The following is a 67,558-nucleotide window of genomic DNA, read 5'->3' on the forward strand; positions in this document are numbered from 1 at the left end:
ACCTTTCTTCCCAGTTTTATTTAGCGTGGTTTTTTGTGGTATTGAGTTCTGTAGCTGCACTGTTTAGTGCTGCTCCTTTGAGTGCCATGATGTGGCCCCAAAAGCTGACATTGCTGCTACAGAAGCCCCTCCATGCAAGGCAGTGAGGCAGTTTCCCACAGGCAGGTTTGTGTTTCACTCTTGACCAGCCAGAGGTCCTGATTGCTGCTCCTCTCTTTGGAATTTTGCCACCCACGCAGGTCCTGAAGTGCATCAGAACTCTTGATGAGGCTACCCTATTGAGGCACCTCAGTAGCTTTGACCTCAAATAACAGACTAAGCTCTATGCAGCTTAACACCTTTAAATTACAGGATATTGTTCCAGGGAACAGGCCCAGCACAGCGCAGCGGCCACAATGTGACAGCCGCGGAACGAAGGGGTTACCTGTGGATGCCTGAAGAACAGCCCCAGAGCTGCCCACCATGGCACAGGGTCCCCAGGACCCAGCAGGACCTGCTGGGTGTCCCTTGTAGGCCACCACCAGGCTACTTGTGGGTCTTTGTCTTGCCTACCTGCAAAGCCATGGGGGGAGAAGATCACAGAATGATTTGGGTTGGAAGGGACCTTTAAGGTCTTGTCCAGCCCTCAAGATGAAGCAAAGACAGAGGCACGTCCACAGGCACGGCCAGCACAGCCAGCAATAAACATGTTTGTGGTAGCAGAGAGGTTTCTGTCCTTGTTCCAGTGCAGCCTGATAGGGAAGTGCCTCTACTGTGGCTCTCCACCCAGGGAACATGCAGAGTGGATGTGAGGGAGCTGAGAAGATCCTTCAGCTGTCTATGCTGAAAATTTTGAGGGTCTTGACATTTCATGTCAGCTGCACTCACCAGGGTTAATTAAAGTCTGTGTTTTATAGATTGTCCTTGGCCATAAACGGAAAAGCTGCCTCAACTGGAAATCAATAGAGCAATCTTTAAGCTCTTTTATTTTATTACATATAGGGTTCTAATTTGAAAAAATTGAGGGCCGTAATTAATGGTGCCAGAGAGGTCCTGAGATGTATGTTCAAAGCGTCCTGAGGAGAGTGCTTTGCTGCAGGCAGCGTGCTGGAGATGCCCAGCATGCTGGGGCACAGCATTGAGGCCAGGCTCACTCAGCGCTGGTGAGTGAGCTCCCAGGAGCACTGCAGAAATCCAACAGCAAATCAATAGCCAGCACTCTGCCCAGAAATTGAGGGGACGGCTGTGAAGGCAGTGCTGTCACCACAGGGCACTGCAGAAAAGCCATATCTGCTGGCTGCTGACAACCAAGGAGTGTCACAGATGCTGCCAATGGCCTCCCTGTCCCGAGCCAGTGAGACTGATGTGCTTTATGCCTTTCTCTAAGTCTACTGTGCACTGGTATGCAGTGAAATGGTTCACCCCTCTTCAGTGGGGTGGAGTCATTCCAAAACCACAGGTGCCTTTGGGGCTTATGGAAGGTGAAGTATCCTGACAGGGCTACTGCTTTCCCTTGCAACAGCCTTGCTGGCAGGCCATACAACTTTCCCACAACAAACAGGCCAAGGAATATTTTTCATTTAAACAACTTTCTGAGCAGTGCCTGTGAAATAATTCTGTCCACAAACAATGGAGTGTCAAGGATCAGAATCATTCCTGTGATCCAATAAGCAGAATAAACCCCAGAAGGCTGGCCCATTCACAAGCAGCCAACAGGAGGCCCTCGGCCAAACGTGTGAGAATAAAATGTAAGTACTTAGAAGGCTAATAAGCTGCTTGTGCTTGAAAAGCATTTCATGCCTACCTCTTCAGCATTTACCTTTTAGAAATAATTATTTTCAACTTTTCTATGTTGTTTTTCTCATTTCTAGACCTTTTCCCTGTAAATAATGACAAAAGCATTTTTCTGTCTGTGAGTCAGATAAGTTACTTGATACAGCATCTTAGGGTAGAAAGCCAATAGTCAATAGACTGTGCCACATGGGGTTTTTTGTTTGGTTGGTTCTTTTCCTTCAGTGCCCACTTGTCTTGTTTAGAGCTGGGTCCGAAATCCCAGCATGCTGCAACTGGTCACTCCCAAAATATTGCAAAGCTTTTTACTGAGCAGGGTTAGACTCTGGGAAGAGCTCAGGGAAACTTTTCTGTGCTTGAAAACAGTGACTTGCTTTCCCAAGTTGAGCCTGAGATAAGCAGTGCTGAAAACACTTTCTCCTGGCAAAACTGAGCCCTGCACACTTTGCTGGCAGTGATTAATGATACCCCAAAGTCTTTGCCACCCAAATATGTTCTTTAGTCTTGGATTGTAACATGTAGATCAGAATTATATACTCGACCTACAAACTTGTTCAACAAGTAACTCACGAGCTGAACTAATTTGTAAGCAGATCCAGTTCAATTACATTTCTGTGGGCATGTTCATTCCACAGTGAAGTGGATGTCATTTACTGCTTTAGCAAATTAGGACACAGAAGCTGAAGAACACAAAATTTAAATAGGACTGTCCACACAGGATTTAACCAAACTTTAGTGAAAAGACTTTACAAATATAGATCCATTTTCCTGGTATTCTCATACAGACGAAACTCACAGTGGAGGACCAACTTTAACTTTTGGGGGCTTTTTTTGCCATACTAGTGGCTAGAAAAACTGTAGTGGCTCTTTTAGACATGTATTACAGTGGAGCTGTTGAGCCAGACAACCTGAATTGATTTTTCATTTCTTTTTCATCTACCTGATCCATTGCATGTAACTTCTTTAAATACTGAGCTCTCTCTGCAGACAGTTCATCACTTCCCATTAAAGCCAATTCCAGCACCTCCAGCCCTGCAGAAGTGCCCCAAATATTCTTTCAAATCCTTTCTGTGCTTTACAGATATCCTTCAAGCAAATCTGTCTTCTCTCCTTCATACCAACATTAATTCCCTTGTGATTTTAACAAGCATGGAAGTTCATATGTCTCCCTTTACTACAAGTTTTGTAATTTCAGGGGTTAAGAGGATCTCAGGCTCTTATTTCCGCTCTCCACTAAACTCACCTCTTTTACTTGATACACACTCAGCACAAGTCAGTCCCTTTGAGAGATGTTTCCCAGCTTTCTGATGAGTTGGTTGTCTGCCGTGCCCCTTATCATGAAGAGCCCAAACACCTTCCCTGTTTTGGTGTTTTTCACTTTTCCAGCATCAGGATTTGCAGAGGCCTGCTCTCTCCCCATCACTGATTGTAATGAGGAGGAGTTTCCACTTGCCACCTCCAGCATGCCTTCTGCAAGGTTTCATGGTGCTCCTGCCACCACCATGCCCAGAATATCTAATGCCTGCTCTCCAGGCTTGTCAGAAAGAGTCCAGCTCATTCTGTGATACAGGAATGTGGAGTAATGGACAATAGTTGTGCTAGACACGGGTAACGGATTACATTTCTGCAAACAGAAAAGGATAGCTACTTAATAAAGATAATACATTTTAATAGGCAGTACATTTTTTTTTTTCTTGACACAACATGGTATTTTCTGAAAGTATTTTGCACAAAAACACAAACAGGTATTTCACAATCTTTCTCTGCTTTTTTCTACTGTCCTTTCACTGTACAACATACCACAAAATATCTTGGGTTTTTAATCAACATGAAAATCCACAGTGACTGCTTTTTTTTTGAAGGAAACTTCATCAATCAGGAACCAGAATAGTTGTAGATGCCAACTAGCATATTTCAGATGGCCTGACCTTTCCAAAGTAGGCATCCAAGACTCCTCTGCTCCTGAAGAACACAAGTGATCCAGGAATACCTGAATGAACCACGTAAGTTCAGCTGAAGCATGGACACTTGTTTGTTCCCCATCTTTTATCAAGCTTCATCAAAAGTCTTCCATGGTGCCACTAAGACAGAAGATTGTCAGATCCAACAAAGTGGAAGTAAGAGCAATGGCCAAGCACAGGGAAAAAAACACTTTTCAGATTTGTCTATAGACATGAACTAATAAATCTGCTCAGTCTCTTACCATAATGCTGGGCAAGTTTTAATATTTCAGAGAAGGAAATTGGAGAGAGAAGTTCCTCAAAAGTGTTGCATCAATAGGTAACAAAACTTAGATGATCATCCTGGATCGTGGTCCTACACTTAGACCAACAGTTGTCTTCTTTCAATTTTCAATTTTAAAAAAAGTAATTCTTGGAATGCTACCAGTCAGTGGATTGAGACTGAGCAGATGCTCACAGTAATATAACTTTCAAACATTTATAGTTCTAGAAAGGTAGGGTACATGCAGATAGAAGCACTACTTGATATTTTGGAACTGCCAGCTCTGTACAATTTAAGAGCTACTGTAATTAGCACTTGAAACACTCTCTAAACTTCCAGAGTTATTCAATAACCCACAGGAATCCAATGAATTACTCAGAACACAGGTATTACCGCAGGCCTGGTTCCTACGGTATAGCACCGTGTCCCGCAGCCATAGGGAGGAGGAGGAGGAGAAGATCCAGCAGGCAGGAGTTGTGCAGCAAGATTGATTTATTTAATTATTTTACAAACTCTTTTATAGACTTTTTTCTTCATAGCCTAATTGGACAAAGGGCCAGCCACCCCTTGGGGGTGATTGGCTAAAATCCTAAAACATCCATTGTCAAAATATTTTTCTACTATACCATAAACAAGACTTTTCAAGGTTGCAGGTGTCTGGGTTGTTTACATTCCCTGCTACCTCTTCTGTGAGAGAGAAAAGTCTCTCACGGACTTAGAAAATAACAAGAAAATCCTCGCTAGCAGCATTTTTGTAACTACAATTCCCCCTTTTTGTTTTATAAGAGAACAACTCTACTATTAATGCCAAATAGAAATCTACATCAGTTATTAATTCTAAATATGTCCTTAAGGCTTTAACTATCTGACTCCATAACAAGAAATTTAAAGTTCAGTCTCTGCTTGTAGAAGGACCATCCCAGTCTCTGCTTGTAGAAGGACCATCTGCCTGATGGTTGACATCCTGGTCATCATCAGAAGAGTCATTAGGCTGATGATCTACATTCTGGTCGCCATTTGGATGATTGGCGTTCTGGCCATCATTTGGAGGTTGCCTGTTCTGCCTCTGGTGCCGTAGGTCAGGGCGAATGCATTTTGAAGGTAGCCACCATATCCCAGTATCTGTGGAAACGCAAGCATACCCACGACCCCAAACGATAAGCTCATGTGGGCCTTCCCACTGGTTAGTGAGTAAATTCCGCACCCAGACTCTTGCCCGGGGCAGTTGTCTGTCGCCTGCAGACTGCAATGAGAAAAAATGATTCAGAATAACAGGATTATTTGAATTTTGTGGTACTGTAAGGTGATTAATTGTATACAAAGCTTTTGCTAGTCGGCTCTGTGGGGTTTCTCCATGCATTCCCCTTTTCTGTTTGTCCAAAACATGCTTCAAGGTACCATGAGTGCGTTCAACAATGGCTTGGCCAGTAGGAGAATGTGGGATACCAAAGGTATGGTCTACACCCCACAGGTGTAAAAACTGCCGTGTCTTCTCCGAGGCGTAGGCAGGACCATTATCGGTTTTCACAGAAGCTGGCACGCCCAGGACTGAGAAAGCCAATTTCCAATGGGCAATGACATCACGGCCCTTCTCTCCAGTGTGAGCAGTAGCCCACATAGCCGAGGAGAAAGTGTCAATAGACACGTGCACATATTTCAGCCGACCAAATTCAGGGATGTGAGTTACATCCGTTTGCCAAATCTGCAAGGCTTTTAGCCCTCTGGGGTTTACCCCCGCTGGCAAAGGCGCAGCGAGTCCGTGACAGTCAGCACAAGCGCTGACAATGTCGCGCGCCTCGGTTGGCGTGAAATGAAACTGCTTCTGCAGGGTATGTGCACTTTGATGGAAGAAACCCTGCGATGCCTTGGCTTGTGCAATTTTGTCAGGCTGAGGCCCTACCCATGCAGGGTTTGCCAGCATGTCAGCCCTGGCATTGCCTTCTGTTAGAAAACCTGGTAAATTGGTGTGGCTTCGAATGTGCAGAATGTAATACGGATGCACTCGAGCCCGAATTGCAGACCACAAGGTTTGCAACAGCGAAAACAGAGCCGCATTATTCACCTCCTTCAGAAGGGAACAATCTAAGCGTTGGGTGATATCTGCTACATAAGCAGAGTCAGTAACCAAATTCAAAGGTTCCTGTGAGAATCGCTGAAAAGCCATGGTAACAGCCCTTAGTTCAACTAACTGAGCAGAGTCTGACTCGGACTGGTGTGTTAATGAACCACCTCAAAGGCAGTGTAGGATACTGTGCGCTCTTACACACAGTGACCCCTGCTAAAATTTGTCCCAATCCGTACGCCCCAAGCTGCCAACACATTCCGTCCCCAAAGGTTACAGGAAGTGGTAGCAACATAAGGCCTAATTGTAGCTGTGTGTCCCTCTGAATCCTTCACCACCACAGGCCGTTCACTTAAATAGCTCTGTGTGGTTCCTCCTAATCCTGCGATGGCCGATCCCACTGGGGCTAAAGGCCATGAGGGAGGCCATGCAGAGAAGGAGATGATAGTTACATCAGCACCCATATCAATCAAACCTCGAAGCTGAATCCGGGGTGGTTGGGCGCTTGGCAGGACCAGGGTACATGTCATCTGTGGCCTTTGGTCAGAGATGTCTGCAGTCCAGAAGGCCTGTGGAAGTCCCGTAGATCCACTGCCGTTATCTTCCTGAATTTGTTCTACCCTGGGGACACAAGACTTAAAAGGCACTAATTTAGCAAGGCAGGTCTTCTCAGGAATAGTTACAGGGGGTTTTTGCGTGGAAACCATAGCGCAAATCTGGCCTTTAAAGTCAGCATCAATAACTCCTGAGTGCACTAAGATTCCTTGATGGGCAACATCAGGTTTTCCCACCAGCATCGCACTGGATCCCTGGGCTAAGGGTCCATATGCATCCAAGGGAACCTTATAAATACCGCTAGAGTCTAAGACAACTGTGGCTGCGGTGTGGACGTCAAACCCGTCTGATCTGTGGGGACCGTCTGATCCCTGGGTGCTGTCTCTAGGGTGGCTGGGTAGGCCTGTGCCTGTACCTGTGCCACTCTCTGGGGGAGCGACTGCATCGGAGAGCAATTCCCCCTCCTTGCACCCCGGCGGAAGTTTCCCGACAAAGGCCGACCATCGGCATGAGTCCGGGATCTACAGTAGCCCGTACAATGGCCTGGCCTGCCACACCTCCTGCACTGGGGGATCGGTGTGTTCTCTTTTTGGCTCGGCTTAGGCCGCTTCCGTTTCTTCACCTGTTTTGGTGGCTTTGGTTCACGACCAGAAGATGCGTGAACAGGCTGCAGGAACGCAGTCAAGGCAGACCTTTTCTGGTTCCCAGATCCCACCTTAGCACAGGCTTCGACCATGTCTGTTACCTCAGGGTCCCCTGGTAAGGCATCTATGATTTTTCTGCACTCCTCGTTTGCGTTATCCCTCACTAACTGCCTTAACAACATCTGTCTTAACCCGTCATCCTCAACCTGCTTCTCAAGAGAAGCAGCGACTTTCTCTACAAAAGAGAGGAATGACTCTGATTTGCCTTGAACTATTTCAGTATATCGCTTTCTGGGCGCAGACAACTCTATGGTTTTCAACAGGGCAGCCATGCCGACCTGTTGGGCTTGCTGCAGGATGCTAGAGGGCAAGTTACCCTGTAGACTGGGATCAGAGAAGGGACCAGTCCCCATCAAAGCATCCACTCCTGCTGTCTGTCTAGGATCAGCAGCAGGGAGCTGCATATTTGCTAATGCAGTCTTGCCGGCCAGCTTTCTCCAGGTTTTCTCAAAAACTGTAAATTGTACAGGTTGAAATAGAATTTGACCTAAGTGTCTGATATCAAATGGAGAAAGCAAATCCGTATTTATCACCCTTATTATCTGCATAACCTCAGCAGAACCTAGCCCATATTGTGCCACCTTGGACTGGAGGTCCTGGGCAACTTTCCAGGCAATTACCTCATGCTTGTCATGCTCTCCTGAATCTGGGAGAGCCTTATACACTGGGAAAGCTTGGATCTCCCCTTTTGGGAAAGCACTACCATCCTGAACTTCTGGCACCGCCTGTGGATGGAGTGTAACAGCTCCCCCGTTACCCCCAGAATCCTCAGATCTATATGGCATTCCAAGGATTTCTAATGACCTCCAGTCACCCTCCTCCAATGCTCGCATCTTAAGGGACTCTAAGAAGCGATTATAATGCGTCGGACGCACTGTTACTGTGCAGTCCTGAAAGGTCCAGGGGCGAGACCGGCTCAGCCTTTTTCTTCTCCGCGCGGCTACAGCCGCCTGACGACCTGGGGCCAGCACCTCATCTGCCTCACTGCCTGACGAGGAATCATCAGGCAAAGGCAACTTTGGGGTGCTGGGAGTGAACAGAAATGTACGTGGAGGGGCACTTTGGCTAAGTTCGCTAGAGGCAGAACAGACAGGACAGACTGCAGCTGGCTGCGCGGCAGTTTTTGCACCAGTTTCTATACGGGAGGCCGTCTCGGCCAGCCCCGACCGAACTGGTACTGGAACTGCTGTCGCCGTCTCTGAGGCTACAGCCGCTCTCGGCGCCGCCGCCTCTGGCACAGCAGCTGCGTTCGGCGCTGCTGCCGCCGGCCCGTTCTCGGGGGTCGCTCTGGGTGCCGCTGCCCCTGCCCGCTGTCGAAATTGAAGGCGATGATGGTGATGAGGGTGTGGGTTCGGTCGGGCCCGGCTGGAGATGGACGGATGGAGACGAGAGATCTCTATAAGCAGGTCTTTGGAGCATGCAGTTTATTGCAAAGGGCGTGGGTACAGGGGCACTGCTTAGAGCTGCCAGCTGCAGCTCCAAGCAGGCCCAAGGTGTAGGAGAGAGAGAGATGAATCAAGAGCAAGAGGCTAAGAGCTAAGAGAGTAAAAGAGCATTACTAAGAGAGCTACTAAGAGAGTTACTAAGAGCGTTACTAAGAGGAGAAGAGCATTACTAAGAGAGCTACTAAGAGAGTTACTAAGAGCGTTACTAAGAGGAGAAGAGCATTACTAAGAGAGCTACTAAGAGAGTTACTAAGAGAGCGAGGTCCTTGTTACAATACAATAAATCATCTTCTGTAGTGAATATTCTAATTCTCACTAGCCAATCTAATACAAGGTACAAATCCTATAGCATTTACATACAGCCTATAAGAGTTATTACATTACCATAGAGTGTTACATTTTAACTTCTAAAAACTACTCCTTGGACCCCTTCTGCTGAGCTAGTAGGGTCTGCTCTGACCCTTGGACCTGTCTGCAAGCAGAGGGTATTGTTCAATCAAGAGGGGATTACCTTCAGCCGGCTATACCATTGTTTTCCAGTTGTTCAGTAACTAAGACTCTATATCTCAAAGATGGCCTTCATTTCGATGTCGCTTATAGTTTTCATATTCCCAAAATCTTTTGTTAGGCAATCATATTTATAAGGCTTTCCTGTTTCATCTTCCCCAACAGCCCGCTGCTCCGCAGCCGCCGTCTCTGGCCGCGTCTCCGCAGCCGCTGCCGCTGCCGGGTTTTGCCGCGGCTGCGCCGCTGCCGGGTTCGCCGCCGGCCGCGCCGTTTCTCGGCTCGGAGCCGCGTCTCCCGCGGATGGCGGGGGGGGCGCGGGCGGCGCTGGTTCGGGCATTCGCCGCTCTAACAGGGTGAGGAGTTCCTCCATCCTTCGGGATAAGTTTGGCAGCTCCATCAGCAAAGGCAAATGCTGCACTAAAAGGTCGATGGCTCGGTTCTGCGACTGCGCAGAACAGTCCAGCGCCAGGGAGGGCAGCGGACCACACCCAGGGAGTCCCGGGGCAGGCACGCCCGGCGCTACGCCGGCTAAGAAGTTAGATCCAGGTCCGTACGGAACCGAGCTAGGAGCCTCTCTGGGCATCCAAGTGGCTAAGCCGCTGATCTGAGGCACTGGATAAGCCGTGGCCGCTGCCCAGCCGACCGGAAAGGCAGGCTGTGCGCCCTCCCGCTGCTCTGACCCCCCCGCCTCTGGCGGCGCGGGGTTCCTGGGGGCTGCGGAGTCCTGCGATTGTGCAGGGTGAGCCGGCGCAGGCTCTGCCTGTGGAGCCGGGGGGGTTTTCCTGAATCCATTATCATTTTCCCCGGAAACCGAGTCAACGGGGCCCCCCTCGGACATTCCTCCGTCACTCATCACCGAGATAGGCGAGCCAGCCCTGCTATCACAGTCAAGGTCTGTCAGCAGGAAAAATAATGAACGCCAGGTTTTGTATAATTCTAACGCTGCTGAGTCCCCAGTCGGGAGCTCCTGTCGGACAGCGCATCCGAGTTCCTGCCATAAGGCAAAGTCCAGGGCAGTATCTCTGTCCATGGAAATCCCTTTTAAAGTAGCCCAGTCTAATAATTCCCGAACTGAGTTTTCAGGAATGGAGGTGCGCAATATGCTAAACACACCTTTCCAGACCAGCATCGCAGCTTCGGTTTGTGAGCCGCTGTTTGCCATTTCTCAGTTCTGTCGGACCTCCCGGTCCCGGGGGCAAAGGGGAGCAGCGTACCTCTAGAGGAATTCGGCTTAGCTCGCAGCAGCAGGACACGTCAGAGAGTGCAGATCACGTCGGGCAGCACCAAATATTACCGCAGGCCTGGTTCCTACGGTATAGCACCGTGTCCCGCAGCCATAGGGAGGAGGAGGAGGAGAAGATCCAGCAGGCAGGAGTTGTGCAGCAAGATTGATTTATTTAATTATTTTACAAACTCTTTTATAGACTTTTTTCTTCATAGCCTAATTGGACAAAGGGCCAGCCACCCCTTGGGGGTGATTGGCTAAAATCCTAAAACATCCATTGTCAAAATATTTTTTCTACTATACCGTAAACAAGACTTTTCAAGGTTGCAGGTGTCTGGGTTGTTTACATTCCCTGCTACCTCTTCTGTGAGAGAGAAAAGTCTCTCACGGACTTAGAAAATAACAAGAAAATCCTCGCTAGCAGCATTTTTGTAACTACACACAGGGACGAAGGTTCATCTGTGAAATTGCTTCCCTTGCTGATTCCCACTGTGTGCCCCAGGCTATATGGGAGTCATATTTGTAGCACACATAATGCAATTAGCCAAGGAACAGGTGAAAACCAACTATTGCCTGCTACATTACAAGGATTATATTCAGTAATTTACAGAATTTAAAAGAGCCTCAGTGCAAGGTATATTCCTCCCTTCACAGAAAACAAGCACACACTTCAGCATCTCAGCCGGGCATCCCACCCTGTAAACATTTGTGACAAGCAAAGCATGTGCTACAGTGAGGAGTCTCATGGAAAACACTGAATTAATTTTCATAGTGGCTGTTTGCCCAGTCCTGTTTCAAGGGTCAGGCCCTGTTTGTATTCTGCTACATACAATTAAAAGATCCCTAGCTACCATAAGTTCAACAAAGTATACTGACATATTCCTTCCTCTGTGTGCAGAAAACATTTTTAGTAGCTACTATGCAAACATCACCTAATTTTTACATTATCTTCACCCTTCTTCTTTTTACATTCTCTTCAACCTGTTTCCCTGCTTTTACTATATGTGAAAATAATAAATATATATGATATACCAGTAATTAAGCCATCAAAAAATTACATGTCTTTCCAGAAGGGAAAGGAGATGCTTGAGATTTAGAAGTCAAAACCTGGTCATTAACACAAGTGCCCTGATGGTAAAAAGCTTCAGCTGCTCCACATTTCCCATTGAAATGCAACTTTGGTGGGATGTTCCTGGATATCGTGATAAAACAGGCTGCTTCACATCTGAAATGACAAGAGTATCTCAGGATTATTATTCCAGGTAAGGTTGTTCAGGAACATAAGAGCAAGCTAAAATGGAAGACACAGAATAAATCCAATATGGGTTAGACAATAAGGATTAAATTCATTGTCCAGGCCATTGTCTTGCATCCACACATACTGAACCACCTCTGGGTTTTCAATAATGTAGGCAAAACTGCGTTCTGCTGCTCTAATTCAAGGAACAAAGGAGGTAATTTTGTCCTTTTTATTGGCATCAGGAAAGCTCGGTCTCTGCATGCTAGAGGAAATGAGAATAGGTCAAAACCATCAAAGATGTTCCTCACATCTCTGGTCAGCCAGGTATTTCTCAGTGGAGGGTGATGGGACCCATTCTAGAGGGGCTTCATCCTACAGTGCTGGTGGGAGGCTGGGCTTTGCCAGAGCCTCTGTTGGGTCCATCCCACACATGCTGGGACACCCAGCTCCTCAGAGCATCCTTCTCCCCTACCTCCTGCTCTACCCTGGTCACATAGGACCCTTCCCACAGCTGCTTCCTTCTCCCTCAGCAAAGGACCACAGCTCTCCACAAGCGACAGAAGCAGCTCCATGGGAAGTGGATATTGTGGTGCCTGAGAAAGCTTCATACATGAAGGACAATGCAGTGCCCACATCAAAACCTGGGTTTCAGAGGTGCTCTGATGGTCTCTGCCCTCTCACACATAAAAATAGCATCCAGCACTTGCTGTGTATGTTAACCACCAAGGATTTCAAGAGGTAATAAACTACCTCAATCAAAGTGCTGGCTTTTTTCATGAAGTGAAAAAGATTCAGATTTTTCATGGAAAAAAAAAGGAGCAAAAAATTTCTGGGTACCAAATATTTTTTTTTTAATAGGTATCTGCCTTTAAAAATCTATTCTTTCTCACACAAACAGAAAGAAAAGTCACTCAGGGATTTCCATCCAGGAAATGCTGAACAGTTAAAGTCACATGCTCTTGCCTATATAGGTCTGTCTCTGGAGCTGGCAGCTTCTTCAGTTTGCCTGTGAATCTGGTCACGATGGTGTGCTCAAGCTGAGCTTTCTTTAAGACATTTTTCCTTGAGGCTGCTGCCAACTTAAGTCATTGCTCTTTTTGGTTTGCATTTTTAACCCTTTTTTTTAGTTATGTGGCACAATACTGAGACTAAAAAGTATTAAAGGGACTGACAAACACTAATGTTATGGGATGGAAAACAAAGGCTATGAACTTACATATTTATTGCTGAGATGTGAAGAGTTGCCGAGTTTTATTCTTCCCATGAGATGAGTGCTCTCCTAAGAAACAGAAAATATATTTGCATCAGATAAACATGGAAAGACAAAAGGACCAATGAGTCTAGCAGGAACACATCACTGACCACTGTACAAACCAGCCAGTCTCCTTGTCAGATTTACTTAATGCCAAAAATTGTTCACACGATAGATTTTTAGTACTCTTCCTAGTTTATCGATTATCTCCCCTGTGATTTGCTCAAAAATGGTGGGTTACTACCACAATGTATTTTCCAAGGTTGAAGAGGAATAAGACTTTAATTAATTTATAGCTATGATTAGAACACTGAACTATAAAAATAAGAAGATAGAACTATAAAATTAATTTTTGCCAGTAACACTGACATCAGCTCAGTTCCTCCAAAGCAGAAGGATGAATATTTAAGAACTTCACACAGTTCTCAATCCTCCTTCCCTGGAGAAGCAGAGGCACTACCAGCAGTTACAGGCAGGCAAATAAGAATCCAGATGAGGACGTGTTTACAGATGTCCCGTTTCCAAGGGCATGACTCAGGAATGGCAGTGGAATTACTTTGTGTCAGAGATTTGTACATGGAGATGAACAGGGAGTGGCATTCACAGACTGTCCAGAGCCACATGGAGATAGGCATGAGGGTGGGAAAACCCAAATGCCTCCAGGAAACTGCCTTCTGCCTCCCTGCTCACCTGCAGGAGACAATTTAATTCCTCGTGCACACATGAGAGGCAAGGAAGTGATGTATTACATTCCAGGAGAAGTGAATATGTGTTAAAAAGCTACAAATGATCAAGGGCCTGGGGTTGCAAATTGTAATACAAGTTAGGATTATAGAAAAATTCACTGATTAGGCATTTAAATGATTAGCAGCCAAATTAAATAGTTGCACTCCTGAAGAGAATGGAAAAGACTTATCAATAGTTTTCCAACAGCTTTTCTTCACAGCAAAAAAGGCTCTTTAATTTAGTCCAGCTTTTTGGAGATGAGTACAAGACTTGGTATCTGCTAAAAACTGTTCAACAATAATGTGCTGGAATTGTGTTCACTTCCCAAGGGCTCAATTTTGGAAAAAAATATTTTAAAGTAATTTTGAAGTGTTGCTAAGATAGAGCTTCAGAAGTTCTGATCATGTCACATTTCAGGTAGAGAAAAGGGAATCACAGGTTTCTTCTAGGAAAAAAACTGAAACATCTTAACAAGGCATATTTTTTGTTAGATAAAAATCTTGTTTTGAAAAGCTAAAATAAAGTGAACCAGTTCAAATATTGCACAGTTTTATACTAACAAAGGAATGATATTTTCAAGAACGCTCATTTCTTTTTTAGTTCTTTTCCCCTTCTGCATGTCTCTACTTTCCTTGCTTAATATGTAGAAATAGAAGATTAAATAGAGAATGAAAGAGAGAAGTTGGCAAAACTATTTAAAAAAGAAGGCGATGGAGAAATTAATTGTGAAATATATTACCATGCAGAAGATACTCAATAGTGGTAATAAATATCAGTACTTTTCTATCAATTCCACTCTCAGCTGTTTTTTCTGCAGACAGATTCACACGGAAGCACCCCAGGAGAATAACATGTCTAAGGGCAGGCTCCAGAGTCAACGTAGCTCCCTGATTACATCCCATTTATGCCACTAGACCTTGGATCAGAGTATGAAATGGGCAAGCAGCGTTGGCTGCAGAAGGCAGAGTGTTTGAGTGGTACCTGCCCACAGCGGTAGCCAGGCCAGGGAGGGTGACTCTGCCTTTCTGCACACCCTGAGACTGCAGCACACAGACACTCACGCCCTATCCAGATTTCCTGGTGCTACACACTTTATCTCTGGAACAGTGAACAGTGTCCCCTATAATATCAATGTCTGGTGAGGAATGGATGCAGGCAGGGATGCTCTATGTTGCTTTGCACTTCCAAGAGGGCAGGAGCCTGCAAGACTTGTGAAACGAAACCAAGTTATGGCTGCTCCATGGTTGCAAATATGCCTGAAGATATTTTTGTCCTAAGGTCTGTGATCATTAGTGCCAGCCAACAATTCAGTGACGATGAGACAATGATTATACACTGGAGAAGAAGTGGTCACAGATGCTCTCTGTTCAAGAGATAAAAGGGTAATGGATGGATTTAGATACAGGGCTGCAGTATGCCCGGAGACTGCACAGAGACGTGTCCAGATCAGTTTGGGAGTTCAATGGTTCAGCAGTTTGATGTTCTGCTAAATATCCAGATGCAACTCAAAGAGCAAACCAAGAAGAACATTCAGACTAGGTGCAAGTAAGAAGACATTTATATTGATCTCAAAACAGCCTTAACTGACACAAACAGGTTCCAAGACTGAAAAAAACCCAAACTTGCCCCCAAACCATCACCCACCAAAACAAATGGGTTAAACCTTGCTTCCCATAAAGGAAATGAAAACTAAATACTTGTGTTCAGTAGCTTGTTAGAACAGACGGCATTTTAATAGATTGAAGAAATTATTTCATACTGAAGTTTTTGGTGACTGAGAAAATAGAGGGTGCACTGGAGGTGCTCAACCAGTCCAGATAGATTACCTGAATCCTTTGAAGGCTGTCACAGAATCATAGAATTGTTAAGTTTGGAAAAGACCTTTAAGATCAAGTCCAACCATCAACCTAGCAACATCACCATGTTCACCACTAAACCATGTCCTCAAGTGCCACATCTACACATTTTTGAACACTTCCAGGAATGATGACTCTGTCACTGCCCTAGACAGCCTGTTTCAACAACATCCCTTTTTGTGAAGAATTTTTCCCTAATATCTAATCTAAACTACCTTGGTGCAACTTGAGGCCATCATTGAAAGAGAAAGGGTGCAGTTCCACAAAATATACCAACAAGAGCAAAATTGCTGCACAACATCGTCAGTGAAAAACTGGGATTTTATTTATTCTGAATTATGCATTTAGAGAAAGATGATACACAAACTCTAGTTTTGTGCAGCAGGAGATGGAAGGTATCAGGAGAAACCTGAACTGTCAGCTGCTCACTATATAGGTATTCAGCATCTTGAATAAAGGTATTGGTTGGTGTTCTGATATTCTAATCCAATTTGATGGATAGTATGGCAATAACTTTCTGATAATGGGTTGAAAATTCACTGTACATTTGTCCACCTTGAAAAGTAAGTGTGCAGCCTCAGAAAAATGGGAGATGAAGGGAACTGGAAGAAAGTATTTGGTGCATTTAAAGTGCTACCAACTGCACAGCTGCAAGTGCTACGTGACCCCCTTTACCTGTGGTCCTGCCTTGTGACACCTCTCCTGATGGAGGAGGAGTTGTGGGCTCAGATAGGTTGGCAGAGGGCAGTGAGAAGCCAACCTCACATAGATCACGCACTTCTACAAAAACTGAAAGAAATGATGCACAGTTTGAGAAAGAGGCCTTAGGCAGAATATTTGGAAAATGAAGTCAGATACTGATGTGGAAGTTTTAGCTGACATGCAAAGCCTCACATTACACCTTTTATTCTCCCTCTCATACTCCAGTGTTGCATCTGTTTGTTGATTTTTGTCTGAAATTGGATTGCAAAAACAAAGACATAGGCATCATGAGGTCTCTAACTATTACTGTCATATAACAGACAGATCTCTAGTCAAACTATCAGGTTCATTGCTGCAGGAGGCTGCAGATATCACAGCAAACCAGACAAATTTGTGGAATTAATAGCCACTGAAATCTGTGAAACACCAAGGATACAAAGTCTGATTCAGGATGTCTCCAAGCCACGGACTGCTGAAAGACTATGGTGGAGGACAGGCTATTGGAGTCCTTTCCTGTTTGTCACGCTTCCTTTCACACCTCATGTGATCCACCCTCAGTGACAGGATTTGAGGCTACATAGATCCAAGGTCCGAGCAGGTACAGCTGGCTCAGATGATGGTTTCTTAGCCTCAGTACTAAAGGAGTCAGTGCTGCAGCAACCACTACAATACAGCACAGGTCTTTCATACACACAGCCTCCATGTGGCTACCCTTTGAACACTTCTGCTAGAGCCTTGGTCACTGATCCACCCAAAGAAATTGGCAGCGTAAGCACTGGGCCTGATCCGATACACCCTGCACACATTCTCCTCTAAAACAAGGCCGTGGTTCAAAAGGATAAAGATAAGGAAGACATAAAAGAAAAAAAAAACAACTTTTGTACTCATAAATCCTCATCCTTCAACATACTTGTTTTGAGTTCATGGAAGGTAGACTGAGTACATGGATACTGAGGGCTGTTCCAAGCTGAAAGATAGCCAGGAAAGAAATAGTGCTGCAGTGAAAATGCAGGGTTTTATTCCTAATTAAAATTTCACTTGTGCAGTATTTGTTTTGATTTTTCCCTCACAAATATATCCATTTCTAACTATTAATGTTGCATCCTGATGCCCATGTACCTGAATAAGTAATGGGTACAATCAACTGAAATTACAGATTACAATAAGGTCAGTTTTGAAGCTCTGAAACAAACATTTCTTTGTCTCACCATTGTGGAAGGATATTGGATTAATCTCACTACAACTGGCCCTCTTCCCCTGCCCCTCCACATTTGATTCAGAATCTGAATATAGTATTCAGAATACACACGCACTGCAGAACATCATGACATAAAAGAGAGTACAGACTGAGTACTATGAGTACAGAAAGCCTTTGACCTGGGTAAAGCCCTCTGACATTACTGGGAAAGCTGGAAGAAAAAGGATGTAAAAACAGTCTTTCACATAAAAAATAGGTTGTACCGCATCTCAAATTACATTGTCTGTAAGAAAGAAATTAATTGTGCTGTTATTTCACTGTAATATCTGCTGCTGAGAAATTGCTGGTAAGTGGCACTCAGGTTTGGAGCAAAGAATTAAAGCAAGCTTTCCATAAAATCTGATTGCAGAAGCCTATCTTTTATAAAAGTATAAAACTACCTCTGCAGACACAGGGAAAAAAATGTCTGTTTTTACCATGCTGAAATAAAAGAAAGAGGGGTGTATTACAGATGCTGGAGAACAGCATTAACTGGGAACCAGTAGCTAGGTTTGATGTGGGCCAGTGGGTCCAGCACCTGCAATGTACTGCAGCTCCCCTGCCACACACTTCACCATTTCCCTGCAAACTGCTCCTCGCTATGGCTAGCACGACAGAAGGATCTGAAAAATTCCCCATGGCAGAGAGAGGGTGTGTGGAAAAGTTCAGGTGAAGGACAGGAAGGCAATTGCTGCCGAATGGGCAGCAAAGAGTGGGAGGTGGCTCCCTCATGAGGAGCATCTCAGAAAACTGCAGGCTGTAAAGTCAGCAAATGCTTCACAGGGGAAAACATCACCTGACCCTCAGCAGTCTGAATCTAAGACTGCTTTAAAAACCCTTGAAAATATGCACAGCTCACAAGTCAAATTAGAAATACAGCAGGAAGCATATGCTGTTTTGACTACAGTTTGACTATGTTTTTGACTATGGTTTTGTCCAAAAGTTTCAGCTGGAAGTGTGTGCAGTCAGAACTTGGTGGTGAGAGTAAACACAAACAGAGTCCAACCACAAGCTGTAAGGAGCTAAGAAAGTTTATTCCACAGTTTCTGTGAAGAAAGAAACACAACTTCAGGCTATTATACAATACAAGGTTAAAAAAATAGAGTATCAGAAAGTGAGAAAGAAAAGGAAAGGGAGGGAGGTACTTGACATCTTTCTCTGTTGCAAGGCGAACCTTTCCTACAAAGCGGCATCTAGGTGTTCTACCTGCAGGGGGAAAAACATAAGACCCTGAAACTACATCTCAGAATAGGAAACAGAAAAAATCAGTATCATATCCTACATTAGCAGGAACACCCACTCTTACTGTTCCTAAGCATGCAGCATGCCAGCAGACTGCTCTTCACTGACCTACACTGCTTATCTTGCAAGTAATTGGAAGAGGGAAGGGAATTTCCATTGACAGAGTGTCTCATCTAGGGGGTCAGATTCTTCTGCTCCTAAAGACATCTGGATCCTAGATATAAAGAAAAAGAGGTCAAAGTCCCAATGCATGTTGAGAAACCTCATGGCCCACTATGGAACTATACCCCCTCACAGGGGTAAATTTCCCTTGGTTGGGTCCATAATGAGGTAAGCCCCAAAGATTTCTTACCTTCTTAAATGTCACGGTCTGTGCTTAGATGTACTCAACATAACAGGAAACAAGGTCTGCACCAGCTCCTGATTTGTCCCATTGTTCCAAAACCACATCTGTGGTTTGATGAGTGAGGCAGAACAATTAGTCTCAGCATTTGGAGGGTTGTGGAAAGCAGTGACAAAGACAATGTCATCCCACCACATTGTTTCAGAACATCACAGGATTTTCCATGTCCAAGCCCTAGCACCACAGTGGGTTGTCTTGAGGTACATTCAGTTGAAGCAGCAGATAACAGCTCTAAGGCCATCATTCCTGTTGAACAGCAGCAGCTTTTGGAAGAGATGTGGAGCGTATGGAGAATGCAAGTTTTTCTGCTTCCTCGGTTCATGCTATCGTGCACTGCACTGCCATCTCAGAGCACCTCTAGGTATTAAACGGTCTCTTTCCCCAGCATGATTGCAATAGGTTAAAGGGGTTTCAAATGGACCAGGTTAAGTGTCTCCCAAATATCCATCTTTGCCTGGTACATTTTCTCATCTCTGTTTAGTAGCAACACTTGAATTTTCATTTTTGTCCACAATGGGTATCCTTGGAAGCCCTAATGCAGACAAGTACCACAGACCCTTCTCCAGCCTCAGGTGCCTTTCAGCAAACTCAGTGCAGAACAGGCAATACCCCTACAAGCCAAGTAAGTCATATCCTACCCTTTCACCTCAAAACAGCTCAGTCTGGTCATAAATCACGCTTTATTGGATCAGCTTATGCTTAGGTGCCAAGATTATACCCATGCCGGAAATATTATGTCACCTGCACATCCCTACAAGACTTTACATTGAATATTGAACTGGTGTGCTTCCATTAAAAGGCCTTTCATACATTTCACCTGCTCTAGAATAGTTATTCCAGGCAAGGGCCATAAAACAAAATTGTCAAGTCATTACTCAGGTATCAATACTTCTATCACGCATCATACACCTGTATGGAGTAGCCTTACCCAATTTTCTATTTACTATCCTTTCTGTAACTGAACAATTTTCATTCCTTGATGTTTTTCATCAGTCCTAAAAAGGTGATCAATACCCTTGCTGTTTCTCAGTGTAATACACAAGAACCCTTACAGAAAAGGTTAGGTCTGTTTTCAAGACAGGCAATACTTTAACCTCATGCCTGATGGTATTGATCTCTTAGTCATCAATTAAAACCCTTCATCTTATATTCTCAGGAAATATAACTGTCACTGACAAGCAAAATGTGCAGTTCTGTGGGCTATGTTGAATCTCAAATAAATATTTTTGCAGGTAGATTTTCTAGAATGCTGTATTGTAGAAGACCATTTATTCTCCCTAGGGAGAGTCACCCTAAATTTGCCTGTACAGCCAACATGAAATGGCTGCCATAAGTCCTGCATTTGTACATTAGTGTAAAACTTCTGAGACGATTCAGCATCCTGAGCATTTTTATCCAAGACGAGTTTTCAAGTTAGATGCAAGAAGAGGCACTTATCTTGCATCAGGTGTTGCAGTTCACTGACAAACATGCATGAAAAATTTACTGAGTCTAGTTTAGTTTTCAGGTTTTTTTTACTTTACATCAATTCTACACCAGTTGTGCCTTAGAGCTCAAAGCCATTAGCAATTCCATCTTTCTAAGAAGACTTATAAAAAATGAGAATATTAAAGCTCCATCTTACCTAGTGTAATACCATTAAAAACATTACATAAGTCCAGGCTTAATTGAAAACCATTCTTTTCCTGTACTCTTTTCACATTAATTGTAGGTATTTGAAATAATACTCTTGAATTCAGCTGTGTCTCTGAAAATGGAGTCTTTCCTTTTCCTTTCATTTCATATTCAGAACCTAATTTTAGAAGTCCTGAAATAGGATCCTTCAGTAGTCCATGGACTGCCACAGGTCAGCCCGTTCCAGCTCAAGGCAGATGGGATAAACAGCCCTCTGGACACATACATCTCTTTCAACTATGTGCAGCTGGCATAGTTTTTAGACAGATAAAATAAGGCAAGATTAAACTCACCATAACCTTTGATCAAGATCTAGGCACAACACTGACACAGGGTCTTTCTAAGTTGCTAGCTTGAACAGTTTGTAGGTCCGTATTTGTCCTGTATATATTTTACAAAATTATATAATCTCAAAGTCTTCTGTGTGAGGAATGAGACAACTCTTTGTAGAAATTAAAACAATTTATTAAAACAGAAAAATTGAAAAATTGCAAGAACTAACAAAATATAAAAATTTGGGATCCTAGTGGCTTAGGAAGTATGCCCCAGGAGCGCAGGGATTCAGGAACTTTAGGCTTAAGGCAGCTCTGAACCTCAGGTAGAGAAAAAAAACTTGCAGTCTAGGCTGGTCAAAAAGAAATCTATTTCTAAAAGCCCCTAGAAAGGGGTAGGTTTCTCCAGCACTGCCTTAGCAAGCTGGAGAGGAAGGGAGACTGAGAGAGGCGTGTCTGTTTTGCTCCCTTTTATAGCTTTTGCTCCGCCCACAGTCCGCCCACAGCCCACCCCCCTGGTTCAAGGCGATTGGTGTTTTCCCCTTGACAGACCATCTCTGTCCACCAATGGCTCTTCCTGGTCAGAGGGGTGATATTAGTTGAGATAAGGGTCATGGAGCTTACGGGGGTATGGTTATGGGGGCTGGGCTGTTTGTTGCAACTGGGGGTTTTTTTTAAATCTGCCTTGAAACCAAGATACAAGTAAAACATAAAAAAATACATCTAACACATCTTAAAACACTTGTAAAAGTATACAGTAAACACAGGAAGACCATAAAAACTTGATCTGTGTACCTGGGCTGATGGGTTAATTTTAACATTCAATTTAAAAATGTTAAGCTCAAAATTAATTAAAGCACTTAATATGCAAAGACCAAGCACAAATAGGGATTTCATGTATGACAAGTCCCCCCTTTTTCTCTTATGCTCGCATCTTTGGTCTTTGCATTTAAGTGGAGGTGGATAGCTCTTCAGGGATAGATTCAAGCTCTTTAAAAGTGTCCCACACTTGCTGGGCAATTTTTCTCTCCTTTCTGGTTTTCTTATTGTTACTATTATTGATATGCATAATCTTTTGAGCGAATGGTGGACGCTGCTGTTGTCCTTGAAGATCCTGGATCAGTGGCATGCTTTGGACGACAGTGGTGATTAGACGGATGAAACAAGGGATTAAACAAGGGAGAAAAATAAGTCCTGTAAGGGAAAGTCCAACAATAATTAAAGCTTTCTTCCACCATTGTCCTTGGAAAATATTTTCCCACCATTCAGAAGTGATCAAGGGCTGCCATTTCTGCACTGGAACGTGGGCTAGTTTCCTGATGTTTTGGGTAATCTTGGTGATGGCTTCGCCGTGATCATCAATATGGATGCAGCAGTCTGAGGTGTTAAACTTGCCGCATACTCCACCTTCTTCTGCTAGTAAATAGTCCAATGCCAGCCGATTTTGGTACACGGCTGCTCGAGTTTGCCCTTGCTGTGTGTTAAGCAGTTCAAGAGCAAGAGAGGTCTCATTAGTGATTACCTCAATTAGTGCTTGCAGTCTGATGATCCGGTTTAGCATGTAGATGGGAGTTCGGTACCCCCAGCTCCCATCCTGTGCCCATGTTGCAGGTCCATAAGTCTCTAGGATCCTCTCAGCTGGCCACTCTTCTTCTCCCCATCTCTGGGTCCCTCCTATTACATGTCTCTTAGTACGGAAAAGTTCATCATAAAGGGAGATTCCAAGGTGGGCTCCAGCGTTTTCAGCAAGTAGGAAGAAGTTTGGTTGAATGGCTCCAAGAGTGCAGCTCCCTTTCCAGCGAGGTGGTAAGTTGGAATAAGCTCGGTTACCACAGATCCAGTAGAGGTCTTGTAGTGCTTCCCAGAAGTGGGGTTGTATACTTGCTGCTGTAATCCAGTACTTGGAAATTTGTGGCAGGACAGAGTATGGATTTCCTTGATCCCAGCACTGCCAGAGTTTTTTAACAGGATTCAAAATGCAATTTTTGTTTTTAACCTTTTCTGCAGACCAGAATACATCTGGTTCTTGAGGTATCCACCAGTGTTTTTGCCCATCAGTTACCAGGTACCTTTTGCATATTGTCTCACCAACTTCTTCTAAAAATTTTCTTCCTTTCCTCCAGATGCATTCTTCTCCAATAACAGTATTGCTTAGCAGCCAGGTTTCACTGTCATGTCGGGTTGTGGGGGAGAGATTACTCAGTCGGAGTAAATCGGGGGGTCCAAGACTGACTCCCCGCCAAGGCCAACTCTCCGATTCTAAAGTTCCTCCGCACACCCAGCAATTTGTTAAATTTAGCTGTTGTCCAATCCTTTCTGCCAGGTCAATAAACAAGTTTTTCCTTGACATCAAAGGATTGTTTTCTTTTTGTTTTTCCTTTTCTTCTATGACCACCTCTTGGATCAGGTCAGTGTCATAGGTCTTTCTTTTTAACAAATCTTCTGTCTTGGTTATGTATCTAAAATTGAAACAGAGCCAATCGTCTTGGGAGGGACACTCTCCCTTCTGCTTATGTATTTGGGTGCCAATGTTTTTGCCAATCCAGTACTTGTGACCTTTTTCTGAGCAGATACTCAACCTTGTTATGTTGTAACAAGATGGATTAACATAAGTATGTGCTCGGAAAAAGTGTCGAATTTGAAATGAGCCTCCTTCTGCCTGGTACACAGTCTTGTAACATCTGTTACAGCGGCTGTCGGCTGCTTGTGTAAAGGGAGGCCAGAGGACCCAGAGACAGATGACACTCAGTAGCAGGATGTTGCTCACTTTCCCCTTTAGGCATACCCGAGAGAAGCTGTCAGCATTTGGGTTGCCTCTGCTGGTGGGGCTTGTCATCTTTGCTTCTTTCGTCCTTTCTTTAGGCTTCTCACCTTCAGATGGTTCTTCAGTGATCTCAGGCTTCTGGAAACTCATGGTTATTTTAGGGTTGGCCTTGTCAAAGATTAGAGTTATTGTGCCCGTAATTTTGGAGTCTGATTGGACTGTTTTTGAAAGAGAATGCTGGCTTCAAATGGAGCCTTACTATACAGTTGATGTGACAATATGGTTGTGTGAAGGCAGAATCTGTAAAAGGAATAACAAAGAACAGAATTAACAGCGAAATATTTTTAACTTAATTAACAACTTGTAGCTAGCACTTATTACTGAGGTATAACTGGGAGTACAGGGTTTTATTAACTTGGACTGAGGGATGCTGAGTGGAGCTTTCAAACAGGGTGTTTAGTTTGATGGTTTGTCTGGAGGTTTCTTCTCTTCAGTTGGTGCTGTTACTGGACCCTTCACCCTCTTGACATGCGTCCAGCCCTTCTCAAATGTCCGGACAGCAGTTTCAGTGGTTAACTGGACCTGAAATGGACCTTCCCAGGATGGGGTTAATGACTTTTCTTTCCAGGATTTTATTAACACCCAGTCACCCGGATTGATGTGATGTATATTAAAATCAAGTGGGGGAGTTTGTGGTAGAAAACCTCTTTCCCTTAGCAACTCTAGATTTTTGGCAATTATCTGTACATATTGTTGTACATTGGTGTTTCCACACTCTTTCACATTCAACTCTTGTGGTGTAGCAAGGTAGGGTAATCCATACAACATCTCATATGGTGAACAACCCAAATCAGATCTTGGCTGTGTCCTAATTCTAAGAAGAGCAAGCGGAAGGCATTTTACCCAGGTCCATTTTGTTTCCAGCATTAATTTTGTGAGGGTGTTCTTGATTGTCTGGTTCATCCGTTCCACTCTCCCAGAGCTCTGTGGATGCCACGGGGTGTGTAATCTCCAATTTGTTCCTAATTGCTGAGCCAATTGTTGTACAATTTGGGAGGTAAAATGAGTACCTCGATCTGAATCTATGCGGTGGACTATCCCATAACGGGGGATAATTTGCTCGAGGATCACCTTACTCACTGTTTGGGCTGTTGCATTGACAGTTGGAATAGCTTCCACCCAGTGGGTAAGGTGATCAACGATTACCAATAGGTATTTCCACCTCTGGACAGGAGGCATTTCTGTAAAGTCAATTTGAATGTTTTGGAAAGGCCTGATTGCTAATTCGATTCCTCCGCCCGTGTTCTTTTTCATTACCTTTTTGTTAACTTTTTGACAGATTACACAGTCCCGGGTTATTTGGTTGGCTATTTCATAAACACCAGTGCATCCAAAGGTTCTGAGATAGTGATCCGCCAGAGCCTTTGAACCCCAATGATTGCTTTGGTGGATATTTTGTAGAATTTCTCGGGTTAAATTTTTGTTTAACATTTGGCGTTTATCTGGTAAATACCAGCGGCCTTGAGAATCCTCATTAGCACCAATTAAAACTAATTTCTGTTTTTCCTGGTCAGTAAAAATGGGCGTGGGTAAAATGTTAGTTTGTGGAATAGTGTCAGATATGGTGGTGTTAGTTGGAAGTTGGTTCACTTCCATCACTTTTACCTCTTCTTCCACTGCTGCTTCTTTTGCTGCCAAGTCTGCTAGGTTGTTCCCCCGAGCTTCTTTTGTGGTTCCCGATTGATGACCTGGAATATGCACCACTGAGATCACCTGAGGCAGTTGCAGTGCTTTTAGAATTTTTAGGATCAATTCCTTATGTAGGATATCTTTCCCTTTGGTGTTTAGGAACCCCCTTTCGGACCAGATTTTTCCAAAGGTGTGGACTACGCCATAAGCGTATCTGGAGTCAGTGTAAATGGTCCCGATGCTTCCTGCTAGTCGGTGGAGTGCTTTTTCTAGGGCATAGAGCTCACAGACCTGAGCTGACCAGGTCGGTGGCAATCTGCCCTTTTCTAGCACACACATTTGGTGTCCATCGACCACTGAATAGCCAGAGCATCGCTTTCCATCCACCACTCGAGATGACCCGTCAATGAAGAGGATTTCCCCTTCATTGAGGGGACAGTCCACCAGGTCCTCTCTGACTTTTGTTTGGATGTCAATTATCTCGATGCAATTGTGTTCAATTTCTTTTTCTGATGGGGTCCCATAAAGAAATTGAGCTGGATTTTGGTGTGTACACGCAACTAGCCGCAGGTGGTCTGAGTGCATGAGAATGGCTTCATATTTGACTATTCTTGGGTCAGTTAACCACTCTGCAGCCCTGTGAGCTAAAATGGTTTTGATTGAGTGTGGTGTATGCACTGTCAAGTCTCCACCAAAAATGAGTTTTTGACTCTCCGAGACCAGAACGGCTGCTGCGGCGATGGACTGGATGCAGACGGGCCATCCTCTGGACACTGGATCTAGTAATTTGGAAAGAAAAGCAACCAGCTTCCTGACTCCTCCCCACTCCTGGGTCAAGACGCCATAGGCAATTCCCTTCTCCACATTAAGAAATAGATCGAAGGGTTTTTCTAGTGAAGGAAGGCTTAAAACAGGTGCTTTTGTTAATTTCTCTTTCAGATTTTGTAATTTTTGTGTGTCTGAATTAGTCCAATTAAAAGGTTCTTCTTCCATTAGTTTTTCATATAAAAATTTGGCAGATTGTGAATACTGATCAATCCACAGTCTGCAGTATCCAAATAGGCCTAATAATTGCCGGATTTCTCGTTTTGAAGTTGGAGGTGGTAGATTTAGGATTCCTTCTACTCTTTCAGCACTGAGTTTTTTTGTGCCATGGCCAATTAGATGTCCCAAATACTTCACCTCCTGTAGCACAAATTGTAATTTAGGTTTTGACACCCTCAGCCCGTTCCTCCCTAGAAAATTCAGTAACTGAATTGTAGCAGTTCTTACCATAGACTCCTGTTCCCCAGAGAGGAGCAGGTCATCTACGTACTGAGTTACCTGAATCCCTTCGGGTGGAGAAAAGGAACTTAGCAAATCTTCTAGCGCTTGGCCAAAGAGTGTGGGTGCCTCGGTGTAACCTTGAGGCAGGCGAGTCCAGCGCAGCTGCTGCTTCCGTCCAGTGTCTGGATCCTCCCAGGTAAATGCAAAGATGTCTCTGCAATGAGAATCTAGAGGACATGACCAGAAAGCATCTTTAAGGTCAATAACAGAGAACCAGGCATGTGCTGGGGGTACCCGACTCAGGAGTGTATAGGGGTCCTGCACCAGTGGGTACCTGGTTTGGACTCTCTTATTGACCTCACGCAGATCTTGTACAAGCCGGAATGACTTATCTGGTTTCTGGACAGCCAAAATTGGAGTGTTGTAACTGGATTTGCAGGTCTCAAGAATTCCATCTTGTAATAAGTCCATGATAACAGGCTTCAGGCCCTTTCTTTTGTCCTTGGAGAGGGGATATTGTGGTACACGTACTGGCTGGCTATTTGGGAGCAACTCAATTGTTAGAGGTGTGATGTCCATTTTTCCCCGGTTGCCAGGTTTGGCCCACACTACTGGGTCAATGTGTTGCTCATCTACTAAAGATAAAACAAACAATTTAGTGTTCATTTTTCCACCTTGCGGTACCACCCCAACCCTCAGAGGTATTTGGAAGTCACGTCCTAAAAGATTGATCCCAGCTTGAGGTAGGTATAGCACATCCCCTGTATGGGTACGTCCTTGTATGGAAAGGGTTACATTTTTAATTACAGGAACAGCAAAACTTTCACCATTAGCACCATATATATCTAATGTATCTTGAGAAATAAAACATCCTGGAGGTGTTTCAGTGACACAGGTTCTTTCAGCACCTGTGTCCACTAAAAACTCCACTTGTTGTCTCTGGGGTCCAGCTTCTAATTTTAGCAAGGGCTCTTTAAGATGTTTTTGCCCCAGAGAATAAAGCCCCTGACCCCTTCAGTTGTTCAAAATTTGTCCCTCCATTTGAAGGACTCCTTGATCTCTCTGCTTTTTAAAACAGTACCACTGCCCGTGGCCTGGTTTATTACAGTATGTGCAAATTAACCTCTCAGGTCTTTGAGCAGTTGTGGTAGATTTTATATTGCAAGCACAAACTTGTGGCTGTTGCTGAGAGCAGATTTGGGTTTGCTGTTGTGGGATGCCCCTTTGGGAAGTTCTTTGTGTAGGAGGGTTGTGGATTGGAGCACTAGTACTGTTATTCATTATTCGGCTTTTAGCCTTCATCCTCTCTTCATCCCTCCTAACAAAGACTTTTTGGGCTTCCTCCAGTAATTCATCTAGTTCCCTCTCTGGCCATTTTTCCAATTTTTCCAATTTTTTTCTGATGTCAGGCCAGGAGTGAAGCACAAAATGTACTTTTAGCATAGTTTTGCCTCCCTCACTGTCTAAGTCAATGACAGAATAAAGTTGAATGTTATTCCTTAACCGAGCCATCCAAGCTGTTGGGGACTCATCCTTTTCCTGTTCCCCACAAAATGCTTTTTTCATATTATTAACTCGAGGAACAGCTTCTCTAATCCCTTTTATAGTTAAATTTCTGTAGTCTTTCATGTTCCTCCTGCCCTCTTCTGAATTTGGGTTCCATTCAGGGTCTGTCAGTGGTAATTTTTGTTCTCCAATTGGGCCCTGATTAGAATTATTTTCTCTGTCCCAGACTGTCACTCCTGCAGCTCTAATCAATTTTCTTTCCTCAATGGTGAATAAGGAGTGAAGGATGGATTGTATCTCTCCCCAATTATAAATATTAGGGCCGAGGAATTGATCAAATTGGTCAGCTAGACCAATTGGGTCAGCCATCAGGCTTTTCATTTCTTTTTTAAATTCCCGTACCTCAGATGAAGCTAGAGGTACAACTACATAACCAATTCCTCCTTGAGCATTTCCCATGGGTACCTCCCTAAGAGGTAAAATTTTAGACTCATGGGGAGTGCTAAGGCAGGTAGGACAGTCAGGTGTTTTAAATGATTTCTTTCTAGTGCAAGATGCTGGGCCATCCTGGCTAGAAGAAATCCTTTGTCCGGTTGTCTTTTTGTGAGAGCAGGAAGGAACAGAATTTTCTTTTTCACTTTCATTCTCATTTTCTGAGTCCCTTTCGATTGGGTGGCTTGATGAAGGAAGGACCCTTTCTTGTTCAATTTGGACCCTCCTTTCTGGAGGAGTTACTGGAGGAAGGTAGTCTAGGGGGTCCCACTTTGGTTTATTTAATTTAGGTTTTTGTTTTTCTTTCTGTTTGTGTTCTTCTGCAATGGAAAAAATTTGGTTTGAATTTTTATTAAGTCCAATTGAATTAGATTTAGTTTCCTCTTCCAATTCTATTTTTTTGCTTTGGTCTTCATTTTGTTTTTGCCAATAATTTAACCAAATTTTAGCATAGTCTAATTCATCAGAATGTTTTGGAGCTTTGTAATGTACATAAGAATGCAAAGCCTCACAAAGCCATTTTTCAGAAGACCCATACTTGGGCCATCTGAGACCATCTTTGTTAATTCTATGTTTTGGCCACTTAAAAACACAGTACCTAATCATTTGGCATTGGTCTTTTTCTTTAGTTAAAAGATTTTCTTCCCACTTTAGGAGCATTTGTCCTAACGGACTCTCTGGGAAAATTTTGTATTTCTTCATTAGGTCTTTCTTTTTGCTATTCGCTTGTCCCATTTTGTTACTGGGAAGCAAACAAGTAGCTAGTGCAGAAGAAAATTTTTTTTTTTTTTTTTCCTAATTAAATAAACCAAAGTATTGTATTATATAAAACAATTAAAATATTGCATAAGGAAATAATATTACAAAATAGCCTAAATTCAATACACTATCACAATAAAAAAATGATAATAAAGTTATAAGCATAAAATACAATACAACTAATGTAGAGAAAAGCAAGCAGGGTTAGTAGATATATAAGGGAATGAATGATGGCGAATCTGTGGAAAAAAAATTAAATATGGCAGGCTGGTGAGAAACAAATATGGTGCAAGAAATATTAATTTTAATTATAAAAAGAATAATTAGTGAATATTTAAATTGTTTAAAGTATAACTGAAATTTAGATAGCTTTATACATATGTACTTAAAATTTAAGAAACAAGAGTTGTCTTTATTAGCAAAGGAGAGATAAATTTAAAATATTTATAACCGAATTAAAGGAAAAAGATTATAATGAATAACACAAACAGTAATTCAAAATATCAAAGTAGTGTCTTATGATTAAAGCAGATAAAGCAAATTACAACTACAATCCAATAACCCAAACACTCCAAACTAACAGGAAGTATAAAGGTGCTAGATAGCACTGACCACAAGAGTGCGGCTAAAACAAGTTCACACATGCACTTAGAACAGCAAAGGGGTGCAGTTCAAATTAAAAGGACACAAAATGGCGGCTGCCCCTGCCGAAACCCGAAATTTCAAAATGGCCGCCGACCACGCGGCGGCCCGAAATTTCAAAATGGCGGCCGACCACGTGGAAACCCGAAATTTCAAAATGGCGGCCGACCACGCAGCGAAAAGAAAAGGAGAGGGGTTTAAAATGAGGTTTCTCCTCAGTTCTAGACCCGAGGAGACTGAGACACTAATAAAAATGAATTTGGGGCTGCGCACACCCCTAAAACGTGGAAACCTCCCCCCAGAAAGGCTGATCACCACACTCGATCTTCCCCTCTGTGTCTCTAAAGGGGTGATCCCTCGTGGTGCCCTTAAAAATGAACCCTTTCAAGCACACTCACACACACACTGGGGGCGGCCAACCCCCCCACACACTCTCTCACAAAAGGAATTCCACTCGGAGGTTCCCCAAAAACTAATAGCCCTTAAAAAAGGGTAAGTCCCTAACTAAGTTCCCTTTAAGAAGGGTTCAAGCCTTACCACAAGTCTTTCTCCACCGGAGGTGTCCTTTCTCTGCTGCAGTAATCCTTGTGGGAGCCCAGAAAATCCAAGGAGAAAAACCAAAAAAATCGCAAAAATTCAAAAATAAAATTAACCAAAATACCTGGATTTTAGGGCAAAAATAGGATCCCAGCCGAGCCCCCAAAAGAGTTGTGAGGAATGAGACAACTCTTTGTAGAAATTAAAACAATTTATTAAAACAGAAAAATTGAAAAATTGCAAAAACTAACAAAATATAAAAATTTGGGATCCTAGTGGCTCAAGAGGTATGCCCCAGGAGCGCAGGGATTCAGGAACTTTAGGCTTAAGGCAGCTCTGAACCTCAGGTAGAGGAAAGAAAAAAACTTGCAGTCTAGGCTGGTCAAAAAGAAATCTATTTCTAAAAGCCCCTAGAAAGGGGTAGGTTTCTCCAGCACTGCCTTAGCAAGCTGGAGAGGAAGGGAGACTGAGTGAGGCACGTGTCTTTCTTTAGCTCCCTTTTATAGCTTTTGCTCCGCCCACAGTCCGCCCACAGCCCACCCCCCTGGTTCAAGGTGATTGGTGCTCTCCCTTTGACAGACCATCTCCGTCCACCAATGGCTCCTCCTGGTCAGAGGGGTGATATTAGTTGAGATAAGGGTCAGGTGCTTACGGGGGCTGGGCTGTTTGTTGCAACTGGGGTTTTTAAAATCTGCCTTGAAACCAAGATACAAGTAAAACATAAAAAAAAATACATCCAACACATCTTAAAACACTTGTAAAAGTATACAGTAAACACAGGAAGACCATAAAAACTTGATTAGTGTACCTGGGCTGATGGGTTGATTTTAACATTCAATTTAAAAATATTAAGCTCAAATTAATTAAGGCACTTAATATGCAAAGACCAAGCACAAATAGGGATTTCATGTATGACAATCAGTGATGGGGAGAGAGCAGGCCTCTGCAAATCCTGATGCTGGAAAAGTGAAAAACACCAAAACAGGGAAGGTGTTTGGGCTCTTCATGATAAGGGGCACGGCAGACAACCAACTCATCAGAAAGCTGGGAAACATCTCTCAAAGGGACTGACTTGTGCTGAGTGTGTATCAAGTAAAAGAGGTGAGTTTAGTGGAGAGCGGAAATAAGAGCCTGAGATCCTCTTAACCCCTGAAATTACAAAACTTGTAGTAAAGGGAGACATATGAACTTCCATGCTTGTTAAAATCACAAGGGAATTAATGTTGGTATGAAGGAGAGAAGACAGATTTGCTTGAAGGATATCTGTAAAGCACAGAAAGGATTTGAAAGAATATTTGGGGCACTTCTGCAGGGCTGGAGGTGCTGGAATTGGCTTTAATGGGAAGTGATGAACTGTCTGCAGAGAGAGCTCAGTATTTAAAGAAGTTACATGCAATGGATCAGGTAGATGAAAAAGAAATGAAAAATCAATTCAGGTTGTCTGGCTCAACAGCTCCACTGTAATACATGTCTAAAAGAGCCACTACAGTTTTTCTAGCCACTAGTATGGCAAAAAAAGCCCCCAAAAGTTAAAGTTGGTCCTCCACTGTGAGTTTCGTCTGTATGAGAATACCAGGAAAATGGATCTATATTTGTAAAGTCTTTTCACTAAAGTTTGGTTAAATCCTGTGTGGACAGTCCTATTTAAATTTTGTGTTCTTCAGCTTCTGTGTCCTAATTTGCTAAAGCAGTAAATGACATCCACTTCACTGTGGAATGAACATGCCCACAGAAATGTAATTGAACTGGATCTGCTTACAAATTAGTTCAGCTCGTGAGTTACTTGTTGAACAAGTTTGTAGGTCGAGTATATAATTCTGATCTACATGTTACAATCCAAGACTAAAGAACATATTTGGGTGGCAAAGACTTTGGGGTATCATTAATCACTGCCAGCAAAGTGTGCAGGGCTCAGTTTTGCCAGGAGAAAGTGTTTTCAGCACTGCTTATCTCAGGCTCAACTTGGGAAAGCAAGTCACTGTTTTCAAGCACAGAAAAGTTTCCCTGAGCTCTTCCCAGAGTCTAACCCTGCTCAGTAAAAAGCTTTGCAATATTTTGGGAGTGACCAGTTGCAGCATGCTGGGATTTCGGACCCAGCTCTAAACAAGACAAGTGGGCACTGAAGGAAAAGAACCAACCAAACAAAAAACCCCATGTGGCACAGTCTATTGACTATTGGCTTTCTACCCTAAGATGCTGTATCAAGTAACTTATCTGACTCACAGACAGAAAAATGCTTTTGTCATTATTTACAGGGAAAAGGTCTAGAAATGAGAAAAACAACATAGAAAAGTTGAAAATAATTATTTCTAAAAGGTAAATGCTGAAGAGGTAGGCATGAAATGCTTTTCAAGCACAAGCAGCTTATTAGCCTTCTAAGTACTTACATTTTATTCTCACACGTTTGGCCGAGGGCCTCCTGTTGGCTGCTTGTGAATGGGCCAGCCTTCTGGGGTTTATTCTGCTTATTGGATCACAGGAATGATTCTGATCCTTGACACTCCATTGTTTGTGGACAGAATTATTTCACAGGCACTGCTCAGAAAGTTGTTTAAATGAAAAATATTCCTTGGCCTGTTCGTTGTGGGAAAGTTGTATGGCCTGCCAGCAAGGCTGTTGCAAGGGAAAGCAGTAGCCCTGTCAGGATACTTCACCTTCCATAAGCCCCAAAGGCACCTGTGGTTTTGGAATGACTCCACCCCACTGAAGAGGGGTGAACCATTTCACTGCATACCAGTGCACAGTAGACTTAGAGAAAGGCATAAAGCACATCAGTCTCACTGGCTCGGGACAGGGAGGCCATTGGCAGCATCTGTGACACTCCTTGGTTGTCAGCAGCCAGCAGATATGGCTTTTCTGCTGTGCCCTGTGGTGACAGCACTGCCTTCACAGCCGTCCCCTCAATTTCTGGGCAGAGTGCTGGCTATTGATTTGCTGTTGGATTTCTGCAGTGCTCCTGGGAGCTCACTCACCAGCGCTGAGTGAGCCTGGCCTCAATGCTGTGCCCCGGCATGCTGGGCATCTCCAGCACGCTGCCTGCAGCAAAGCACTCTCCTCAGGACGCTTTGAACATACATCTCAGGACCTCTCTGGCACCATTAATTACGGCCCTCAATTTTTTCCAATTAGAACCCTATATGTAATAAAATAAAAGAGCTTAAAGATTGCTCTATTGATTTCCAGTTGAGGCAGCTTTTCCGTTTATGGCCAAGGACAATCTATAAAACACAGACTTTAATTAACCCTGGTGAGTGCAGCTGACATGAAATGTCAAGACCCTCAAAATTTTCAGCATAGACAGCTGAAGGATCTTCTCAGCTCCCTCACATCCACTCTGCATGTTCCCTGGGTGGAGAGCCACAGTAGAGGCACTTCCCTATCAGGCTGCACTGGAACAAGGACAGAAACCTCTCTGCTACCACAAACATGTTTATTGCTGGCTGTGCTGGCCGTGCCTGTGGATGTGCCTCTGTCTTTGCTTCATCTTGAGGGCTGGACAAGACCTTAAAGGTCCCTTCCAACCCAAATCATTCTGTGATCTTCTCCCCCCATGGCTTTACAGGTAGGCAAGACAAAGACCCACAAGTAGCCTGGTGGTGGCCTACAAGGGACACCCAGCAGGTCCTGCTGGGTCCTGGGGACCCTGTGCCATGGTGGGCAGCTCTGGGGCTGTTCTTCAGGCATCCACAGGTAACCCCTTCGTTCCGCGGCTGTCACATTGTGGCCGCTGCGCTGTGCTGGGCCTGTTCCCTGGAACAATGTCCTGTAATTTAAAGGTGTTAAGCTGCATAGAGCTTAGTCTGTTATTTGAGGTCAAAGCTACTGAGGTGCCTCAATAGGGTAGCCTCATCAAGAGTTCTGATGCACTTCAGGACCTGCGTGGGTGGCAAAATTCCAAAGAGAGGAGCAGCAATCAGGATCTCTGGCTGGTCAAGAGTGAAACACAAACCTGCCTGTGGGAAACTGCCTCACTGCCTTGCATGGAGGGGCTTCTGTAGCAGCAATGTCAGCTTTTGGGGCCACATCATGGCACTCAAAGGAGCAGCACTAAACAGTGCAGCTACAGAACTCAATACCACAAAAAACCACGCTAAATAAAACTGGGAAGAAAGGTAGTGCTATGTGGGCAAGGAGCATTTCATCGGTTTCCATCTCTGCTTTCCACAGAGCATTTATTTTCTCCAGATTTGGTGCTTTCTGATAGAAAAGCAACTGTGTTACTGTGTTCTTTATTATTATTAACAACTTTCACCTTTCTCATGTCATCAGTAGGACACTTCCCTGGTCAGGGCTGCTGTTTTTCTAATGAATGTGGCTCATTTGTCTGTTTCCCTCCCTCCCCGCTCTGCTTTTTGTCTGCTTGCTCTTTGGGTAGTAATTTGATGTATTGAGCTCTCACCACCTCCGCTGCCCCCGGGGCTGAAGTTCTGACAATGCTAAACAGTTAAAATGCAATGCAATTAGAGGCAGTACAGAACAGCAGAGAATAAGCCAGCAAAAATTCAGTCGTGCATAACGCTGTGGAGACTGTGTGGCTGTCAGTCTCCAACTCCAGGAGATAATTTGGGCTTTTTAAGAAGCAATAATTGAGCCTTTTGCATATGCTGCGGTTATGAACTAGTCAAAAGTCTGTTTGCTCTGCACCCTGGAGTACCAGATGGATTGGATTGTCCCTGCAGGTCTTCGGGGGCTGCCAGCTTCATACTTCAAGACTTTTCTAGCTCCTGTACTTGTAAGTTGTTCTTCTGACAACTCTTATGCATACAAGCACCTTGTCTGAATTTAGCTGGCAAAGTGAGGAAGGAAGGGTGAGGAAGAGCATACCAAACTAAATCCACATAGCTTGGGGAGTTCAGAGCCAGAGCTGAACTCTGCTGCCACATCATCCAAAGAAAAGCTGCATGTGAGAGAGAAAACCACCTCAGACCTTCAGCCCTCAGAGTATGGTAAGTGCTGTGTGCTGCAGGTCAGGCTGCAGCTGTCCCATGCCAGCCAAGCTGGTCACACTCGGAATCTTTCAGTCCTGTTTTCACAAATCCCACGTGCGCATTTCCAAAGAAGACTCGGTACTAGGAAGCTCAACAAAGAGCTGCTACTAGAAAAAAAGTAATCGGAGGGAGACTTTTCCCTTGGGATTTAGCAGCTGACCTCAGTGGAGCACGCACCTGATGGAAAGAGCAGAGAGCAGCAGCTGCTCTGCTGACGATCGGGGATGATTGGAGTTGCAGGTGAAATCCCGAAGGTGAGTTACAGAAATGTCTAAATGCCCCCCCCCCCCCCCCCCCCTCAGTCAGAGCCCCTGCTTATGGAATGGGGAGCAGGAGGCAGGATGGGAGGAAAAGCACCTACTGGGTACAAACCCCTTATCAGCCCCAGGCTTGCTGGGCTTGCTTACCACACTCTCCCTAGGTCGCTTCCTCACATCCCCAAACCTGTGGGCATTTGTTGCAGAGAGGGATAGAAAAGACTTAATCCTACTGCACTATAGTTTTAGTTCTGCTCAGTGCTCGGCATGAAGGGCCTGGCCTAAACCTCTGGAAGATGGAGATCAAAGGGGCCAGGATATGAACCAGATTGCACTTTCATGCTGCTTAAGCCAGGTGCTTTTAGGAGCCATGGCAAGCTGTCACACACCTGTGCCAGACTGTGCATGGCCAAGGGGCTGGGAGAGACACCAGGGGCCCACTCCACAGGGAAGCTGGCCCTGAGGCACTTGTGTTCCCCATCACCCCAATAATTTCTTTCAGGTGCCACTACTGTGTATTAACTGGGAAGATTTTGCCTCCCATCTCACCCTCCCTCTCTCCCAGGTAGGTTTCTTATTGTTGGGTCTGCTTTGCACCCTCCTAAATGCTTCTCTTGGCAGAGGATGGAGGCTTTGGGGCATCTCCCATCCTCCAAAAACCTGGATATATTTGGGTCCCCTTCAGTTGCCCAAGCTTGGCTGCCAGCTTAGGAGCAGGAAGGCTGAGCAGTGGGAGGAGGGGTTTGCTGGGGGTCTGTGCAGTAGTTCAGTACATTTCAGTTCCTAGTGCTTGGCACGGGATGATGATGGGTCTCAGTGAGGGGGAAAATTGTTACTGTCCTGTTGCCGCGTTCCTTCCCTTTGGAGAGGTGCTGCTTTCATCTGCTCCCTCAGGCAGGCCTCTTCTAAAAAACCACAGTGTTACAAAGGACAAAACATCCACCCCTCTCCAGGCTGTGCCTGCTGCCCTCACACAGCCATGAAGGTGTCTGCACACTGAGAAGAGCCCCCTCCACACGGCCAGCATCAAGCTCTTTACCTAAAAACATACGGTTCAAAACTCCATTTTAAGATTGGTGTTCAAGGTGGGTACCCAACTCCCTGTTCCCAGTGCCCAGCTTCAAAACCTGTACATGATGCAATCCAGAGTGATGCTTGCCCCTTCAAACAGTTCCTCACAGCTCATAATTTTTAGACTTCTTTTAGACAGCATTTTAGCGGTTCTTTGAAACTTTGCTGGCCTGAAGCAGTAGCATGCACAGGACCGCAACACAGTGAAGGTGATGGAAGAATGTGGAATGAGAAGCATAAACAGGAGTTGGGCAGGTGGGGAGGGGCCAGCCTGCTGCTTCATGCAATGTCTTGAGAGCAAAGGTAAGGGGTGGCTTTTGATAAATGAAGAATGCCAATATGCTGCATCTCTGCTTTCTGGGCTTTCAAAGCTCCAAAAAAAACCAATTCTCCTGTGCCTACAGATCAATAATGGAATGAGCTGTTTGGGGATTGTCCCCTTGGTGAGGTGTGCCCCACATACTCCTTGGAGGAACTTCCACAGAAGTCATCCCTGTGCCATCTGTAGTCTGGAAAACACATCCCAGCCTTCCTCCACGTGGCTTTGTTAAATACTGCCCTCTTCAACACAGCAGGGCTGGGTCAGCTGTGATGGTGCTTTGTGCACACACTCAGTTTTCTACCTCCACACAGGTCATAAATTAAAGTATAAGGAGGAGGAATCCTGACACTGAAAAAGTCAGTGGGGTCCTGAATCCCTGGGGCAAGCGGGTGTGAATTTATGTACCTGTGCATCGTCTTGGGGAATGAAATTAAAGTGTGTCGCCCTCTATTTTCCTGGAGTGCACCAGGTGATCTGATAAGATTGTAGCTGTCTCTGAGGGACTGCAAGGCAGATGCGTGGGTCTGATGGGGAGATAAAGAGCCTTGCTTTCTTGCACTTGGAAAAAACTTGTCTGAAAAAACTGCAGCTTTCTGAGCCTTGCCATTGATTGCAGAGTGGAGGTGACTTCTAGATCCAGAAATGCTTGGTTTAAAATATTCCAGACTTTTTTTATTTCCCTCCTCATTAAATGAGGACACCTAATGTGCTGGTTTACTGTACCAGTTTTAGGAACAGAATCATTAGGATTCAGCTGCAGCACAAAGACAATGCACTAACTTCAGCTGAGCCTCAGTCATTAGGCACATATGGTTTCTATTTTCCATAGCTGTGTCTGACATATTAAATTAGTTATTTTGCCCCTGTGTGTTGGAAGCAGCAGGAATTAGTGTAGAGTTTAAACAACATACCTGGTAGAGCGAAATAAGGAAAAGTTAATGACCACAAGTACTGAAGAATTTTAAGTATTCAAGGTTGTGCTCAGGGAAGAGGAAACCCTATTATGGATCAAATAATCTCATGGCTTTCAGAGAACTCTTTCCAATAGAGCACATGAGTACTTAGAGTCTGTGTTTTGTAAGAGAAAATGAGTGACCTTATTCTCACGTTACCAAGGGAAAAAACAAGACTGAAAGTTCATCACGTTGCCAAGGCATGACAGGTGCCTGTGGTGGGGACAGGGACAGCTGCCATCCAAAGGTGACTCCTGTTTTGCTGTGCAGGTTTCATGTCCAGGGAAACACCTTTCAAGCCTGAAGTCCTGCAAGTGAAATAGAAACCAAGGGAAGCTGCAAGGGCCAGTCATCCAGGCTAATAGTGGGATAATGTTAACCCACCCTGTTTTATTTTTGTTTTTTTTTAATTTAAATGTAATTTAACTTTTTAATTGTTCACCCCTCCATGTTTTTGTGGCTTACCTGAAGCTACATGACAGCAGGTGCCTTACCAGAAATATTTGGCAATCAAACTTGTTACATCAGCCCCCAAACTGCCTCTTGCCACCTCAGAGCATCAATGCCCCAACCACCACTCCCATGCCATTTGCTTTCATCTCCCACATTAATCAAAATTGGTTTTAGCTAAGCTGACTTGCAATCTCCAGCACACCATAGCAAATTGCTAGAGAAATACTGAAAACTTCTGGGGCAGGTGTAAAACAAGCAAACAAAATCAAAGCAGTGGTTTGGATCTGTTGGAAGAAGTAAATGCTCAGCACACAACCTATGAAATCTATAAACTTGCAATAGAGAACTAAAGAATTCTATCCTAAAAATACCTGTTAAAAAGTTCATTTACAAAAGGAAGCAGAGCTTTTTGTATTGGACAACTTGCAGCACATGTCTCTCTTTTAATCCAGAGAGACTAGAAATGTCAGTGTAACAAAGTAACCATCTTTTTCTTTTCTTCCTCCTCAAGCAGCAAGAAATGTGGTGTTCTGATTGCAAATGCCCTTAGATGAACCCTGGGTGCCCCACTTGCAGTGGTGGTGGGTAGGTAGCAAAGCCTGTGGTGGTTTATTTTTCCTTGGGGTTTCCGTCCCCTGGAAGTGAAAAGTCTGCTTATAAACTGAAGAATTTTTCAAGGGGAAATGCAAGAGGAGCCCTTGTGCAGGGCTGCCATGCAGGGAAGGATATTGCAGCAGCAGCAGCAGCCCCTGAGCTGTGAAGTACCATGGCCAGCTGGCAGATGGAGATGTTCACCAGCCCTGAAACCAGAGCTTGGGAAGTGTAGGTCTCACTTAGCCCTGCAGATAGTTAAAGAGCTGTGCCTTCAGCATGATGCTTTCTCCCAAATATATGGACAGGTACATGCCATTGGCACTTGCTGGCCATGTCCCATGTAACTCCCTGTGATGAATGGGGCCACTTGCTGCCAGCCCACATCAGCACCCTGGGTCTAGGAGCTGCTACTGGCTCCTTGTCCCCCCTGGAGACAATTTGCTTTTGCAGTGGGAAAGGTAAATGGTAATGATGAAGATGATGATGATAGTGATGGTGACGCTGATGGTGGTTGCTTTATTTCTTTACCTCACTACTTACTTCTGTCTTCTGTTTTGCAGGCTAAGTGTGGAACACAGCAGTCTACACATCCATGTTCTTGTGATTGCCCTGAAGCTTACAGGCTTTTTAGAAGGGCAAAGAGCTTCAGAGAAGCTGGCAGTGCTCCTGTCATCAGCTGGCAGTTATCAATGGGATGCTAACCACAACATAATGGAGCAGCTTGGACCATAGAAAAGCTGTCTGGATACCTATTCTCAAAGAAAACTGTTTTCTTTGCATGCGTGCACAACCTGCTGTTCTTTCAATCTTCAGAACACCGAAATCATGACATTTTCACCAAAACATCCACCAGAGTCTGTCCTTAGAAATACAAGGCCTCACACCCCAGCAGGGCCTGTTTCTTTCTCCCCATACAACACACACTGGCCACAAGGACTACAAAGCTTATGTCTTTAGCACATTTCCCCCAAACCAATGACTACAGTGGGATGAAAAGAACGAGCTTCTGACTGCTCAAACCAAGAGCCTTATTTCCACCTGTTAAACAACATCTCTGTGTCAGCAGAGTCCAGCATAGAGGAGGAGACAGACTATATTTAAATCAATCATTTCTCATTGAATTAAATGAAACTATATACAGGAATAACTATATACATGAAGAAACAAGTCTCGACATCGCCTCTTCTCCAGGATCCATCTGAGTCTGTTCTGAGCAGCAGAAGTACTCATAGATAAATGGGATGATACAGTCCTGGACTGAGGTCCACCCTGCAGGTTGGGCACATGTCAGCATTCTCCAGGGCAATAGGGAGGCACCGACTACAGAAAACATGGCCACAAAGAGTTGACACAAGCTGTCGTTCACTTTGCACAATCTGGAAGAAAGAAAACCACAACATGTATTGGGAGGAAAGAATTTGAGTTTGCTGCTCCGTTGGCACCAGGCAAATGAGACTTTAGAGCACCTGCAGTCAGAATAACCAGGGACCCACAGATCTGCCAGTGCCATCTTGGCCAAGGCTTCTCCCTGTACGTTCACCACCAAGAAGGGACTTGTGGAGCTTCACAGCAAGGGCTCTGCTTCCAGCAGCTGCCCGCAGCATCCCACATCAGCCCACCGACTTGAGCAGCTCCCCTTCTGTCCCCTTCCCCCTCCCACAAAGCAGAAAAGATGACACTGTGTGAATCCTCACCTCTGAGTAAGTATCCATGCAAATTGGACACCTTATAACAACTCCTCGCTGGGCACTAGAGGGAACAGAACGAGAAAGAACATGCAGCTGTTAATATCACCACACTGCAGTGCTTATTGAGACATAAAAGCTCACATAATCCTGCAACTGCACTGACCAGCCATGACACATTTCCTTTGAAAAACCCTGCTGCCTTTAACTCTCTTTGCTGCACATGATGAGCAGTTAGGGTCTCCCTGCCCTGACAGAAAGAGTGTCCTGGTCTTTCACCAGGAGAAAGGTGCAGCCAGTCATTCTGCTCTGGGATTTGAAGTAACAGCAGTCTCTAGCAGTTTATGTATGGCAGCTTTGACTTCCACCAGGTCATCAATAACAGCTTTGGAACTACAGCATCCAGCTTTCCGCTGGGAACTATTCACCCCAGAATATTCATTCCAGGACCCAGGTCTAACGCTACAGAGTAACACGGCTCTGGCCAGCTCCAGCCCCAGGAAGGAGCCCTTGGTCCATGTTAAATGCTGCAGCACTGAGCTCTTTCAGCCTTACCTAAACAGAGCAGGAAGGCTCATTCAGTAACAGAGAAGCTTGAGACTGAAGGAACAAAGTATTCCTTTTTTATATTAATCAAGTGGTGGGATTTGTTCACCGACAGACTAAACAACCAAAACTTAAACATCTACAAATTCAATAGCAAAATGCATTATGGTTTAGAATAGAAGAAGCCCTTGAGGTGGCATATTTAAGACCTGACACCTAAAAGTTCCATACTCAAGTGCTCTCCTACGTTGCCTTGCCAAAAGGCTCAAAGCACACCAGCTTCATTAAAACCTGTGTCTTTCCCCCCCACCCCAAAGAAACACTTCAGAAAACCTTATACCATCATTCTCATCTCCTTTGTCTCCCCTAGTGACATGGACACCTGATTTAATTTCACCAGTCTAATGCACTGCACCTTTCTTATCCTAATGGAGTTCTCCTACAGCAGGACTTTCCTGTTTCTCCCTGCAGAATGGGGCTTTTACTGTGCAGGCACCCAGCTTGGGCTGCAAGATCCCCATCACACGTGCAAACAAATCAGGCCTTGTGACAGCCAGGACTGGCCATAAAAGCATGACCTCCACAACCGCCTGTGTGCAAGCCTGCCCTGGGAAGAAGGGCTCCAGCTCCAGGAGAGAGGCAGCCAGCTGATGCCACATGTGAAAAAGCAGGGAATTTCTGCTGGAATTTGCCCAGCTGCTGCCTGCCGGTCCCATGATGCCAAGCCTCATCGATAACAATGGAATTATTTCCATATCTAACAGCGCTACTAGAGCTGGTCAGAAAAAGTAAATGCAATACATTATGAGCTGTGACCAATCCCCCTTCCTTGCCATACCCCCGCACTCGTCTCTAAGGTTGTGTGCAAAGTTGTACATCTGCCTTGGGCTGCCCTTTTCTCCCAAAATGCAAAAGGTCTCATTTACTCATCATGCAACACGGGAGAAGGAGGGAAATAACTAGAGTAAGGGAAGGCTTCCCAGATAAACCAGGCACAGCAGTATAACTCAGTCCTGTACAGAAAAGGAAAAAAGGCACAGAATTCCGTGTTTGGTAGGGCATGAGCCATACGTACTCTGAACTTGCAGTGGCCTCCTCCTCTGCTCCCTCTTCTTCAGGGGCTGCATCAGCCACAGGTGCATCATTAGCTCCTGTTCTATCAGCAGAGCCATCCACCTGCCCGTGGCTGTTCAGTGCGACATTTACCCTTTGCTGTTCATGCCCTGTAATTTAATTTTCGGAAGTTATATGTCATGCAAAATGTAGAATATGTAAAAGATTTCTTAAGGAAGGATACTGTTTGTATAGATATATTGGATCTTTGTATACTTTCAAGCCAAATCAACTAGAAGGGAGATTTAATCCATGAAATAGACAGCAACTAAGAGGCAAGCTCTAAGTGATTCCATGGGTTGGAAAAACAAATTCCTTGTTGGTAGAAGTGCCTTGTAAAGGTTCAGGGCTTGTCATGCTTCAAGGAGCTCACACCTAGGGGAAGGTTAACAAAGCTTGCCAAGAAGGATGCCCACTGAGAGTGGACACAAAGAATGCAGAATTGCTGCGCCAAAAGGACACCTGGCACAGCTCCCGAGACAAGGGAGAAACTGAAGAAAGCAAAAACCCCAGCTGTCCTGCAATCAGCTCTGGCCGGGAAAACTCATTCCGGCAGGGGGAGATTGCGACCACCGACTCACGGAGCAGCAACTCAAGAAACTCCCCAGCCCAAAAGAAGAGAGAGACTGAGCATGCGGACTAATTACCAGGAGAAGTGAGACAATCATTAACCAGGAGAAGACAGAATACTAACTAATAAGATAACCATGTAACTTGTAACCAATAATACTCATTCCTTTGTTTGCTAAAATTTATAAATAATGAAAAGTTTTGATAGTGGGTGTGCCTGATTTGTGAAATACCACTGAGCACCCAGACTTGTGCAAGGCTGGAATAAACAATCACTGTCTGTCTCAAGTGTATAATTATTGACCTGTTGCACCCCAGTAACAAATTCAACTTTTGTGGACAACGTACTGACCAAGTTAAAGGGAGATCAATTTTTAATGGCCTGGTCAGATACACCCAAAGGGTCACAAAATGCTGTTTGCCTTTTACCCCTCAGAAACCACAGGCAGCAATGACCTCTGCAACTCCAGTGTCCGTGTAACACTCATCAATCACTAATCAATTAAAACTGCAGAAAGAGCCAGCAAATTAAAGTTCCTTCTGCATAAGTCTTCTGCTACAACTTTAACTGCAGGGATTTTCTGCCATGACTGATAGAGGCCATCACACACACATTGGATCCATTCTCTAAGACACTGGCCAGAGGCTTTAGCCCTGGCCGTTGCCGTTTGCTAAAAGTAGTTTCAATCCCTGCTGCTCGAGTTGCTTGGAAAAGAACAACAAAAATACCTATAACACTTTAGATAAAATCCATTTTCAACTGTAAAACTTCAACTCACCTTGAAGAAGCTTCCATCGATGCATAAGGGAAGGGAGAGAAAAGAAGATACAATTAGGCTTTGGTGCGCACCCCCGTGCTGCAGGCAAACCTCAGCTCAGCAAGCAGCTATAGCACAGGAGGTGAGGAAGGGTGGCGTATCGCCCTCTAACTTTGGTTAAGAACATTCAAAGCAGTAGCACAAAGAGCTGCTGCCCTGAGAACAAATAAGTGGGTGCCACTGATTCTGCTCTCGCTGCTGCAACGGGGTAGAAATGGAGGCACTTAGGAACTACCTGAACACAGTACTCCCTGCTCCCCTGTATCAGTCCCTACTTGGATTGGGGCTGGAGCTGTTCCCCTCCCTCTTTCTCCCCAAACTGGCTAATTCTGCTATGATAACCCTAAACACTTCATATTGGAATATCAGCAGCTGAAGAATGGAAACCACAGAAGGGATTTGGGACTAAAGAATTCCATCAGTCAATGCTAGAACTACAAGGAACACACAGATCTGCCGGTGCCATCCTGACAAGGGCTTCTCCCTCTAGGGATACCACCAAGAAGGGACGTGGAGGGACGTGCAAGTTGGAGCTTCAGAGCAAGGGCTGAGCTTCCAGCCAGCTGCCCACAGCATCCCACCTATGACAACTGAGTTGTGCAGCTCCCCTTCTCTCCCCTCCCTTCCCACAAATCTGAAAAGACAACAACATGTGGATCCTCACCTCTGCGTTGTCATCCTCCCTAGTTGGAGTGCTAACAAGACCTCCTGGCGGTTCACTAGAGGGAGCAGAACCAGAAGAACATGCAGCCGTCAATTTCACAGTGCACAGAGGGTTACCAAGACATAAAATTGCAGAAATCAGAACATCCCCTTAGTCTCAGCAACATCCCAGCCCAGAAACACAGCCCGTGCAAGAGCTTTAATGTACTGCAAGCATTTCAGTCTGTCGCTATCCATAATGTAAGAAACATTCAAGAATGACTTCCTGAATGGAGAAGGAAGGTTTCTCCTGGATTTTGCTGGGTTTAGGGCTTTCTTTTCCATTACTTCTCTTCCAGACAGACCACTATGTTCAAGTCAGAATTCTTCAAGCAGAATCAAGCAAAACCCAAAAGATTGGCAAAATCCTGTGTCAACTGTATATCAGAAATTATGGATGCTGAGAAAGGCTGGCAGAGATATTTTTTGAGCTTTTTGCACCCTCTTGTGAAAGTCTCTGTTCTCACGCAAACTAGCTGAGAAACCGTTTGCTATTTTGTAAATTATTTTTGCAGGTGCAGGTTGTTGGGGAATACTGTGGATATTGTTATGGCTCATTGAGAATAGTATTTTGAGAATGGGTGTTGTAGCATTCAGCCAATCATTCTAGGAGGTGGATGGTCAAAGGACCAATGACCTCCAGCCACTCTTTTGGACCAAAGTATATGAGCTGGTCTGTAAACAAATAAAGGAAGCTACTCTTCCCTGGAATTATGTCGTGATTCTTGCCGCCGTCCCTGAGGACAACAGCGACAAGAAATTAGCCTTTGGAGAGACACTTTATCTGTCACTTACAATTCAGTATTTCTTGGCTCCAGGAAAAGGAATCTTGGCAGAGGTTCGGATGAAGTATCTGATGAGATGGAGCCGAGCGAGTACTGCTGGCTCCGTTCCCAGTCCTGTAGTGGGGTGAAAATGGAGACAGATTAGGATCTGCTTGAAGCCACTCCGTCCTGCTTCCCTGTTTCAGATCCCTGACTGGATTTGGGCTAGAACCTTTTCTTTCCCTCGTTAGCCCCCAAAAAGGCAACTTCTGAAGTCATAGCCCTAAACACTTCATGTTAGATGAACAGTTCCTGAGGAACGCAAACCACAACTACAGGAATTTGGGGCAAAGAATTGCAGATAGCTGCTCTATTGGCACCAGGCAAACAGAACTTGGAATATGTGCAGTCTGTCAGTCAATGCTAGAACTACAAGGAACACACAGATCTGCCGGTGCCATCCTGACAAGGGCTTCTCCCTCTAGGGATACCACCAAGAAGGGACGTGGAGGGACGTGCAAGTTGGAGCTTCAGAGCAAGGGCTGTGCTTCCAGCCAGCTGCCCACAGCATCCCACCTATGACAACTGAGTTGTGCAGCTCCCCTTCTCTCCCCTCCCTTCCCACAAATCTGAAAAGACAACAACATGTGGATCCTCACCTCTGCGTTGTCATCCTCCCTAGTTGGAGTGCTAACAAGACCTCCTGGCGGTTCACTAGAGGGAGCAGAACCAGAAGAACATGCAGCCGTCAATTTCACAGTGCACAGAGGGTTACCAAGACATAAAATTGCAGAAATGAGAACATCCCCTTAGTCTCAGTTAGCAACATCCCAGCCCAGAAACACAGCCCGTGCAAGAGCTTTAATGTACTGCAAGCATTTCAGTCTGTCGCTATCCATAATGTAAGAAACATTCAAGAATGACTTCCTGAATGGAGAAGGAAGGTTTCTCCTGGATTTTGCTGGGTTTAGGGCTTTCTTTTCCATTACTTCTCTTCCAGACAGACCACTATGTTCAAGTCAGAATTCTTCAAGCAGAATCAAGCAAAACCCAAAAGATTGGCAAAATCCTGTGTCAACTGTATATCAGAAATTATGGATGCTGAGAAAGGCTAGCAGAGATATTTTTTGAGCTTTTTGCACCCTCTTGTGAAAGTCTCTGTTCTCACGCAAACTAGCTGAGAAACCGTTTGCTATTTTGTAAATTATTTTTGCAGGTGCAGGTTGTTGGGGAATACTGTGGATATTGTTATGGCTCATTGAGAATAGTATTTTGACAATGGGTGTTGTAGCATTCAGCCAATCATTCTAGGAGGTGGATGGTCAAAGGACCAATGACCTCCAGCCACTCTTTTGGACCAAAGTATATGAGCTGGTCTGTAAACAAATAAAGGAAGCTACTCTTCCCTGGAATTATGTCGTGATTCTTGCCGCCGTCCCTGAGGACAACAGCGACAAGAAATTAGCCTTTGGAGAGACACTTTATCTGTCACTTACAATTCAGTATTTCTTGGCTCCAGGAAAAGGAATCTTGGCAGAGGTTCGGATGAAGTATCTGATGAGATGGAGCCGAGCGAGTACTGCTGGCTCCGTTCCCAGTCCTGTAGTGGGGTGAAAATGGAGACAGATTAGGATCTGCTTGAAGCCACTCCGTCCTGCTTCCCTGTTTCAGATCCCTGACTGGATTTGGGCTAGAACCTTTTCTTTCCCTCGTTAGCCCCCAAAAAGGCAACTTCTGCAGTCATAGCCCTAAACACTTCATGTTAGATGAACAGTTCCTGAGGAACGCAAACCACAACTACAGGAATTTGGGGCAAAGAATTGCAGATAGCTGCTCTATTGGCACCAGGCAAACAGAACTTGGAATATGTGCAGTCTGTCAGTCAATGCTAGAACTACAAGGAACACACAGATCTGCCGGTGCCATCCTGACAAGGGCTTCTCCCTCTAGGGATACCACCAAGAAGGGACGTGGAGGGACGTGCAAGTTGGAGCTTCAGAGCGAGGGCTGTGCTTCCAGCCAGCTGCCCACAGCATCCCACCTATGACAACTGAGTTGTGCAGCTCCTCTTCTCTCCCCTCCCTTCCCACAAATCTGAAAAGACAACAACATGTGGATCCTCACCTCTGCGTTGTCATCCTCCCTAGTTGGAGTGCTAACAAGACCTCCTGGCGGTTCACTAGAGGGAGCAGAACCAGAAGAACATGCAGCCGTCAATTTCACAGTGCACAGAGGGTTACCAAGACATAAAATTGCAGAAATCAGAACATCCCCTTAGTCTCAGTTAGCAACATCCCAGCCCAGAAACACAGCCCGTGCAAGAGCTTTTATGTACTGCAAGCATTTCAGTCTGTCGCTATCCATAATGTAAGAAACATTCAAGAATGACTTCCTGAATGGAGAAGGAAGGTTTCTCCTGGATTTTGCTGGGTTTAGGGCTTTCTTTTCCATTACTTCTCTTCCAGACAGACCACTATGTTCAAGTCAGAATTCTTCAAGCAGAATCAAGCAAAACCCAAAAGATTGGCAAAATCCTGTGTCAACTGTATATCAGAAATTATGGATGCTGAGAAAGGCTAGCAGAGATATTTTTTGAGCTTTTTGCACCCTCTTGTGAAAGTCTCTGTTCTCACGCAAACTAGCTGAGAAACCGTTTGCTATTTTGTAAATTATTTTTGCAGGTGCAGGTTGTTGGGGAATACTGTGGATATTGTTATGGCTCATTGAGAATAGTATTTTGAGAATGGGTGTTGTAGCATTCAGCCAATCATTCTAGGAGGTGGATGGTCAAAGGACCAATGACCTCCAGCCACTCTTTTGGACCAAAGTATATGAGCTGGTCTGTAAACAAATAAAGGAAGCTACTCTTCCCTGGAATTATGTCGTGATTCTTGCCGCCGTCCCTGAGGACAACAGCGACAAGAAATTAGCCTTTGCAGAGACACTTTATCTGTCACTTACAATTCAATATCTCTTGGCTCCAGGAAAAGGAATCTTGGCAGAGGTTCAGACGAAGTATCTGATGAGATGGAGCCGAGCGAGTACTGCTGGCTCTGTTCCCAGTCCTGCAGTGGGGTGAAAATGGAGACAGATTAGGATCTGCTTGAAGCCACTCCGTCCTGCTTCCCTGTTTCAGATCCCTGACTGGATTTGGGCTAGAACCTTTTCTTTCCCTCGTTAGCCCCAAAAAGGGCAACTTCTGCAGTCATAGCCCTAAACACTTCATGTTGGATGAACAGTTCCTGAGGAACGCAAACCACAACTACAGGAATTTGGGGCAAAGAATTGCAGATAGCTGCTCTATTGGCACCAGGCAAACAGAACTTGGAATATGTGCAGTCTGTCAGTCAATGCTAGAACTACAAGGAACACACAGATCTGCCGGTGCCATCCTGACAAGGGCTTCTCCCTCTAGGGATACCACCAAGAAGGGACGTGGAGGGACGTGCAAGTTGGAGCTTCAGAGCAAGGGCTGAGCTTCCAGCCAGCTGCCCACAGCATCCCAGCTGAGACAACTGAGTTGTGCAGCTCCCCTTCTCTCCCCTCCCCTCCCATGAAGCAGAAATGATAAGAACATCTTATAAGAACATGATCCTCACATCCGTGATGTCATCCTGTGAATTCGGAGGACTCTCAAAACGGTCTGGCCATTCACTGGAGTTTAAAGAACTGAAAGAACATGCAGCCGTCAATTTCACAGTGCACAGAGGGTTACCAAGACATAAAATTGCAGAAATCAGAACATCCCCTTAGTCTCAGTTAGCAACATCCCAGCCCAGAAACACAGCCCGTGCAAGAGCTTTAATGTACTGCAAGCATTTCAGTCTGTCGCTATCCATAATGTAAGAAACATTCAAGAATGACTTCCTGAATGGAGAAGGAAGGTTTCTCCTGGATTTTGCTGGGTTTAGGGCTTTCTTTTCCATTAGTTCCCTTCCAGGCCACTATGTTCCAAATCAGAATCCTTCACACAGAATCAAGCAGAATCCAACAGTTTGGCAAAATCCTGTGTCAACTGTATGTAAGAAATTACACTTTGGAGAGACACTTCATGTGTCACATACCCATCGTTGTCTCTTGGCTCCTCTTCATTGTAACCTGCCCACAGCTCAGCTGAATTCTCTGCCTCCCTGGAACCAAGTGGAGACTGCTGGCTCTGCTCCCTGTCCTGCACCTCTGAGTTGTTGTCCTTCCTCGTCACCGGAATAGCAGGACCTGCTGGCCATGCACTAGAGGGAACAGAACCAGAAAGAATGTGCAGCCATTTATTTCACTGGGCACCAAGGGTTACCAACAAAGAAAACGGTGGTACTTAAAACCTATTGCCCTATTCTGATTAAGCAACATCCCAGCCCAGAAACACAACCACTGCAACAATTTCTATGTACTGCCAGCATTTCAGCATGTCAAGCCTTTCTCTTCTATACAATTATGGCTTCACAAACAGAGAAGAAACGCTTCTGCTGGATTTTGCTGGGTTTATTTTAATTCTCTTCCAGGCAGGCCACTCTATTCCGGGTCTGAAGTATTTGCACAGAAGCCAAAAGCTTGGTAAAAACTTATTCCTACCACATATCTGAAGTTGGAGTTTAGATAGTAGATACTTTCTCTCTCACATACCCATCATTTTCTCTTGGTTCCTCTTCATCATCCCTTGCCAGGGCCTCGGCTGAATTCTCTGATGCTCTGGAAGGATGTGGCTGCTGCTGGCTCTGCTCCCTGTCCTGCAGGGCGATAGAAATGGAGGCACTTAGGAACCACCCTGAACACTGTACTCCCTGCTCCCCTGTTTCAGTCCCTACTAGGATTGGGGCTGGAGCTGTTTCTTTCCCTTGTTCTCCCCTAAACTGGCTAATTCACCTGAACACTGCTTAGTACATGAAGAGCTGCTGAAGACATAAAACCCCATACCCAAAGCTGCTCTTCAGGAGATAGCTCCCATGCTATGTTTGCTGCATGTTTCTGCTTTGCACAGCAGCAGCGGCACCCCAAATTTGAGCAGACACACTGCCCTGTGGGCTGGATCAAAAATATTCTGAAACATGGATTTTAAAAGAAACATTAAGATTTTAGTTAAGGGATAGCTTTGTTGAAATTAGTTAAAGTAGATGGCCCAGCTGGAATTGATAAAGTGTTAATAAGTAGTTAAAGAGAGCCAGACCTGAAAGAAGTTTTTAGATGTAGGTAGCTAGTTGCCTGTCACTTTTCTATTTGTTTAGCTGTGCTTTTAACGAGAAACAGAAACCCTGATAAATAGATTCAAAGAAATGGAGACAATTTCTAATTTCCACCTCTGAGAGCCTATTCAGAAGTCACAAAAGGAGGAACTGGAAGTCCCCTAAGAGTGATTTGTATTGTCAAAAATCAGAAAGGTAGAAAGGTCAAAGTGAGGGAGAGTAGCTTTACTTCATCTTTTAAGACCACTCCCCAAATAAAGAGACAACCAACGCAATTCAAAGAACAAACTACGCATGCTTCATGACTTTCAAACTAAATACCATACGAAGAGGAGAATGGAAGGTGTCAATGTTATAAATATGCATTTGTATTTTGAATATTCAAGACCTCTTTAATTAAACAGACTCTGTGTTTGGCTAGTAATTTTGCAGTGCACATCAGGGAGCTATCCTGCACAGCTGCCTGGCACTGGAATAAACATACACTTTCTGACTCTACTCTGTTAGAGAGTATATGTCCGTCTTAGTTGGGTGTCGATATTAGATCAATACCCATATTTTGGTAAATCAATTCCTTCCAAATAGAAGGGGAAAATTTAAAAAAGCAAACAAACGTGACTCTGTTAAAGGCTTCTTGGAATAAGGAACAGAACTAGTTTGCACCCCAGTAAGGTGCAGTTGTGTTTTACACCTCAGTGGGAGGGGTACCTTAAACTGATGTTGCAGCTAAAACACTTCTCATTTGAGAAGTCAAAGGCTTCCTGTGCTCTCCTTTAAATCACTGAAGCAACAACCTCTCTTAGGTTGTTCATCCCCTCTCTGCAAGCGATTCTCAGGGATGCTGATGTGTTCATGAGTGTGTTTGGGCTCGACTGGGAACTGTGTCTAATGTGGTAAATCAGAGCCATGTTCCAACCTTTGAGGCCAGGGTACTTAGTAAGATGCCAGAAGACAGGCAAGAAAACTAATTTGACTGCAAGATGCAGGGGAGTGTGCCATTCACTACTTACCACATCAGACTCATCGTCACTGATAACGATGACTTCAGGCTCAGAAGATTCGCCCGTGAGATCTATGACGACTTCTTCATCAGCTGAAAAACAGAACGTTAGAATCAAGATCAGAGATTGCAGAGGAATTAAAAGGGCTGCCAGTGCGGAGCAGGCTGAGGTTGGATTCACTGTGCCCTGGGTTTCTTTTTTTCAGGAGCACGTCCAACATTGCACTCAAGCTTTGCCCCAGCAGTCCACGGGGAGCACTACCAGCCCTGTCCTCTGAAGGGGCAGTGCAAGAGGAAGAGCAGCTGAGCCCCTCCCAAGTTCTGTGGGATGTCAACAGCTATGGGAGCTTCACAGCAAGAAATGATTCATCTCACACAGGGGAATGTTTAGCACACAAAAGGAAAAAAGCAACCAACCAACACTAGAGGGGATCCTTTTTTTTTACAGTTTTACCATACTGTAGATTGTTCCCTTGAGGGATGGGGCACAGCTAAAGACAAACTTTTCCTTATCTTCATCCACTTTGGGAGATCCCAAACTCAGCTTGCCACCCTCCCCTGTGGCATCTATGGTGACCACCAGCTCATCAGAGCACACATTCAGGTGTTTGAGCAGCACTTGAGGACCTTTGCTGCAGAGCTCATCTCCCACGAGCAGCCAGTGTATTGAGCTCAGGAACAAACCAAAACAGTTGTCAGAAGGCTTGCTGTTAGGGATGCCATATCAGGTGCTTCCTAAACCCCAAGGTTTCCCTTCCTCCCCAGTAAAGGGCCTAGAAACTGGCAAAAGCACACATTCAAATGAACCCAAACTTTCCAGAAGCAACTGCTGTTCTTACCAGGCTCAAAAGCAAGTGTACCACTTCCTTCAAGGTCTACTATCTCTGCCTGCGACGTTCCACCTGCACTGGAGGGCAGCAGCCTGCTCCGTTTCCGAGCTTGAGTGGAATCAAGCGGTCCTCCAGGGCGCTTTCGCTGATGCTGAGAGAGAACACAGCCTTAGCATTTTCTGTGGTAGCAATATTAGCACGGCCCTCGGGTTCTGCAGCACCAATGACAGCACATGAGGATACCGAAAACATTCCCGCAAAGGCTGGAATATGCATCAAATGGTGCTATGGACCATTTTCACCTTAGCACATCGCATCAGGGAAAAGACATCGCCCCTCATCTCCTACATGTTGCCTCACCAACAAATAGCCTGTCCAATGGCTTGAAAATAAGGAGACCAGTTCCCAATTCCATCATGTTGTTACTCACACTGTAAGCATTTCTGAACTATTGCCAGCACCCACAGAGATTCAGAACCTTCAGTATCCAAAAGCGGGAACTCACAGGAAGTTTGGAAAGATTTCTGTTTCTGTGCATTTGCTCCAAACTCTTGAATTCTTTTCTAGAAGTCCCTTGCAAAATGTTTCAAGAATCAGATTTGCATTGAGTAGTAAAGTACTTACTGAGCTCATGGTGTTTTGTGATCTAAAAGCACCAGCAAAGCAAGTGGGACAAACACCAAAAAAGGAATGTCAGGGAAGAGATCCCTTATGTTCCTCCTGGTAGCCCACTGCAGATTTTTCACAGTTCCGGAAAACTGTTCTTCCAAACCTATCAGAAAAGAAGAGATCAACTATTTGAAATGCCTGTTCTCTTGAATACCCCCATGCCCCAAGACTCCCACTCTTGAGTCTCCAGTTTCTGTCCATAACTGGAGGGGAAGTCCGTGACCCCAGTACCTGAGCCCACCTGCAGCCCATCCTGCAGCCCAGACCAGCCCCTCAGCATCAGAAGCCTTTTCAAGAATTGTCTGCACTCACCTGTAAAGTCAGTCCAGATTTTGGCTCTCAAAAGTCAGCAAATCGTCTTTATTCCCACCTGGGATGGAGAAGACGGATGCTCCACGTCTGCTGCGCAGCAGAGAATCCGTCAACTGGCTCAGCAGACTCTGTGTCAACAGAAGCTTGGGAGCAGGAGTGCCCCTGGCAACCGGTGCCAACATTCCATGCCCCAGTAACGGGTCTCCGTTTCGCACACCCATGGAGCTCCAGAACGCCATGGAGGCACCTCAACGATCACCTGGTTCTGCTGCCACCCCCCCGATCAGGCTGCTCAGGGCCCTGTCCAGCCTGGCCTGGAACATTCCAGGGACAGGACATCCACAGCTTCTCTGGGCAGCCGGTTCCAATGTCTCAGCACCCTCACAGCTCTGCCAAACATCTGATCCCAATCTCCCCAGTCTTCTAGTCTGAAACCCTTGCCCTTCTCCCATCGCTCTCTGCCCGCTTTAGGCACTGGGAGGCCGCAGTGAGGCCTCCCCGGACCCTGCTCCTCTCCAGGCTGGACAGCCCCGGCTCTCCCAGCCTGCCTGCAGAGGACAGGTGCTCCAGGCCTCCACACATCCCCACGGCCTCCTCCGGCCCTGCTCCACAGGCACATCCTGCTGCTGCTGGGCAGAGCTGGACACAGCTCTGCACGTGGGGCCTCACGGGGCCTCGTGGGGCAGACCTGCACCTCCCTCCGCCTTCAGCCTCAGGAACCTGAGGATCACTGGAGCCCTTGGAGGGCAAAAGAAACCCCACCAAACCACACCTGCCCAAAACAAAGAGAAATTTAAACGCTGCCTTAACCCTCCTCCTCCAGGTTTATTAGTCTGTTGCTGTTTTAACCCTTATGAGAGTGTTTTAACTTTAACCCAGGTGAACAGCAATTAAAATAAAATAAAGTTTGTGGGGTTTTTTCCAAACTGTTGGAAGTGTAACCATTCAGATTGTTATTTCAAGTCTCTGAAGTCTTGGTATTTTCAAATGTTCAACTATTCCTCTGCCAGAATTTTGTAATAGGGCTGAGGGGGTTTGCTCTGCTCCCAGGGACCGACCTGCTCTGTCACGAAAGGTAAAACAGCAAAAAACCAGAATTAATATTCAGTTTTCTTCTTGCCATGCTGCTGCTGGACCTGTGTTCAGAGGGATGGGCTGGTGCTCCTGAGAGCAACAGGGAACCCATCTCAGGCCTGCCAGAGGCAGGGCTGCTCCTCAGCCATTGGTCCCATGGGCCCTCTCTGGTGTGGGAAGAGGGGTGGAAATGCATCCAGTGCTGAATAAGGATATTTTAAGCTCATGCTTTACATGAGGAAGATCATTTCTCACAAAAATGTTTCCATTATAACTGTTGGTTTTAGGTAATTGGCAACACATTGAGTGTTTAAGAATGGGTGGGGATGACTTCCCACTTTTCTGAGTCCAGTGTCTGGGACCTGAAGCACAGGCTTGTTCCGGTCATCATATTTGCATCCTTCATTTCTCATACTCAGTGCTTTGAGACCAGTAGGAGCTGCTTAATTATTTATGTATTAAATTCATATTTGGAATTGCTTTAGCATATTAGCATTTTCATGCAAAGTATTAAATCACCTTTAGGATTTTTCTTATCTAATCCTCTGCCCTTTGGACCCAACATTTTTGGAAAGCAAAAGTGTTTAAACAGCTGAGGTTGTCTGAGTGGACTCAGTACCATGTGCATTTTGGGACAGGACTGGATGGCTTTTAGAAGAAATGTGTCATCATGGGTAAGGGACAGGGGAGCACTGAGGAAGAGGGGCAGCTTTCAGTAAGTCAAACATTTGAAGGCTCTAGGGCTTGATCTCCCTCATCCCCACTGAACAATGGCAGCAGGGGCTGGGAGACCTTTACTGTCAAGCCCAACACTTTTTAATTAAAGATCCTATTGAAAATACTTATCGCTCAATGGTGAGAGGGAGAGAAATTTCCTGCCCCTTCACTGCACATCCCAGGGAAGCTGCAAAGGCCACATTCCTGTTTCATCTCCTCCCATGTGGGTCAGCTTTGAAGCAAGGTGTAAGACCTTTAAACACCCACTGCCTTTCCATTTCAGGAAGGAAGAAGTTTTCATCTATTACCTTCCAAAAATAAAAGATTATTTATAGCCAACAGCCTAAACTAAGCCCAAATTGAGCTGGCTTGGTATACTAATCACCTGGAGGTACAGCATCAGTGTTTTGCACATGATTAGCTACAGTTTGCCAGGAATTTTTGGCAGGAGAAGACACCTCAGGGAGTGAGAAACCCAGAGTTCACTGGACAGGGGTTGTCAGCTCGGTACTCTCCCAAATCAGGGCTATCCTGAGGATCAGAGCAAGGGCCATGAAGTAATTTAAGAAGGGTGAATGTAGTATAGGATATTGTATATCAAAGTAGTCCACTGCAGGGCAATCACTGATGACAAGAAAACCTACAATGGCATGAGAAAACCTACTTTGCACCCCAGCTGGATCAATGCTGCCTCTCTCTCTGACTCACTCTCTTTATTAACCAAAATTATTTTGATCTGAAGGTAGACAAATAACTGGATTCCACAAGGCAGCAGAGGTCCAGCGACGAGCCCAGTCCTTCAGTCCCATGACCATGGTTGTGGTTGCCCACAGGGGTCCTGCCCATGGGCAAGCAGGTTTCACTACCAGGCAACCCAAGTGAAAATGGGATGCATCACCCTCCCAGGCTGCCAGGGACATATGGTGGGTTATTAGTGGGAGGCAGCCAGACACCTGGCTTCCCACACAGGTTGGCACAGGAGCAGGTCTGCACTCTCTAGAGCAACCCTGCAGACCAGTCCCTCTAAATCCACCATAGGGATGCAGGGAAATAGCAAGGATTACCAAAAGAAGCCCCAAAAAGATTATATTCTTGAATAATGATAATTTTTACTAGTCTCACTGAGGATTGCATTTTACTTCACATGTCAAAATGTGCCTTTGCTTGACTCTAGCAATGGTTGTGACTTCAGGGTATGTTTCCTCAAAGTGCTGATGGATGGTCTATTAGAGAAATACATATTAAGACTGTTCAGAGTAAGTAAAAACATTTTTTACCCTCCCTGATGGTAGGCAGTAGGGGATGGCTTGTTCTGCAGAACAAATATGTCTCTGTCTCTGATTTCCTTTGCTCATTTTTTTCTAATACTCCTCAAAGGTTTGAAATTCTTCCACAGAGTCTACATGGTCTTGAAAGCTGAGCAAGATTTGTAGCTTGCTCTGAATCTGAGACAACATCTATGAGTGTGCTTGCAGGGAAATGGGCTTTTCAGGCAGTAACGAAATGGGGAATGTTTTTCCATATATAGCCTATGTTGCTTGTTCATACCCCAGGCCTAACACCAGGAAAACTCATTTTCGTAAATTGCTTTCTTGTGAAGGCAGGTATCATAAAGCGTTTTATACAGCGTTAGGCAAAAATCATCTTTAAGAATTGGGTCACTATGGTAACCACTTCTTATCTCAAAATCAAATAGCCGTTATGGCTGTAATTAAACAATATATGATTTCTACTAAGAATTATTCTGAATTATAATTCATTTTCTGTCACAAGCTGGAATTATTTTTATTGCCCCCAAGGGCATCAGCATTTGATCTAATTCAGCAGTGCAAAACTTCACAGAGAGAGACTATAACCTGCTTTGAATCTACTGTCAGAAATCATGGTCAATGCCTTCAATCTCTTAAATACTTCAACCAACTCCACAAAATATCAGTAATAATTTTTGAGGAAGGCAGAAAGTAAACAAGGTCTCCTGAATCTTGTGTTTCATTGCAGCTAGCCACATGTCCTGAGCCCAGTGGTGCACAAAGGGGCCAGGGCTGCTGCCGTACACAGGTGAGCGGACAGGCCACAAATTCAGATTTTCCCTTGGCTTAAGCAGAAACTTTATTTAAAAACAATAAAAAAATATTTTGAAAATAAGAAAACCTCTCCGTTTTTCTTCCTTGGGCATTTTTACCTGTCACTTCTGTTCTTGGGACCAAGGTCATGCACAGAAACCTTGGCAGACTACTGGGACACAGTAAACATCATTCACAGGTGAATCACTGTGACTGCCTTTAAAACCATAACATAAGTAACAGGAGCACGATGCTCCACGTGGAGCCCAATCAAGCTGTTTTTCAAATAAAGGGGAAAAACCCAGCCTTGTGATTAGGTGAGCTGCACCAGCTGGCTCTGATGGGAGTTGTCCACAGGTGGCTTCAGGGAGGAGCAAAGCCCCCACTGCTAATATGAACCATTTCCAAGGGAGTAGTGGTAGGGTGGTTCTGTTCTTTCCTTCTTGGTCTGGAGCTGTACCAGGTCAGGAGGCTTTTAGCAGGACTTTTTGGTACTTGCACCTGGGAGTCCTTTTTTTTTTTTTTGGGTGGAGGGCTGCAGATGGTTTGTTCTCTAGCTAACACATTATGGAGCAAATATATGCCTATGTTCTATGTAAATATTAATAGACTTGTTTGCCTGAATGTTTGGGTTTTTTTTTTTTTATCTCTCTCTCTCTCTCTCTCTTCAAGAGAGAGGCAAAACAAACATTTATTTTCCTAAAAACCTGTAAATTTTTGAGGCACTTGTTTCCCTATAATGCAGTTGTGAATCCCTGTGGGCTCCTGAGTGTTTTCTCCTGGAAGTGAATTTACTCCTTAGTGGCTGCAGTTATTCCAGAAAAAAAAACATGGAAAGCCTTTTGGTGCTTAAAATGAGGATTTTTCTCTTCCTGGTCTGGAGGAGCAGTTTCCTGTGCTCCAGATGAGCAGCAATGTTAGTTTAATGAGCCATGGACTAGTATTTTTTATTCTTTTGGAGCTATTCTGGCCACCCATCTACCCCAATGGCTCTCAGTGGAAAAATATTTACAAATCATCAGGCTGCCTAAAGACTTTCAGGAAAGAACCCTGTAGAAAACCCCAGTCAACCAGAAGAACCCAAATATGTCTATGGGGCCTGAGCATTGCACCCAGGACAGTGGCAACCCTGCCTGCAGTGGCACAGCCACTGCTTGTGTTTTGGGTCTTGCACAGGGATGCTCTCAGCACTGACTACAGCCTCCCCACCACAAGGGTAACGCTGTGGGCTTTCCAGGTGAACCTTTTGAGTGGTGAATGGCTTCATCAAGCCTGGACTAATAAATAGTTTAATTTGCTGAAGCACAGCTCAACAAAGTGCAGTTCAAAGGCGAGTTAGCTCCAGCATGCTGTGCGGAGGGCAGTGGAGGACGCAGGCAGTGGGAGGGCTCTGCAGACTCCTGCAGTGGTGCTTCCGTAGGCATGGAGTGACACTGAATGGAGGGGCAGCATCAGAGGAATGCCCTTCGCGAGAGGGGCATTCCTGACCCTGCAGTTTTCCCTGTCACTGCTCAGGGACAGGACTAAGTGTAAGGCGGCTCCTGTGGCAGAGGGATTAAGCCTTCTGGCCTTGAGGCATGTCTGTGGCTTTGCCCTGGGCATCCATCCCTTAGCTCCACTGCAGAGCATCAGTATTTTGACCTTTCCTCTGTTGGCTTTTCCCAGAGCCTCCCTGTTGGTTTCTCTGTTCTTCTTTGACAGCTCAAGCTAATGGTTTTGTCCCCAAACCAGTGTCTGATTTTTTTTTGTCTTCTCTCTTCAATTTTTTTGAAATATCCAGCAATTCTCCTTTTTCTCCTGAGCTGCTGCAAAAGAGTCATAGCTGAGCTGTGGTTCAAGCTATGGGAAAATATCCTGTGCCCACTCCCCACCCCAGCCCCCAGTGCAAGTAGGTTTTAGTGTCAAGCAGTGTCTTCAAGTGGGATATCATTGGCAGGGGCTGGATCTTTGCACTGCCATGAATTGTTAGCCTCCTCTGCCACCCTCATTTCTATGCTTGCTGGCATAGCCCTACCCTTAGATTCAAGAAATGAACTTGTCTGTGTTGACACTTGAGACTACACTTTTAGTTTTCAACAGAGGGTGTCTGCAGTGTGAAATCCTGCTCACTACCAAGGACGTGCTTCATAGTCCCAGCCAGTGGGGACAACAACTCCTCCCTTGTCAAGCTGCTTCATGAACAGTGGAGTTGAGATGTGCTGCAAGCAACACGAAAAAATGGTGTGTTAGTGCTGCACCCTTGAAACTGAAGAAAGGCCTTCTTTCTTTATCCAGCCTTCTTATTTTGAGCTGATCTTCCCTTCCCAACTCTCCCAGCAGCACTTGGGGTCAGAAAGAGTTTTGAGGGAGGGGACTCCTCTGCAGCACTGCAATTTTGGCAGTCCTCGTGCTGAACTCTGAGGAGCCCTTGGCAATGATAATTACTCAAGATTGCAGAGGCTATGTAATCAGAGCCATGCGAAGCTTGGAGGAGCCTACTTCAGTTTGAAGTACATTAGCCTGCTCAGAACTGGAGAGCAGAAACCAGCATGAGGCACCCTCATGCCATGAAGTGAGAAACAAATCCTGTTGTTTGAGCTGGCTACCAGGATGAGGTGGCCCTTCAGCTACCTTCTCACACTGAATTCATTTCCTCATCCTCTGGAGAGGGCAGGACACGATGGCCCTTGCCCATCAGAAAGAAGGAAAGAAGAGAGATTTGCTCACAAGACAGAAACAATACATTGCCAAGGTAGGAACCACCCATCACCTCTCTTTTGGCAAACAGAACATCAAGCAGAGAAAAACTCTCCTGAAATTCCAACATTCACTGCACTCATCCCCTACTCATTGTCCTAAAGATGAGGTAATGTTCTTAAAGGGCTTCCCTGTGCAGGAGCATCTACCCTGCAACCTGCTGGTAGAGCAGTTCAAGAAACTGGGCCTTCACGCTGCTTTTTCTTCTCAAAATGACATCCTGCCATGCTATGGCTTTCGAGACTTCTCTTAGGTATGGCAGTGGGCTGGTTAATGGGATTGGAGGAGGAAAACCAGGCTGAAAGAGGTGACCAGGAGATCCAAGTAATGAAATGTGACATCAGCAGGGTCCCTGCCTCTCAGCAGAGGTCCTTCAGCCAGGTGTACCTGTGAGGGAGAAAGAACCTATGGATGTATCTGTTCCTGGTGCCTCTGATAGCTGTTGTGTGTGAACAGATTACTTGCACTGAAAGATGAGTACCTGAATGGTCAGAACAGCCTTTACAGTTCCCTGAGTTTCAGACTTCAGAGGGGACTTGTTGGGGTACCCTCTCCTGTGTCTCCTTTGTGCCCAAAGTCTGTTTGCAGTTTCAGCCACTGCTGTATCAGTTTTACAGACACATCCCAGATTTCTGGTACCAGAATGCCTGGGCCACAGGCAACCAGGTGCTCTCTCTATAGCTGTGGGCATTAAAGCACCTGTAACTTCCTTATCCATTTACAAAAGAAGAGTTTGCTCCAGGCATCCTGGGTGGATTACTGTTGGTCTCATGGCATTTCTTTAGTTAATAAAATGCCCTCATCTGGGAAAAGCCCATGCTCTGTGACCCTGCAATGTAAACTATACATTCAGGCTGGTTTATTTAGAGAGCAGACACAAGCACAGGCCTCCTCTTGCAGCACCTTTATTCAAAGGTAGATAGTCAAAAGACATTTGCCACTTGCCTTTACTGAGGGAAGAGTCATTGTAACCACATGATGCTTCTGCTGAGAAAATTTGTAGTCTCTTGCTGTCTTCCCCTCTGCCCAAATCTGGTTTTCCCTGCTCTCACCAACATAAGTACCCTGTGCCTCTATGCTGAACAAATGCAAGAGGAAAGGGAACTCTAAAGGGTTTCCTCAGGCCAGTGTTTTCCTGCATCAAGCAAAAAAAAACCCCAACCTGTTGTCTTTTGCCACAGGGATGCAAACGGTGGTCAGAGCAAACCGGAAAATTGGGTGTGTTACTTTTGCAAGGCCTGAGGCAGCCGTGGCTGGTGTCCACGGCTTCTGGAGCAGAGGAGTGTACGCAGCTGGGAATTAGGAAATACAATAATAGTTCCTGCACTATGATGTAGGGTGTGTATCTCATTCACAGGTGCTGCTGCCCCCCCCGCCCCCGATTCATGCTGTGCTTCTGCTACACTGAAAACTGCCCTTGCTGTTATGTAAGAGGTAACAGGATGCCAGTAGATGTATCAGTGAACTCTGAGGTTTATGTGACTGCTGGTTTTAAGATGCTTAAAGCCTATCAGGGCTGTGTTATTTTGTCTGGTTGAATCAGGGCAGTGCCTGAAGTCCCCAGGTTACTGCTCAGACCTGCTACCTGCCAGGACTGGCTCAGTTTAGTGTTGATGTTATGGAGATGGGAGTTGCCTTGGTTGTTTTGTCTCAGCAAGTTAGATCAAGAAAGCTTTAAGAGGAGTTTCCAGCAAGCTTTAGGACAAATGGACGATAGATTTAGCTCTGCTCATCTGCTGCAGTGTGGTCTTGCTATTTGGCCAAGACACCTGGGTGCTACAGCAGTGGTGGTGAGGCAGAGAGAGACATACACAAAATTCCCATCCTCAGGAGCCAAGGTGAATACAGAAGAAATATCTGAAAAGAAATTTTGCACTATCTGAGCTGCCCATTTATAAGGTAGTGATCAGCTGGGATTGCTGGGTAAATGAGTGCTTGCCAACTTCCAGGCAGGTAATTTCTATATGTGAATGAGGATGGCAAAGGCAGGTGCCATCGTTGTATACAGGCAAGAAACCAAGGGATCTTCAGGGTCTTTGAGTGGCAACTTGTCACCGCTCCAGCAAAGTTTGCATGGAAACACATCACAGTGGCTTCGTATTTACTTATCCAACAGGATTCTGGTTTTTGGTTTGAATTTTATTAGCTATTAAATGGGACTTATGGAGCACCAGACTGCATCCTTGACAGGTTGTGAACATGCGTTTTATTCACAAAACTCATTCCCCTCGTACAGCCAGGTGTAAAGGTGCTCAGGAAAGGACCAGCTGGGCTGGCAATGCTGTGCCAGTCCTCAGTGGCACTGGAACCTTTCTTCCATCTCTCTGCTGAGCACTCATCCTTTGGATGATGAGAATTCATTTTAGCCAGCTTTTTCTAAACATTGGAGCATCTACAAAAGGCTTCTCACGCTACAGTTTTTCATCCATTATATACATAGGGGGAAAATTATCCCAAATCTTATCTTTCAATGGGTACAGGAAACTACTTACTGGTCTGGTTCCCACCTCATATAAGAAGGAGGATGTGTGCAACTGGGTTTTCTCCTCATCACTGAAAAGGTGAGTTCTGTTACAGTTGTTACTGCTGTTTTGTCAGTAAGCTTTGGGCAAACAGCCTGGGAACTGCTGAACATGCCAGAGACTCAAGGCCCTGACTCATTTGTTCATCCCACTTTGCAAAATAATTTAATAGAAAATAATTTAAGTGTGGACTTAGCTGTGTTGCTGAATTGAGACTTTGGGGTAAAGTCCCTGCTGGATTCAGTTCATCTTAAGCAGATATTTATCAGAGCTTGGGCAAAGCCACTGACATTTTGCTAAAAGTGCTTCATAAAAATGCTGCTGCTGCTAACTTGGACACAATCACATAGGCATTTTGGGAAACAAATGAGTACCAATCAGTGTTGTGCTGGATGAGTCATATGGGAAAGGGGGAAAATTGGCTGATTTTGCTGTTTTTAAGGCAGTCAGCCATACTGATGTGAGTGGCAAATAGGAGAGCCAGGCAAAAGTCATCTATGATGGAGTCTATGATAGCCTGCTATTCATTTTGGAGGAAAACTGGCAGTAAAAAGGATCTGGTCATCAATGAGCTCCAGCAGAGTTTATTCTAATTTTGTCAAGCTGACTCCTTAATTAAATGGCTGTTTTATGGGGAACTGGAGAAGTATTGGATGTGTGGTAGCAACAGGTAGAGGCTGTCATCGCAATTCATCTATTTTTTCCGAACTCTGAGAAAACACTTTCCACCTCTGAGAGGCTCTTCTCCCAAAATCTACCAATCCTTCCCTGAGCAGACAAGATTAAAAGTGTGCATCTGGGGGTCCCCTTGTTTCTATCATAGCCACCTGCTGCTGTACCCCAGCTACAGAGGATAATTTTGCTTTTAGTTTCCAAACAGTGCCCAGACATTTTTCTTTTCCTAAGGGATAATTCAATTCCTTTTGTGAACTCATTTTGGGTCATACTGCGACTATACTTCAATCCTCTTATTAACCCCATATTGAAGGCAAGCATAGTACGATTGGAGAAAAAGAAGTACAGTTTGTTTATCTTTACTGAAGGTCTTGTTTCCTTCTCCCCATGCCCAGGGCTTTCTCTGGGTTTCAACTCAGCAGCCCCTCCATCTTAATGCTCTTCTAGAAGAGCCACAGGACATGCACCAGGGCACTTGGTGGAGCAGAGAAGAATGAACTGGGGGGTCCACAACTGCAGAGGTGCCACCTTCACAGTCGCAGCCAATTAGTATTAGTAACCTGTCACAGGTAGGTGTTTTCCAGACTCCTTGTGTGGCATGCAGTGGGTTTTTATCTGATCCCCCTGCCTAATCATGAGCAAACTGGAAAGCAGATGGCAATTATCCACAACACTAAGGGAGGCTTGGGGGGAAGGTGTTGTGCCTTTCCTTCCCGGTGCCTCAAGTGTGAAAGAAAGGTAGTGAGTCCTTGTTTACTGGGGTGAGGCAAAGCTCACAGCTAGCAGGGGTGCCCTGATCTCCAACTTGTGACTGAGAGAAAACAGCTGCTTGGAAATGGGTTTGAAAACATGGTGGTGCCTGGTTCAAAATGTCTAGCTTGATGACGTTGTGTTTTCAGGAAGTCCCAGTTAAGATGTATAACACTGGAAGATGCTTATTCTGCCTGCACTTAAGTCTTTCCCCAAACAGGTCTTGTTGATTGCTGAAGAGTATGTGTTGACATACCTGGTAGTGATAAATTTCACAGAGCTGGAGAATCACAGATGCTTTACTGCCTTTGGGAATACCCTAAGGATAATTGCATTTAGAGTTAGTATTCTTTATATATTTTACTGTCCAGTGAAAAACTCTGCTCCCTGAGGTGTGGATCCACACCTTTCTTCTGGTGAGGCAGAACTACAGTCTAATTCATTATAAAGATAATTTGGCAGCAGGAAACTCAGAGGCCCCTTGATAATATCAGGGAAACTGACACAACCTTAAAATATTTAGATTTTATTTTGTGATGGAGGTTTCCATGCAGCCTGGATTTTTACATTGCACTGCTTTTCCCCCCTGTACATCCAGGGCAGGGGATGAGGCCAGACACACCTTGGTGTTTGCTTGTAAGGCTGGGCTTGTGCTGTGGACTTGTGATGCAGAGCTGCACTGGGGCTGACAGTGCACTGCCAGCTCTTGAGAGCTGCAGCATCCCCTGAACCACTCAGCCTCGTGCCAAGATGTGTTCCCAGGGAGGCCTGAGGGCTCACACCCACCTTTAATTAACACTGCCCCATCCAGGCTTTGGATAACCTTGAGTAGTTTCAGGCCTTTGCAACTTTTACCATAAAAAAGAAAAAAAAAGGAATTTGCCAATGGAGAGGGGATGTTGCCAGGTGCTGTCCCAGCAGTACCCACTATGTGGCAGAGATGGTTTTACAAAAGGTCCTAAATCCTTCTGGGACCAGTTGCCAGGGAGCATCCCATGCAGAACATGAACCAAGTAAAAATGCAAAGCTCATCTTGCATCTGTCTTACCTTAAGAAATTCTTAGGGCACTAAGGACATACTATTACAGTACTTGTACCTTTTTAATCCATAAGTGAAAGCGATGTGGGTTATCATATGTGGTAATGTTTGAGAGCTGAATGACAGAGCTGTCAGCTGTGGGACACTGAAATGACAGCCCTTTAAAGTGCTGTCAGGTCTTGTCAGACACTTTTACCATAACACTTATTTTAGCCTCTGGAAGACAAATCTATTGTGTCTTCCATTTCTGGGGGTCTCCTTAAAGCACTGCTATTCAGCAGTGGGATGTTTAACAAAATGGCTTTCTTGAAGCTGTCTGCACTGTAGGTAAGATCTCCTCCCTTACCAGATACAGGAACCCCACCAATGCCATAGTCAGGGGCTTTGAGCAGGGTTCCCAAGACACAGAGACATTTTCCAGGCCTTGTGGCTTCCACAAAATGCAGAGATCTGTGTGCGATGCTCTGTGATTGCCTGGTGTTTGCATGTGACCTGCTTGGGCCTGCATGGGATCCCCCTGTCTGGCAAAGCCCACCACTTCCCAGGCCCCGACCTCTCTGGTGCAGAACAGCTTCATACAGCAGTGAAATCTGCTGGGGCTTGGCAGTGTGTTGGCCTGTGCACTCATTGGAGTGATAAGGAAAGAGGGGACACTCTCCATAATACCACCAGTGCTAAGGTGGGCTGGGCAGAACCTCGCTGCTCCCATCCAAACACGAGTGCCAGTGTTTGGCCTCGCCTTCTGCCCTCCTGTGAAAAACGAGGTTCACTCTCCTGTGAGAATTTAAAGGGTTTAATATAAAGGCAATAAGAGACACATAAAGTAAAGCAAAGGGGTAATGGCTGGGTGCCTTGGCGCTCTGCCAAGAGCACACCTGATGCTAGAGGTGAGTCCTTTTTATACCATTTTTACTGTCTGTTCTTCATCCATATTAAAACTTTTCCCGGAGTATTACCGCAGGCCTGGTTCCTACGGTATAGCACCGTGTCCCGCAGCCATAGGGAGGAGGAGGAGGAGAAGATCCAGCAGGCAGGAGTTGTGCAGCAAGATTGATTTATTTAATTATTTTACAAACTCTTTTATAGACTTTTTTCTTCATAGCCTAATTGGACAAAGGGCCAGCCACCCCTTGGGGGTGATTGGCTAAAATCCTAAAACATCCATTGTCAAAATATTTTTCTACTATACCATAAACAAGACTTTTCAAGGTTGCAGGTGTCTGGGTTGTTTACATTCCCTGCTACCTCTTCTGTGAGAGAGAAAAGTCTCTCATGGACTTAGAAAATAACAAGAAAATCCTCGCTAGCAGCATTTTTGTATCTACAATTCCCCCTTTTTGTTTTATAAGATAACAACTCTACTATTAATGCCAAATAGAAATCTACATCAGTTATTAATTCTAAATATGTCCTTAAGGCTTTAACTATCTGACTCCATAACAAGAAATTTAAAGTTCAGTCTCTGCTTGTGGAAGGACCATCTGCCTGATGGTTGACATCCTGGTCATCATCAGAAGAGTCATTAGGCTGATGCTCTACATTCTGGTCGCCATTTGGATGATTGGCGTTCTGGTCATCATTCAGAGGTTGCCTGTTCTGCCTCTGGTGCCGTAGGTCAGGGCGAACGCATTTTGCAGGTAGCCACCGTATCCCAGTATCTGTGGAAACGCAAGCATACCCACGACCCCAAACGATAAGCTCATGTGGGCCTTCCCACTGGTTAGTGAGTAAATTCCGCACCCAGACTTTTGCCCGGGGCAGTTGTCTGTCACCTGCAGACTGCAATGAGAAAAAATGATTCAGAATAACAGGATTATTTGAATTTTGTGGTACTGTAAGGTGATTAATTGTATACAAAGCTTTTGCTAGTCGGCTCTGTGGGGTTTCTCCATGCATTCCCCTTTTCTGTTTGTCCAAAACATGCTTCAAGGTACCATGAGCGCATTCAACAATGGCTTGGCCAGTAGGAGAATGTGGGATACCAAAGGTATGGTCTACACCCCATAGGTGTAAAAACTGCCGTGTCTTCTCGGAGGCGTAGGCAGGACCATTATCGGTTTTCACAGAAGCTGGCACGCCCAGGACTGAGAAAGCCAATTTCCAATGGGCAATGACATCACGGCTCTTCTCTCCAGTGTGAGCAGTAGCCCACATAGCTGAGGAGAAAGTGTCAATAGACACGTGCACATATTTCAGCCAACCAAATTCTGGGACGTGAGTTACATCCGTTTGCCAAATCTGCAAGGCTTTTAGCCCTCTGGGGTTTACCCCTGCTGGCAAAGGCGCAGCGAGTCCGTGACAGTCAGCACAAGCGCTGACAATGTCGCGCGCCTCGGTTGGCGTTAAATGAAACTGCTTCTGCAGGGTATGTGCACTTTGATGGAAGAAACCGTGCGATGCCTTGGCTT

General features: G+C 45.0%; 3 long non-coding RNA genes across 4 annotated transcripts; 2 read left to right on the forward strand and 1 right to left on the reverse strand.

Moving 5' to 3' along the window:
• Window positions 1-18,519: 18,519 nt before the first annotated feature.
• Window positions 18,520-19,500, reverse strand: LOC138108990 (uncharacterized). Its single transcript, XR_011150185.1, has 3 exons — window positions 19,099-19,500; window positions 18,855-18,960; window positions 18,520-18,710 (listed from the first exon to the last, which is right to left on the reverse strand). It is a non-coding gene; the product is annotated as an uncharacterized lncRNA (long non-coding RNA).
• Window positions 19,501-36,789: 17,289 nt separating this feature from the next.
• Window positions 36,790-37,784, forward strand: LOC138108991 (uncharacterized). The gene is made up of 2 exons (XR_011150186.1): window positions 36,790-37,369; window positions 37,471-37,784. It is a non-coding gene; the product is annotated as an uncharacterized lncRNA (long non-coding RNA).
• Window positions 37,785-57,762: 19,978 nt separating this feature from the next.
• On the forward strand, window positions 57,763-63,929 carry LOC138109573 (uncharacterized). 2 transcript variants are annotated; one of them, XR_011150606.1, is made up of 3 exons: window positions 57,763-57,891; window positions 62,645-62,725; window positions 63,757-63,929. It is a non-coding gene; the product is annotated as an uncharacterized lncRNA (long non-coding RNA). The 2 variants fall into 2 exon arrangements; XR_011150607.1 differs by lacking the exons at window positions 62,645-62,725; window positions 63,757-63,929 and adding an exon at window positions 59,209-60,309.
• Window positions 63,930-67,558: the final 3,629 nt, after the last annotated feature.

Source organism: Aphelocoma coerulescens, chromosome 4 (assembly GCF_041296385.1).
Source record: "Aphelocoma coerulescens isolate FSJ_1873_10779 chromosome 4, UR_Acoe_1.0, whole genome shotgun sequence".
NCBI classification, from domain to species: Eukaryota; Metazoa; Chordata; class Aves; order Passeriformes; family Corvidae; genus Aphelocoma; species Aphelocoma coerulescens.